Source organism: Poromitra crassiceps (assembly GCF_964638095.1).
Source record: "Poromitra crassiceps genome assembly, chromosome: 16".
Lineage (NCBI taxonomy): Eukaryota > Metazoa > Chordata > Actinopteri > Beryciformes > Melamphaidae > Poromitra > Poromitra crassiceps.
In genome coordinates, this window is record NC_139645.1 from 24465520 (window position 1) to 24537608 (window position 72089).

General features: G+C 43.8%; 2 protein-coding genes across 2 annotated transcripts; both read right to left on the reverse strand.

Annotated features, from left to right (window-relative positions):
* Positions 1-18837: 18837 nt before the first annotated feature.
* Positions 18838-56891, reverse strand: LOC310791539 (NLR family CARD domain-containing protein 3-like; the record flags this gene model as incomplete). The annotated part of the gene is made up of 9 exons (XM_083653212.1): positions 18838-19015; positions 25227-25400; positions 30258-32112; positions 37704-37711; positions 42044-42157; positions 44300-44413; positions 51926-52046; positions 52228-52373; positions 56785-56891. 9 exons carry the CDS (start codon positions 56889-56891, stop codon positions 18838-18840), a joined length of 2817 nt encoding a protein of 938 aa, XP_083509338.1.
* A 5824-nt stretch (positions 56892-62715) lies between these two features.
* LOC310791540 (synapse-associated protein 1-like) lies at positions 62716-66843 on the reverse strand (the record flags this gene model as incomplete). The annotated part of the gene is made up of 6 exons (XM_083653213.1): positions 62716-62846; positions 64118-64277; positions 65051-65100; positions 65346-65497; positions 66501-66640; positions 66835-66843. 6 exons carry the CDS (start codon positions 66841-66843, stop codon positions 62716-62718), a joined length of 642 nt encoding a protein of 213 aa, XP_083509339.1.
* Positions 66844-72089: the final 5246 nt, after the last annotated feature.

Below are 72089 nucleotides of genomic sequence, written 5' to 3' on the forward strand. Positions count from 1 at the left end.
CTGAGGGAGAGAGAGGAGAGGGAGAGACTGAGGGAGAGAGAGGAGAGGGGGGAGAGAGAGAAGAGGGAGAGAGAGGAGAGGGGGGAGAGATATATACAGTATATATCAACACAGTCTCTTAGAAAATTGTATAATACCAACGATATGGACCAACGTTGCTATTTTACGATTTCGGCTCGAAAAAAGTAAAATAGTAACGTTCTGAGTGGTTAGGGTGAGGATTAGAGTAGGGGGAGGGGTTAGAAACAGAAAATCTCCGTAAAACACGCCCAAACCACGCCCACCGCTGTAGACGCATACGTTCCCATTTTACAATTTCTTAGCCGACATCGTAAAATACCAACGTATGTCCACAAACGTTGCTATTTTACAATTTTTTTGGAGATCGGGTTGTATATATCTGTATATATTTCAATACTAAATATTGTTGACACGGTTGTTGTTGGAACTACCTGTATTTTGTTACAGTAACATCATGTTTCTGTTCTGTATGTTACAAACTGTTTTTGTTTTGTTCTCCCTCTGTCTGTACTAACATGTACTATGTGCTTTATACTGTAACTCACTATGGTCATGCCAATAAAGCCTCTTTGAATTGAATTGACTGAGGGAGAGAGAGGGAGAGAGAGATAAGGGAGAGAATGAGGGAGAGAGAGGGGGAGAAACTGGGGGAGAGAGAGAGGAAGAGGAGGAGAGGGAGGGAGAGAGAGGAGAGGGGGGAGAGAGAGGAGAGGGAGAGTGAGGAGAGGGAGAGAGACTGAGGGAGAGAGACACCTACAATGGCAAAAATCGCTTTTCCACTGTGTCGCAGCGTTTTGTGGGCGTGGAAACCAGCTTCCAGCTTGGAGCTGTAGAAACGTTTTCAGGTCGAGGTACACAGGAGGGTGGGGGGACGAAATGTGTAGGAAGAGCTGTCATTGGGTAGCTTAACGAAAGGTCCCGCCCTAGTCCCGCCCCGCGAGCGTTAAGCGGCTCAGAGACAAGCTGCCTCTAGTCTGCGACAGCGAAACGCTGGTTTCAGCGGCAGGGGGCGCGAGGTTGAAATGGACCAATCAGACGCGGAAGTAGAGCAAGACAGCCTATCAAGATGCAGCGTCAAAGAGGCTTTCACAGGAGGCATGCCGCAGAGCGTTTCATGGTGTGCATGAGCCGTGAGGGAGAGAGACTGAGGGAGAGAGAATGAGGGAGAGAGAGGAGTGGGAGAGAGAGGAGAGAGAGGAGAGGGAGGGAGAGAGTTAACCAATGAACCAGAGACACACCTCATGGGACACAACACCCACAGAAACAGATCCTTAAGAGATCCTTAAAGTCGAGCTGAACCCAAGAATGACTTTTCTTTTCTTTTAGTTCAAATACCTGGGTATGCAGTGCACCTATTTAATAATGTATGCAAAACAAATCACAAAAATCTAATTTATTTAGTTTTTCACACTTTTTCACATCAACAGTTCGTTTTTCAAGATTTCATTGATAACAGTAATGTACAGTTTGCTGACGTCACCTAGTACTATCAAATGTCTACCCCATTTCAACCAATCATTTCACGACATGCAGCTGTCAATCAAATCTTCATTTCAGGATCATTTTCTCTTCCAAATGAAGGGGAAAATGGCGCCTAGTGACTGGCTCGTTAAAACAGGCATTCCAGGAATATTATTTACATTTATAACGATAATGGCGCGCGCCTCCGAGCCTGACAGCCTCCCTCAATTGCCTCATAAGAAGCAATGGAGGCCCAGAGAACTGAGAGTGTGTAAACAGTGTTCTTCAGGGGAAATAGAAAGTGAGGTCCATTTTCTCCTCTCCTGCCCCCTGCTGTCAGAGAGGCCTTCCTGCAGCAGGTCAGAGCAGCAGTCAGCAGACTGCCCCCTGCTGTCAGAGAGGTCTTCCTGCAGCAGCTCAGAGCAGCAGTCAGCAGACTGCCCCCTGCTGTCAGAGAGGCCTTCCTGCAGCAGCTCAGAGCAGCAGTCAGCAGACTGCCCCCTGCTGTCAGAGAGGCCTTCCTGCAGCAGCTCAGAGCAGCAGTCAGCAGACTGCCCCCTGCTGTCAGAGAGGCCTTCCTGCAGCAGCTCAGAGCAGCAGTCAGCAGACTGCCCCCTGCTGTCAGAGAGGCCTTCCTGCAGCAGCTGAGAGCAGCAGTCAGCAGACTGCCCCCTGCTGTCAGAGAGGCCTTCCTGCAGCAGCTCAGAGCAGCAGACTCGTCATATCAGGGAAAAACGTGTGATGAACTGATGAAACTGTTTAGGTGAAGAACCACAATTGACAGACTTAGCTGCACAATATGTAGGCTAACACTCTGCCATGACATTAGAGGGAAAAACAATGAATTAATATGATCTGTTGACATGTGACTACTGTATGTATTGTAACTGTAATCAATTGTATTTTATTAATGTTATTTTGTTTTATCAATTCTTTATGCTTTGGCAATATTGTACTTGAGACATTCATGCCAATAAAACGAATTTGAATTTGAGAGACTTAGGGAGAGAGAGGAGAAGAGGGAGGGAGAGAGACTGAGGGAGAGAGGAGGAGAGGGAGAGGAGCAGAGGGAGGGAGAGAGACTGAGGGAGAGAGGAGGAGAGGGAGAGGAGCAGAGGGAGGGAGAGAGATTGAGGGAGAGAGAGGATAGTGAGAGGAGCAGAGGGAGGGAGAGAGACTGATGGAGAGAGGAGGAGAGGGAGAGGAGCAGAGGGAGGGAGAGTAGTCTATTAAAACAGTCTCATCTACATCCGGCGAATGCAGCTAAACAGTCTGTACGTTACACCCCCAGAACATGCACAAGGAAGTTGGGAAAAAACCTTCAGACTGGAAGGAAGTTCGACGGAATCCGACCAATCACGACACGTGTGTCCACGAAAAATGCGGCATATTGGATTCAGATTGGCCTAATGAGCGGAAGACCCGCCTTTCTTCTTCCCATTCCGGTTGGTGCATGATTCTCCCCCACGAATTACAGACGGTATGGCGGAAGCATTTGAAAATTGCGGAAGCCAACTCGTCTGTTCTAAGAGACTAGAGGGAGAGAGACTGAGGGAGAGAGGAGGAGAGGGAGAGGAGCAGAGGGAGGCAGAGAGACTGAGGGAGAGAGGAGGAGAGGGAGAGGAGGAGAGGGAGGGAGAGAGGCTGAGGGAGAGAGAGAGGAGAGGGAGAGGAGCAGAGGGAGGGAGAGAGACTGAGGGAGAGAGGAGGAGAGGTTGAGGAGCAGAGGGAGGGAGACTGAGGGAGAGAGACTGAGGGAGAGGAGCAGAGGGAGGGAGAGAGACTGATGGAGAGAGAGGAGAGGGAGAGAGACTGAGGGAGAGAGACTGAGGGAGAGAGACTGAGGGAGAGAGGAGGAGAGGGAGAGAGACTGATGGCCCCTGCACACCAACATGGGCGGTGAGCGATGTACTCGCTATCGCCCTGTCAAGTCCTGTCCCGCTGCTACAGCGTGGTTTGCTGCCATTCTGTATTTCCGTCTTCAATTGGTCGATTGTCGCGTCAGGACATCACAAACGACAAGATGAGGGGAGGGGCCAAAACCAAAATAGACCAATTGAAGACGGAAATACAGCAAGGCAGCCAACCACGCTGCAGCAGCGGGGCAGGACTTGACAGGGCGAGTGTGAGTACATGTGAGTTGATCATGTTTGGTGAGAAGGAGGTCTGAGGGAGAGAGAGGTTGAGGAGGAGAGGGAGAGAGAGAGAGGGAGAGAGAGACTGAGGGAGAGAGAGAGAGGGACTGAGGGAGGGAGAGGGAGAGGAGGAGAGTGAGGAGAGAGAGAGAGAGGGGGAGAGACTGAGGGAGAGAGAGGGAGAGGAGGAGAGTGAGGAGAGAGAGAGAGGGAGAGAGAGACTGAGGGAGAGAGAGGGAGAGACTGAGGGAGGGAGAGGGAGAGGAGGAGAGTGAGGAGAGAGAGAGAGAGGGGGAGAGACTGAGGGAGAGAGAGAGAGGGAGAGAGACTGAGGGAGGGAGAGGGAGAGGAGGAGAGTGAGGAGAGAGACTGAGGGAGAGGGAGGGAGAGAGACTGAGGGAGGGAGAGGGAGGGAGGGAGAGGGAGAGGAGGAGAGTGAGGAGAGAGACTGAGGGAGAGGAGGAGAGGGAGGGAGAGGGAGAAAGAGGGAGAGACTGAGGGAGGAGGAGAGGGAGAGAGAGGAGAGGAAGGGAGAGAGACTGAGGGAGGAGGAGAGGGAGAGAGAGGAGGGAGAGGAGGAGAGGAAGGGAGAGAGACTGAGGGGGGGAGAGAGAGGAGGAGAGAGAGACTGAGGGAGAGAGAGGAAGAGGAGTAGAGAGAGGAGGGAGAGAGAGGAGAGGGAGAGAGACTGAGGGAGGGAGAGAGAGGGAGAGGAGGAGAGAGAGGGTGAGAGACTGAGGGAGAGAGAGAGAGGGAGAGGAGGAGAGGGAGAGAGAGAGGGGAGAGACTGAGGGAGAGATAGAGAGAGAGGGAGAGGAGGAGAGGAGGAGAGGGAGGGAGAGACTGAGGGAGAGACTGAGGGAGAGTTTGAGTTTGAGTTTAACTTTATTGTCCCAAAGGGAAATTTGTCTTAGGCATTTGTACAGCAGCAATAGGGCAATGACAAACGTAACAGACAGTACAGTACATCTGAAGACGAACGGCATGTAAACAAGAGGACAACATAGTACATGATACAGCCTGGGCTACGAGGGACTGAGGGAGAGAGAGAGGGAGAGAGACTGAGGGAGGGAGAGGGAGAGGAGGAGAGGGAGAGAGGAAGGGAGAGAGACTGAGGGAAAGAGAGGATAGGGATAGAGACTGAGGGAGGGAGAGCGAGGGAGAGAGAGAGGGAGAGGAGAAGAGGGAGGGAGAGGAGAGGGAGAGAGAGGGGGAGAGACTGAGGGAGAGAGAGAGAGAGGGAGAGAGACTGAGGGAGGGAGAGGGAGAGGAGGAGAGTGAGGAGAATGACTGAGGGAGAGAGAGAGGGAGAGACTGAGGGAGGGAGAGAGAGGGAGAGGAGGAGAGAGAGGGTGAGAGACTGAGGGAGAGAGAGAGGGAGAGAGAGAGGGAGAGAGAGGAGAGGGAGAGGGGGAGAGACTGAGGGAGAGAGAGAGGGAGAGAGACTGAGGGAGGGAGAGGAGGAGAGAGAGGGTGAGAGACTGAGGGAGAGAGAGAGAGGGAGAGGAGGAGAGGGGAGAGACAGAGAGGGAGAGAGAGGGAGAGGAGGAGAGAGAGGGTGAGAGACTGAGGGAGAGAGAGAGAGGGAGAGGAGGAGAGGGAGAGAGAGGGGAGAGACTGAGGGAGAGAAAAGCCCTTTTCCCACATGCGCTTTGTACCGCAAAATGACCGGAACGTGGTCTAATGCCTGCATGTGAGAAAGGCGCCGTGCCGGTATAAGCGCGACCCCGTCGTCCCCGACATTTCACCAGTTTCGAGCAAGTCAGAAGAGCGGTATGCTCTTAAGGGGACGCAAGTGGAAACGGGTCCAGTCATTTTCCGCGACAGCGGTCCTTCAATCATGGGCGAAGTGTAGCCTACACACGTTGCTTAATGTTCCAGCGGGCATAATCTAATCATTCGCGCACATTAAAGCAAACTGGCGAAATGATCTTGTCTAAGCCTAATAAGAGCAGTATGTCAGCTTGCTGATTTCCGAAGGCAACCCCGGACACATCAAACGAAGCCAGTCTGTAAAAAGTGCTTCAACGCAACGCAGGTGAACGGATAAACATCGAACCAGCAACTATTTCTCTCAGACACGGATCCCAACTTCTTCAAAGTGCATCATCTAATCATTCGCGCACATCAAAGCAAACTACTTCCACATTTCGCTTGTGCATTTGCTGTCTCTACATACATAGGCTACAAGCGTTGGGCAGCTTGCCTTGCAAGCCTCTGCCATTCTCGCTGTGTCTGTCCTGTGTCAGGCTGCTGTATGGAGGACTGAGTGAAGTTTTGCCGACCCCCCAAATAAGCTCCCCCCTCCCCCCTCCCCCGCCCCCAACATACCGGCTATTTGACGACTAGATTCCCATAGGCGCACGCTAAGGTGTGAAGGGAAATTCAGGGAAATGTCCGATATTGACTTACAGGTAATTTTCCGGTACGCATGTGGGAAAAGGGCTAAAGAGAGAGAGGGCGAGGAGAGCGATAGATAAATGAGGGAGAGGCTGAGGGAGAGAGAGGAGAGGGACAGAGACTGAGGGAGGGAGAGAGAGAGGGAGAGGAGGAGAGGGGGGAGAGAGAGGAGAGGGAGTGAGAGGGAGAGGAGAGGGAGAGACTGAGGGAGAGAGAGAGGGAGACATTGTGCGAGCACCAATAGGGCAGGCAAGGCCACACAGCAGCCGAGCTGCAGGCGAGGCCACACAGCAGCAGAGCTGCAGGCGAGGCCACACAGCAGCAGAGCTGCAGGCGAGGCCACACAGCAGCAGAGCTGTGAATGTGAGCTGCAGGAATCGGTTCCTAGTTTGTTTAAATGTCACTTATCAAAGCATCTGATTTGATGCAGAACAAACAATCAAGTCAACAGCTGCTGATGTGGACAAAGCAAACTTACCTACAAGCCCAAATCACAAGCTGCTAACTTAGACAAGACATCATGAAGTCAACATGCTAAACTAAACACCAGACATCAAACACCTCATGATGCATCTATGTGACTTTTAGGTGAAGAAACAGTAGCCCCGTTTACATGGATTGTTTTCCTCAATCTGATTGAAATCAGTCGGATTATACGAATCTGATTTGATCTGTATACAAGAACGCTAAATAAAGTGATCCACGTTTAATCTGCGTATACATGGCCCCAGCTGAAAGCGATTACAGACATGCTCAAACGGTCTCTCCCACTACCTGCAGAGAAGAAGAGGTGCACTTCTGTCTACCACTTTTCATGTTTACCTCTGGAAAAATGGATCTAGTGCTGCACGATTTGGGGGAAAGGTGCGATTAGCGATTATGGTGGACAATAGGGCTGTTGAAACGAATTTTGATATTCGAATATTATTCGAATTTAAAGCAGCTACGAGCAACTTTTTCGATTGTTATTAAACAGTATAAATTTAATATCAATGCATCACATCTTACCTCTAATAGTCGACGAGACCAAGGCAGAGTAGTCTCGCTTGAACCCCGAGTGAATCGGCCAGTGTAGTCTGTCTGTGGCCAGGGCAGATCAGGAAGTGAAATGAAACGGTTTGCAGCAGCCACTTCAGCCATAACCACAAAATAACTTCCAAAAAACCTGTTAGAATATAACGAGAGATGTTCCCGAGAGTATCCGTGGCGTTCACATTGTTTATGTTATGTTGCTAGGCAGCGCAAACGGCAAAGGCAGGCAGCTGCGTTTCACTTCCGGGTTTCACTTCCGCGTTTCACTTCCGGGTGTAGCCGGGCCGGCCGTAGGAGAGAGAGAGAGAGAGCCCCCTGTTGACGCGAGTTTAGACAGACACAGACTTAATAATCACCTAAGGGAGCAATCTCCGATTGACAAGGCTTTGGTATCAGCTACTATTATAGGTAAGATGTGATGCATCAATATTGTAATTATACTGTTTAATAACAATCGAAAAAGTTGCTCGTAGCTGCTTTAATAATTATGAACGAAATTCGATTATTAAATATTTTTTTTAACAAATATATATATATATATATATTTTTTAGAACACTAGAACAGTGACAAGTTCTGACAACATACTTGAAGAAAAGAGTGTTAACTGAAGTTGACTGTTGAAGCTGCTATACTGATGTAAACCTACCTGTGGCTCTTAAAATGTATGTTCATTCATTGTTAACTGAAGTTGACTGTTGAAGCTGCTATACTGAATGTAAACATGTAGCTCTTAAGTGCAATACGTGACTGATTTTTTTTTGTTCATGGCTCATTGTTGTTTTGGCAAAGTTTACTTATTTGTTTATTGATAAGGAGCTCAAACAAAGGCTGTGTCTTTTTTTATTATCAATTATTTTATTTTAGCATTTCAGACAGCACCAATACATCACTGATGAATATTAACTAAGCTCTGGTTATCTGACCTATTTTCTAATGCAATGAATGTATGTACATTGTACAAGGAACATGTTTTCTTAAATAAACATCATTGCTGGACTATTTGTGATAAGCCTAATATTATTTTGAATATTCATCCACCATTCACTTTTCCATCTACATTTGGTAAAACGCTTAGAAAAAGTTTTACTTGGTCAAACCCAAAGATTCAGCTATATTTAGAATCAGAACATAACATAAGAGAAGACAACAATTCACTCAGACCAATTTTTTCATAGTTCTTTTATGAAGAAGATGATGTCATCATGTATAAACTATGAAGAAGATGATGTCATGTATAAACTATGAGGAGATTATGTCATCATGTATAAACTATGAAGAAGATGATGTCATCATGTATAAACTATGAAGAAGATGATGTCATCATGTATAAACTATGAAGAAGAGGATGACATCATGTATAAACTATGAAGAAGATGATGTCATCATGTATAAACTATGAAGAAGAGGATGACATCATGTATAAACTATGAGGAGATGATGTCATCATGTATAAACTATGAAGAAGATGATGTCATCATGTATAAACTATGAAGAAGATGTCATCATGTATAAACTATGAAGAAGATGATGTCATCATGTATAAACTATGAAGAAGAGGATGACATCATGTATAAACTATGAAGAAGATGATGTCATCATGTATAAACTATGAAGAAGAGGATGACATCATGTATAAACTATGAAGGAGAGGATGACATCAGTGACTACGTTTACATGCACACAATATTCCACTATTATTGGGAAAATGACAATATTCTGAATTTGATAAGGGTCATGTAAACAGCATATTCCAGTTGCATTTTCCGAATTTGCCCTTTCTCCGAATTTAGCATTTTCCGATTAAGACATCTGGGTTATTCCAGTATTATTCGGGATTTCGGAGGATTCTTTGATCATGTATACAGCGCATTTCGGAATATGCGTCTCAATCAGGGTTTTTACAGCAGTTTGGGACGCATGTTGCCTGTTTGTGGTCACATGATGTGTGCTAGAAAGCTCTAGAAGAGGCAATATAATCATAATAATCCATCATCTCTGGCATGCAAAAAGAAAAGCCGACATTTCTGATCGGGAGGAGATGAGAAACATCGATTTAAAGAGAGAGAGAAAGTAGCCTATAGTGCCCAGTGCCCACGGAAGTCCACAATGCTTGCTAGCCTGCGAGGTAATAACGTAGGCTGCTAGCCTACTTTTTATGAAAGACTTGGATGCGCAACACCAAACTTTTCAGCAGCAAGCTCCTGAAATGGACCAAGTGATGCTCGTAAGAATAGTGCTGCTCTGTTTATTCTCAACAGAAAAACTCTGCGGCTCCGCCTACCTGCATCTCTCTCTCTCCCCCCCTCCCTCACGTGTTGGGGAGGGCGAGCTACGGCTGCATGTAAACGGGAATATTAGTGGATTATTAATTTAGTCGGAATATTGTCATTTTCCGAATATGGCGGAATATTGTGTGCATGTAAACGTAGTCAGTGTTGTAGCCAGCAGGCAAGTGTGGCTGCCTGCCACAGGCACAAAGAGAAGCAGCTTCTGCTTCCAGAAGACACTACCCACAACAACCAGCAGAGGGTGACAAAAGGAATACAAAACAGATCTGGCTCCAGCATGTATGTATGGTATGTATGTAGGCTACGGTATGTATGTATGTATGTGTGTGTGTGTGTGTGTGTGTGTGTATGTGTGTGTGTATGTGTGTGTGTGTGTGTGTGTATGTGTGTGTGTGTATGTGCGTATGTGTGTTCGCGCGTGTGTATGTGTGTGTATATGTGTATGTGCTCGCGTGTGTATGAGTGTGTGTGTGTGTGTGTCTGTGTGTTCGCGCGTGTGTATGTGGGTGTGTGTATATGTGTATGTGTGTGTGTGCTCGCGTGTGTGTGTGTGTATGTGTGTGTGTGTGCTCTGCTTCTTCAGGGTAGGTAGCACTGTCTGTTAGTCACCATGTGACCCCATGTCACTTTTGTGACCGATACACCCCCCCCCCCCCACACACACACACACACACACACACACACACACACACACACCTCAACCCACGCACACAGACTCGGCATAACACCACCTACTGGCAAACACAGAAAGTGGTTTATCTCTAGAACTATTTGTCGGATCAACTTCAAACTTTGTGAGGCCGCTTAAAGGATAATTTCGTTTTTTCCTCAACCTGGACCCTATTTTCCACACTGTATGTGTCTAAGGGACTTATCGTGACATCATTTTTTCAGATTGGTTGAGTACTCACCAAGCTAGCCTTGTTTACAGCTCGAGCATTATCATCAAACAACTACCAGTGTAACCCAGTCGGGCAATTGCTCACCGTCATTCCACGGTTCATTCTCAGTAAAAAGAAAAAACTGACAGCTTGAATTTCAGGTCGCAATTTTTTCTCTCTGTAGTGATCTGACCTGGGACGTTTGAATGCAAGTAAATAAACAAACAGATAAATAAATAAATAATAAATAAATAAAATAATAATAAATAATTATTTTTCAAAACGTGTAGCGACATCTGGCCACTGAAAGGGAATGGTGTCTATATGGGACTTGGCTTTTAATTGAAGTTTTATGGTATTAACAGACTGACAGTTCATTTCTTCAATTTCATCATAACACATTTTGTCAGCCATCTTGTTTCAGAATAGGATTTGAATGAATAGATGTCACACATGAGCTTTCTATTTCAATAGAAACTGAATCAAACTAAATACACACTTACACTTCCTCAGGCCTGGTTTCAACCACCGCACTGCATCATGGTCCACACTGTGGGGGAGGGGGGTAAATACAGTTAGACAGCATCATCTCTTTGATAATGAACAAATAACCTTCATAACCTTCCATAGGAGGGGTTTTTCCAGACGCTGTCACTAATATCCTCCATTCAACATCAAACAATATTCCTCAGCTTCTAGCAGCTCTGTCACACTGACTTCATGAATCAGAGTCAATGTTCATGTTGGTGCAGACCTGAGTCACATGACCAGACTGAGTCTGTACACTAACACGAGTCACTCTACTCCTGTCAATAATGTCTGTAACCATAGTAACGTTTACTGCAGACCAATATGGCGGCTTCCTGTGCTTTTAGTTTACTGGACACTAGTAGCACCAGTAATCAGAGGCCTCAGTTCTCTATCAGATTTTAATAAACCTCCACTGACAGACAGCGGTGTGGTTTCTCTTCTCCCACCTCATGAACTTTAGACTTTAAAGAAAAACATTTGGCCTCAAGACACAGAACTGGAGGAGCAGCTGTAGTGTTGAGGAGACAGACTGATAGAGAATAACTAGAGGAGCAGCTGTAGTGTTGAGGAGACAGACTGATAGAAAATAACTGGTGGAGCAGCTGTAGTGTTGAGGAGACAGACTGATAGAGAATAACTGGTGGAGCAGCTGCAGTGTTGAGGAGACAGACTGATAGAAAATAACTGGAGGAGCAGCTGCAGTGTTGAGGAGACAGACTGATAGATAATAACTGGTGGAGCAGCTGCAGTGTTGAGGAGACAGACTGATAGATAATAACTGGTGGAGCAGCTGCAGTGTTGAGGAGACAGACTGATAGAGAATAACTAGAGGAGCAGCTGTAGTGTTGAGGAGACAGACTGATAGAAAATAACTGGTGGAGCAGCTGTAGTGTTGAGGAGACAGACTGATAGAGAATAACTGGTGGAGCAGCTGCAGTGTTGAGGAGACAGATTGATAGAAAATAACTGGAGGAGCAGCTGCAGTGTTGAGGAGACAGACTGATAGAAAATAACTGGTGGAGCAGCTGCAGTGTTGAGGAGACAGACTGATAGAGGATAACTGGAGGAGCAGCTGCAGTGTTGAGGAGACAGACTGATAGATAATAACTGGAGGAGCAGCTGCAGTGTTGAGGAGACAGACTGATAGAAAATAACTGGTGGAGCAGCTGCAGTGTTGAGGAGAGACTTTAAATTAACCATCATAAAGTTAGGTAACGAGTAATGAGTGTGGAGCCTGACGTCATGTAACAAGAGGCCGTGTGTGTGTGTGTGTGTGTGTGTGTGTGTGTGCGTGTGTGCATGCATACGCACGTGTGTGTGCGCGTGTGTGTCTGTGTGACAAGCGGCTGTCCACTCCGCTTCTGGTTCACACTATTCAAAGCGACTGAATCCACTCTCAGATTCAGGATCAACAGCTGAACGTTTCAGTTTCATTCAAAATCTTCTCTCTCCATAACTGAACTGTGTGAACTGAACAGCATGAAGCTACAATGAGGAGTCACAGCTGGATTTAACCTCTCCTTTATAACTGAACTGTGTGAACTGAACAGCATGAAGCTACAATGAGGATCCACAGCTGGATTTAGCAGCAAATACATAGCTATATCAGCTCGTATCAGCACAACCGCATAGTAGCTCCCATTGGCTCCACAGAGCTATCTATGTACTGCTTGCGACAACAACAACGTTAATTCAAGCATTTGAGCATAATTGTAGCGGCAGAAATTACATTTCCGATTATAAGGCTATCGTTATCGTCTGATAACGATCTTGTGCCGATAATCGTGCAGTAGAGATGCACGGGCCACAGTTATAACTATTGGTTGAGTACTCACCGAGATAGTCTAGTTTACAGCTCGTCAAACAACTACCAGTGTAACCCAGTCGGGCAATTGCGCACCGTCATTCCACGTTCGCTATAGGGATGGGAATTTCATGCATTTTCCTTAACCGTTAGTTGCGCAACTTAACACATTCACTGCCAGCCTTTTTTTTTTACTGTAGGTAGGTTCTGCCAGAGGGTTTTTTTGAGGATTCTGGCTCATCTTTCAAGACCCGAGGATTCTTTTCTGCTAAGATTTTGTGAACACACAATATCTCAAAAGAACTAATAGAATGTGTGCTTTCTCTGTCTAAAAGAGTTAGTTTGTAGAGTTAGTAGTTATGTAAGCATTAGCAGTTGAATACAGCATGGTTTCAGCGTCTGGAAATTTATTCTGAGATAAACGGCTTTTTGTGAAATTCGATAGAACAGTCACTTTAACCATTCATTTTTGGCATCAGTAAGACGTCAGACATCTAAACAATAGTTTTGAACAGTAATTTCCTCCATAACAGCAGGAAACCCCCCTCTGCTTCCAACTCCTCCCTCCGTGGGCGTGTTTGGTGGCTTTCAGCAGCGTTGTCACAAGCGAGTGTTCTGCTGCTGCTGCTGCGAGTTTGAGCAGCCTCCCTCCCTGGCAGCGAGTGTGGATAGGGCTCACTCGTTTCTTGGGTTTGAGAGCTTTGATGAAGCTTTGTGCGATTCTAGGCTTTATGCTGCGTGTTTCAAAGTGTGTTTTCCACCCAGTCTATTTTTGGAATCCCCCACCGCCAGCTCCCAGCGCGATAATGCGCGAAAGTGAAAGCGTTTTCGCCAATCCATTTTACAGTAGAGAATGGTTTCCTCGCGCGTTCCCCTACAGTTTTGGCTCTGCCTTTTCTAGTGTGGAGAGCACGGTCGCCACTTAGTGGGTCCGTGGAATGGGTTGTACACGTTCGCTGAATTTTTATAGGAGACGTGGGGAGCGTTGATCCACGTCCCAACGTCAATTTTTTTTTTTTTTTTTAAGCCGAGATATCTCGTCATTGGCAGTGAACCGTTGGATTCTGTAAGCCGAGATATCTCGTCAATGGCAGTGAACGTGTTAACAATCAGTTAATCGGTTAATTGTTAACGTTGTTTCTCTCCCCCAACCCCCCACCCCCCCGTAAAAATATCACGTCTCGTCTTTCTCTCAGTTCAAGTTCTATTTAACCTCACAGTCACACAATAGCTGCATATCATTTATGTGACATTCATGACATGAATCACAAACGCAAATAATAATAAAACTATAATTAGCCTAAAAACAATAAGGCTCACCTCCTTTGAACAGCCGCCTGTCCTTAATAGTCATTTCAACAAAGGGGGACGTGATCGCCTGGTTCAATAAACTTCATGAAATCCCTCGCCGTCCACCACGCTTCTTTTCCACCATAAAGCAAGGCTTCTGTGTTATTGTCTCTAGTCTGCATGCACGATGCCTGCTCCAATCGCCTAGTATTAATATTTAGCTATAACTTTTATGAGTGACAGCGTCCACAATCAGCATCCAGCGATAATGGAACGTAACGTGACGTTGAGCGATGCTCGTCGGGGAATCATAAATTGCCCCTGGAGTTGAATTTTGAGAACGGCGTCGCAGTATTTACAGATTTACTTTTAGAGTGTAATCATTCTATGCTGTTGCTAGCGCGAGCTTGCGGCTAATTTTAGCATCTGTTTTGTTTCATGTTGTTTGCTCAATTCACTTCCTACTTCCTCATGCATGTGTGACGACCTTCTCACGTGACCACTCCTTCTGTTGCGCTAGCTGGGCGAGGTACGCCCTCTGCTGGACTGGTATAATTAACACACTGTGAGCTATGAAGACTGAATTGATGACACAAAGTAACAATGTTGTCAGTCAAAACAGTTAATTAATTTTAATCGGTTACGTTTCCTAACGGCAGTTAACGGACTATCGGTTAATCATTAACACCCCTAGTTCACTAAAAATGCTTGTTTTGCTGCTGGGAGACTCAAACTGTCATAGTGTCTGGCAACATGGAAACGACTCTATACATGAATATTATTCTCCGGACAGAGAAAATGGGCATGAACAGGTGAGGAGAGAGAGGAGCAGGCAGAGTATATACCCTCCTCTTCAATGCTGGAGACCGGGGTTCGATTCCCAGCATGTTCAAAGTAAGTCTACATTTAAACCGTAAGTCACATTTAATATTATTTAAGCATGCCTAACCCAAACCCTTTGTCTAACCTTAACCAAGTTGCTTTAGGTGCCTAAACATAACCGCAACACAAGTTGTTGCTACGCTGTTGTGGTTTTGAAGAATGAGGAAAGAGGGGTATCCAGTGCGTTAAAAAGGGGTCCTGACCAAACATCAGTTTTTCACAAGTTGGCACAGCCTTCTAGCAGACATTTGCTCTCCGTACCTGAGAGAGTCCAGTCTCCATTGTGGATCCTCCAGTCCAACAGAGAGCAGCTTCACTGAGGCACCTGGATTATTGTAGCTCAAGTCCAGCTGTCTCAGATGAGAGGGGTTGGAGCTCAGAGCTGAGGCCAGAGAAGCACAGCCTTCCTCTGTGAGCTGACAGCCTGACAACCTGCACACACACACACACAGACACACACACACACACACACACACACACACACACACACACACACACACACACACACACACACACACACACACACACACACACACACACTAAAGCAGTGGCTCTCAACTGGTCTAGCCTCATGACCAACATTTTCCCTTAGTCATTTACAGAATTTAGCCTAAATTGTAGGGTAATTTAGCCGTCTTCACAACAAGCTAGCATGGCATGTTGGTACCAATGGATGCATTAGGTCTTCTAGTTTCATATGGTACTAGTATCTTCACTCTCGTTTTAAAATGGGCCAGCTAGCATCTGAAAGATAGTAATGTTGGCCGCCAATGCCAGCATTCTCAATAAGTAGACAAACGTTTTTCTCGTGCACACATCTGCGACCTACTCAAAACGGCCCCGTGACCCACCTTTGGGTCCCGACCCACCAGTTGAGAAGCACTGCTCTAAAGCACGATTGCTTATGGTGCAACAAAGTTCAGCTCTTTGCATGGCAGCCAGCTGGCAGCTGAATGGCCTTCAGCCGAGAGCACCAACTGAAGCTCACTGCCACTGTAAATATTAATTTGAGTGTGAACCACGAAAAGAAATGCAATGTAACTGCCAACCAGTTGCTGCTGTATTGTCTTCCAGGAGGATCTGTTGTTGAATGTGTTCACCAACGTGTTCAATGTGAGTTTTCAGGAGGTTTTCTCCTCATTCAAACTCTACAAACTGCTCCAGCTGCATCTGGTCCTGCTCACTACTTTATATTCTTGTCTTCAAGGCAGTCAGGTGTTGGATAACCTCAATGTTACAACTAAGGGGAGTATTGTGGCAGTAAAGATGTGTTTGACATTAAATTGGACTCTTTCAACTTTTATTCAGTAGCAACATTAACCACTGAAACCTACAGAAATAGTGATTTTGCATAGTTATGAAACTCAACATCGCCTGATATGAACATTTTTGTAATAACATATTCAGCTTCTTCACTCAACACTAATAGTTTGTAATTGTTTATTTTGAGCCTAAACCTAACCCTCTAAAAAAGAGATCATAGCTCTCAGTGGAAGCTCTTAAAACCAGCTACATGTTGGATATTCCCATTAACACATTCAGTGCCAGCGACGCCATATGGCGTCATTAGAAATTTACCGTAGAGTGCCAGCGACGCCAAATGGCGTCAATAACTCGATTTTTTTTTTTTGACGGGGGGGTGTCGATCTATGCCTCTTACATCGCCTCTTACAATATTCAGAGGTATTGAATGTGTCTAACCTATTTTACAGAACCCTTAGGTGGCGACAGCGCTCTCCAGATGAGAGAACGTGGAGTGAAACACACAGAAGAAGTCATTGGGGGGAAGGAAATCGCATCGCATCCGTCCGTATGCAGCGGCTTCATTGAAGCAACGTTTAGCTGTGCCCCTGCAGCAGCCAATCTGCTATCACAATTGAGTACCTCGGTGTCCGCTGCAACAGCCTCCGTGTCCGCTGCAACACATGATCAGCCGTGGATTTGTTATTATTCTCAACTCGAAGCATGGGAGCTGGTACACGCGGCTGTAAAAAAGCAGGATCTAGCGGACTTTTTCAGTGCTGAGCACAGGCAGAGAGAACAGCAGAGCAGAGAGACACTCCTCCCACAACGGGGGGGGGGGGGGAGGAGGAGGGGGGGAGGTGGGCACGCAGAGCCAAGTACACAACACAGACCCAGACAGCAGGACAGGGTTGGCAAACGCAAGCCAGAATATCCGATGCCCACCAGCAGCAAAAGATCAGCAAGAAGCTGCAACCAGCAGCGCATGCAGGCGCCAGCGCTGCTGGTTTCAGCTAAAAATATTATTCTTCCAAACAAAATTCCCTTGCCTTCACTGTTTTATTGAAGGAAATTATTTTTGAGGTGTGACTACATCAGAAAATTAGCTTCAGAGTCAGTGATGTGCTTGAAATGTTTAATTTCACAAAAGGCTCATTATCTCAGCTCGTAGAAAAAAAGCTCTGTTTTTCGTTCAATCAAGCTATCTTCTCCGGCTCATAACTAAAGAACGGAAAATGGGATCAATAAACTTTTTTTTGCAGGTGATAGAAGAGAGTCTCATCGTTATTTGTGCGTGTTCAGTGTTTACATAGTAATTATTAAAGAAATTATATGACTGTTTTAAAATGCATTGCGGCCTATGTGGCACAGCAAGCAACCTTTTGCCCAAGGGCCGTGGCACTGAAAGTGTTAATAAACTGCTCTGAAATCCCTTATTATATGTGACATGCTCGGACAAAATCAGTCACATGTAGCACAGGCCCGCTGTTTGTGTAGAAACTTGATTTTATAAGAAAATGCTGATTTTGGCTGTTTTGGGGTTTCAGAAGATTTTAGTAAAATAAACCATTGGTTTTCATTCTCTGTAGCGATTATTGTGAAATTCAAATGCAGCTCATAAAGTTAGGGTGACAAGCATAACTAGCTTACTTTGTCAAACTTTGAGGCCGTTTTTCTCAAAACAGTTTGGAAACAGTCAAGACAAATTTCATCAGAGCAGGTCACATTATTACAAAAAACTATCTCCAATATTTGTGTTTTCATTCAGTTCTGCACTCAGTTTAACAGAATCTGACAAGTCCTTTGCTTCAGGTTTCACCAACAGATGCAGTGTGGAGAGAAAGAATGAAATGTTTTCTCTGCAGGAGAGAAATTATAGCTGCATTTTGGTTTCAAAAATTACATCAGCAGGAAAATGAGAGTTCAGGTATTTTCATATGAATGTAGAGTAGACTTTAAATGGTCTGTTAAACAGTAATGGTGATCCTGACCTGAGACTCTCCAGTCTACAGTGTGGACTCCTCAGTCCAGCAGAGAGAAGCTTCACTCCTGAATCTTGGAAGTCGTTGTTAGTCAGGTCCAGCTCTTTCAGACTAGATGACTGGGAGCTGAGAACTGAGGCCAGAGCTTCACAGCTTCTCTCTGACAGCTGACAGACACTCAGCCTGAAGCACAAGAAGACATGCTATTGTTATATTGTGTCATTATTGCATTTTCCTACTGACAGACTGTGTTGATGAGGCTTACTGACACTTATATGTAATGTCATCATTGTATGATTTCTACTGACAGACTGTACTGTTGAGGCCCTGGTCTAAAGCAGGTCCACACTAACACTGACAGGAAAACTGGTTTGATTTCCACACATGGTGCTATAAGGTGATTGGATCAATAAATCCTCCAAAATGGCACATGATTTGTTATGCTGCACAACGAGCCATGAAATAAGAAAAAAGTGGATATAAATTAGGAAACACTTTAAAAACAAATGGATAGTAAATCTGCAGCCTCAGTAGCTCAGGAAGGCTTTCCACAGTCTCAGCTCACAGGGAACTATCTCCACAGTGTAATTCAGGACCAAAACTAGTCTGCTTTAAATGTGTTCAGTGACATTTTAATATGAATTATAACTAGTAACCAGAGGACAGATGTTAAAACTGGGTAGATGATGTTGTCACCTTCCCACTGTTTAACATCTAGCTGCTCTATTTTCAACTAGCTTCACTGGCGTGAAGCTGTATCAATACAAGTCAAATCATCAAGTAAAACCTTCAGGACAACCTTTGCAGATTCAGGAATCCTGTTTTGAGAGAATGGACCTCAGTTTGGGAAATGTGTTGAATCAACTGAGAAAAACTGTGAACTGCCTTTACCTGAGAGTCTCCAGTCTGCATTCTGGACTGTCCAGTCCAACAGAGAGAAGGTTCCATCCTGAATCTTGCAGGTCATTGTAACTCAAGTCCAGCTCTCTCAGATGGGAGGAGATGGACTTCAGAGCTGAGGTCAGAACTTCACAGTCAGTCTCCAACAAGCTGCAACCACTTAATCTGAATAAAGAATAAAGCAATAAAATACAATACTCCTTTAAATCTTTAACCAATCCAGTGTCTTATAACCCAATGGACTTCAGCATGTTGTCAGTGTGGATCAGCATCATGTCAGCCTTATATAGTCTTTCCATCTGAAACCAGACAGACTGTCACTCCTCTGTTTCAGGATTGGCCCATTTTCCTTGAAAACTTCCTGTAACAGACCAGATGAATACATCTAAATGCCAAGTAGTTTAAAATAAATAAATAAATATGTAGTTATGGTCCAGAATCCACTTTTTTGGGGACACAATTTTCAGATGGCAGTTTATCTGGAAAAGTTGTAATACAAGCAGAATTTGAATTGGATGGGGAACTTAACCCTAACTGGACCCTAACTTAACCTGAACCCTCCAATGGACCTATCGCTAAGTCCCGCCGCGAACGCAGACGAGCCAATCACAGGGCGTGCAGCTCTACAATACACTCGGACATTCTCAGCTTGGAGTTCTATAGAGAAGCACTAGAAAACGCGAGTTTCCTCTGGTTTTATACATTTATAAGTTGAAAAAATGGTCAAACGATGTGCATGAGGCTAAATTGACCATTACGAGGTATCCTGGGAGGCCAGGCAATGGATAATATTAAACTAGTAAACGTAGATCCACTCACATCCACAATGATGCTGCTGTTTTGGACGTTAAATCTGCATCGTGGTGACAGCGAGATGAGTCCTCTCCCTCATTTGCCTTGCGTGATCCAAAAGTATCATTATATCATCATGGTATTCAAAAAGTCGGCAAAAGAAAATGCTGAATTATGCGAGTTTCCAGTCATTACGTTATGCACGTAATGCCGGAGTTGGTTGAAGAGGAGGCGCATTGATTGATGTGATTAAAACATCGCCAGACACCAGTCAAACCCTAAAACGAGGGAATTAATCTCGTTCCCCAAATAAATGTGAGGTAGTCATTAGAGAAAACATGATGGAAAAAGTGGTCTGCTGTAGGCTATGCCTCTCCTGATCTGCTACACCCATGCGTGCGTGCTGTTGTCTCGCTATGAAAAACATCAACACTATATTAATTTAACGTTTGTTGATTATACAGAGGTAGGCCTACTATATTAATTTAACGTTTGTTGATTATACAGAGGTAGGCCTACATAAAACAGATTGCCAGGCGCCACTCTTCAATTCGGCATATATATAATCCACGGAGAGGTTACTCAAGTGAATAAAATGTAAATTCTGGATGTCAGTCGCCTGTTATCCCCACTGGTTATCTCGCTGTCTTCCTTCGTTAAAAGTGCATGTATGGTTTGATTCGCTAAAGCCGTTTCCATGCACTTATCTCATTTCTTTTTAGCGATAGCTTTAAATGTTGTACATCGCCCTCCATGGCATAGTGAAGTACTTTATGATGGCTTCTAGACAATATCCAACACGTTCTCACTCCGAGCGTGTAGCATATTGACGCTTTGTCCCATCCTTTGTGCGTCGCTTGTTACTAACATGGTACCCTTGAGCGACCCATTAAACGACTTGGGCTTTCCGACTAAACTCAATGTAAACCCATGAAAGTCATCTTTGATGCTTATGGCAACTGCTCCCCCATTAGCCTAACTGCTCCCCCATTAGTCAACTGCTCCCCCATTAGGGTCTGGGGGGAGGTTAGGTTTAGGCGTGGGGGGTGGGAGAGGTTTAGGGTCTGGGGGAGGTTAGGTTTAGGCATGGGGGGTGGGAGAGGTTAGGTTTAGGGTTAGGGTCTGGGGGAGGTTAGGTTTAGGTGTGGGGGGTGGGAGAGGTTAGGTTTAGGGTTAGGGTCTGGGAGAGGTTAGCTACTCACCCCAGACCCTAATGGGGGAGCAGTTGACTAATGGGGGAGCAGTTAGGCTAATGGGGGAGCAGTTGCCATAAGCGTCAAAGATGACTTCCATGGGTTTACATTGAGTTTAGTCGGAAAGCCCAAGTCGTTTCATGGGTCGCTCAAGGGTACCATGTTAGTAACAAGCGACGCACAAGGGACGGGACAAAGCGTCAATATGCTACGCGCTCGGAGTGAGAATGGGTTGCAATATCAGGCCTCAAAAAGTTGTGAAGAGCGTCTTGGGATATAACTTTGACAGTGACGGCTGCCATTTATTCTAGTCAGTCTGCCTTGTGTTTGTCCGAGTGAGGACGGGGGGTGGGGCTTAGCGATAGGTCAATTGTCTATACGGAAGCAACAGATTAGAGCAAATCAAATATTTCAGGGTTTTATCAAATCTAGGAAGTGAGTTAAAATGGAAATCCGAATGGGCTGGGGATATATATATATTAGTCATGGCCTTAGAAATAGTAGGGGGGTTATGATTTTGTTTAAGAAGGAACTGCAACAACACAAGGGTCGCAGGTTCACGACCCCATGCTACCTCCGGCTTGGTCGGGCGTCCATACAGGCACGATTGGCTGTGTTTGCAGGTGGGAAGCCGGATTATGGGTGTGTCCTGGTCACTGCTCTAGCGCCTCCTCTGGTCGGTTGGGGCGCCTGTTCGGGGCGGAAGGAAACTGGTGGCAATAGCGTGATCCTCCCACATGCTACGTCCTGCCGGTGTAGTTCCCCGCTGTCAGGTGAAAATAATCGCCTGGCAACTGCGCATGTGTCAGAGGAAGCATGGTGCTAGTCTACAGCTCTCCCCAGATTGGCAGAGGTTGGAGCACCGACTGGGGCAGCAGGGGGAAATTGGCCAATTAAAACTGGGGAGAAAATGGGGGGGGGGTCAGAAAAAACGAAGGAACTGCAACACACAGTCCACGCTGTCCAAACTGATGAGAATGGAAGAGGGATATCTAGGCTAGATGTTACAAAAGATAACTTACACATCAATATAATCAATATATGGTCCAAATGAAGATAATCCAATCTTTTAGAGCAGTGGTTCCCAACCTTTTTACACCAAGTACCACCTGAGAAAGTAGTTGGCTCTCCAAGTACCACCATATGACCGACGTTAAAATACAGTCTATTCAGCTATGCACAGTTCACGCAGGAGGCAAATTTATTCCAACCTGCAGCCTATGTGCAACCTGCAGCAGCTGCACTTGTGATGGGTTGACTGCTGTCTTCACCTCCTTGTGCTTCATCGTTGCTGCTCTCCTCTACTACAGCTCTTTTACGATTCCCTCCCGTTTTGATCCACTTTAGCATCCCTCCTTGTCTTTGTTCACCACTTGTGTAACCATGCGGGGCGGGCAGGTAATTGTGCATGCGCAACAGGTATAGTGTCCGTCAGAAACAAATATTTGTTTCTAAATCTCAAGACAACAAAATAAACCTCAATTTCAATGATCACAAGTTTATTTTCATTCGTAGTATTATTTTGATAGATAAACATGTTTTACAATTGATTTTAAAGTTGGGTTTATTTCATAATTTAAATATTGGGATTCCAGGGATCAAGTACCACCAGCAGGGGGAGGCGCAAGTACCACCTACCTTGAGAAACACTGCCAATAATATTAATAATTATTATTATTATTTCACTTTCACATGTTTGAAAACTACTACTAGTGACCACCATGGATTTTGCACAAAAAAAAAAAAAAAAAAAAAAAAAAAAAAAAAATACAGAGCCTTCCAAGTACCACCAGCAGGGGGCGCAAGTACCACCTACGGTACACGTACCGTAGGTTGGGAACCACTGTTTTAGAGGAAATCCACAGTATTATCTCTTCTCAAGAGAATAACCAAAATATCATAGTTGGAAATTTCAATACAGTTTTAAATATAAACAAAGAGCGTGCAGGTACTCATTCCTACAATAACCATCCCCAGGCTCTCTGTGAAATTCAAGGAATGAAGGCATCTCTAGATCTAGTGGACATTTGGAGGCTATACAGAATCCTGACTTAAACAGATACACATGGTGTAGAGTGGTGGCTCTCAAACTTTTTCACATCAAGGACCCCTAAACTGACACAAATTAGACCACGGACCCCCATTTGATAAGATTTTGTCTCAGGGTCCCCCATCTGATAAGATATTTGCTTTTGGATGTTTTATTACAGAAAGTGTATGAAACCCATGACCAAAATAGTCATGTATTCTCTCATTGTGATACTTATGGATGGAATTAGAGTGAAAATAGTTTTTTCGGACCCCACTTTGAGAACCACTGGCCTAGAGGAAGGTAGCCTAGAGGAAGGTAGTCATATTGATTGTTTTCTCATTTCTTTTTCTCTTGTTTCCAAGGTAGCAACATGTATGATTGGTGACCGAGATCTGATCATGCTATGATAACAATTCAAATTATTACAGCTGAACATCCTAGGCGGCATGTCCACCCTGCAGCTCACCTGCTGTGCTGGCTCACTTGCTCTTATAGAGAGACAAAGTGAAACGTCACTTCCTGTACCAGCGCTGAAAAAAATATGAATGGCAGTGAACAGTGAATAACGTTCCTTTTTTGATCACCACTGCGCATTGCGGCCTTGCCTGCTCTATGACATCATTGATGACAGCATCACGGATGACATCATCACTGATGACATCATCACTGAATTTATATAGCCTCAGCCAGGAAGGATGACATCACTGATGACATCATCAATGATGCCATCACTGAGATGCAAGATGCAATGTGCAATCTTGCATTGCATTGGATTCTGGGATTGATTTGGATTGCATTCTGGGATTGATTCCCAAGCCCAATTAGTGTCTGCTGCGGGTATGGCCGGTGGAGATCCACTTCAGAAACTGGGTAAGTGATTGTGGTTGTGTTCTATCAGGAAAGCATTTAGCTGGACAGCTTCTTTTTTTAGTTTGATTGAATTGTCAGCTTTAGCTAACTGAGACCATTTGTCAACTAACTTATAGTGGCTACACTGCCTAAAATTGATCTAGACCTACTAGCTTGCCAGCTAACTGAGATTCATCAGCTTAAGATAACATAACTAAATGCTTTCAGGATTTTCACCATGAATACCTGCAGTTCAGCGCTCACTGCTCAGTCAGGCCATAAGTGGCTATAACTGAATCTAGCATTCAAAGTAGCTACTGTAGCAGGGACACTGTACCTTGTCCCTGCTACAGTAGCTATTATTAATGTTAGATTCATTGTTCAAGTTAGTTCTCACTCTGTGTGTGTGTGTGTGTGTGTGTGTGTGTGTGTGTGTGTGTGTGTGTGTGTGTGTGTAGCTCTGGTAGCTCCAGTCACATCAACACCACTGAAACAATACCATGCCATAGCATGCTAAATTTGCAGTGGTGGATGTTTGTGATACATGAAGCATTGGAGTCTGATGCTGTGTGATATAATCCACTTTCTCTTTCTTCACATTTGACTGAAGACAGACTTCATAAACTCATTATGACTAATATCAGCTTCACAGGGCTTTGATGGCAGCCTGATCTACTGTACTGTTATGTGTTTTTGGATGGAGGTTTGGTGTGTTGTTGTTTTGTGTCAAACTTGCCAGCCTGTTGGAAGAGTTTGACGCAACAAAAAGAAAGAACACAAATAGATACAATACTTTAAAGGATGGCTTTACTGGTAATCAACCCACTTTGTATCATTAATAATCTTGGTAATATAAGGACATGGGCAGTGTTTACCTCTCTCTGTGTTTTCCTCACGGAGATCTCCCATTTCCTCCTCTGGCAAAGCGCTCCGTTGTGACGCGTTTTACATCACAACGCGTCACAACGGAGCTGCGGAAGTTCTGCTGGAGACGTGGAATCTGTTTGAGAGCGGCTGTTATTGTTTATTTTATTTTTAAGTATGCTCACATCCACAGAGAATGCATTGAGAGCCTTAAGGAGCATTAATGACTTGCAGCTGACGGGGGCAGAGTTTCTGCAGACAGGAGCAGGAGCATTTTTCTCCGTGAAGTAAACAGAGAGAGAAGATAAAGGCTGCCCATGTGCTTATATTACTGAGATTATATATGATACAAAGTGGGTTGATTACCAGTAAAGCCGTCCTTCAAAGGCAAGAAAGCAAGTATTATATAACAGAATCAAAGAAGTTGCATAATAGTAATCAGGTGAATTAGGGCCTATATGACTCTCCCTCTCTCTCCTCTCCAGAGTAAAATGATTAAGGCCAACAACATGAGTAGAATTTGAGATCTAAGCCCCTAAAACCAGATCATGTCTGATTTCAGATTGATCGATTCTATACAGACGTCCACACATTACAAAATTCAAATAATATTCATATCAGCACATTATTAAATATGATGTCTGACCTCAGAGTCTCCAGTCTGCAGTGTGGACTCTCCAGTCCAGTACAGAGCAGCTTCACTTTTTTTGAATCATGCAGGTTGCTGTCACTCAGGTCCAGTTCTGTCAGATGGGAGTTGGACTTCAGAGCTGAGGCCACGACTTCACAGTGAACCTCATTCAACTCGCAGAACCTCAATCTGAATAAAGAATAAAGAAGAAGTTGAACTTCACAGCTGAGACCAGGGGCCCTGGTCTCGCAAACACACTGATTAGTGCTTGTGCAGTGTTTAACGGTGGGCACTAGTGCAATTTGGAGGCGTGCCCAAACCCTCTGCTATTCTCCCTGCCGTGCAAAATGCCTGTGTGCTCTGTGCAAAATCATGAAATGGGCGTGCTTATCACCTGTGCAGGCAAGAATGATGCAGGCCACACTGATTGGTTTGATTGATGTAAAGCCCAGACCCTGGGCATCACATCAAGCAAACCAATCAGATTCCCGTCTCTCTCTCCCTTTAATACCGCTTGTGGGTGTGGAGAACCCGGCACATATTTGTATTATCGATCATAATCATTTTCACCTCATAATTTTCACATAAATCACCCAAATGATGTTAACTCATTGAGTGCCAGCCACTTTTGGAGAACGGACGCTCCCAGTGCCAGAGTTTCAGAGTGTTTTCAGTGATTTCTCAAGGCCCACAGAATATTGTGTGATATTACTATGTAAACACCGAACACACACAAAGAACAAGGAGACTCTATTGTATCATCAGCAAAAAAAAGTTTATTGTTACCATTTTCCGTTCTTTAGTTATGAGCCGGAGAAGATAGGTTGTTTTCAGCGTTTTCAGGCGTTTCAAATTATAAGCTGAGATATTCAGCCTTTTGTGAAATGAAGCATTTCAAGCACATTCACTGACTCTAGCTAATATTTTCTGATGTAGTGACGTGGTGTAGTTGTGTGGTGCCCTGCGTGCCCCACCCCCCTCCCCCCCGCCTCAGCTGCAAACTCCTCCCCACACTAACACACAGCCTCACGCACCCAGCGTCTATTTTCGGAGTGCTCCGTTTTTGTGCGCCGGCTCCCAGCGCACACGGAAAAGCCAAACCGGACTGCTGAGAATGGTTTGGCTTTTCAGTGTCGGGTGCTGCTTTTCTGGCGGCTAATCGTGTGGAGAAACTATGCAGACAGACAGACAGAGGCAGAGGGGCTCAGTTGTGGGAGCGGATTGACTGCTGTTCGCAGCCAACGTCAGCTCCAGCCAGAGCAATCTATATGGCTCTGGCTGCAGCATGAGCGGTTTCTCTTTCATCACGGCTTTTTCCTGCTGTTTTCCTGACCTTTCTCTAATCTGGAGAGCACTGTCGCCACCTAATGAGTCCGTAAAATAGGTTATACACCTTCAATAGCTACAATATTTGTACAGGAGATGCAGGAGGCTTTGATCCACGTCCCACCGCCAAAAAACGCATTTGACGTCGATCGACGTCGTTGGCACTCTACGTCACTATTTACTTTGACGTCGATCGACGTCCTTGGCACTCAATGAGTTAACATACACATGTAAAAATATTTGTTTCTTTAATAGGCAGGGATGTGTGAGAATTTTATTCTAGCCTATTTCAACATATCAAAATTGTCCCAAGTGCCGGGTTCATCTTAATAGGCTATTGCATGCGTGCAATTGCAGGGAAGGGGGTTACTGTATCACTGGCCCACACAACTCTACTCTACTGTGTGTGTGTGTGTGTGTGTGTGTGTGTGTGTGTGTGTGTGTGTGCACACACAAGGTTTTGGAGAGAGAGAGAGAGAGGGGGGTTAGCCTACTGTAGAAAGAGGATATCAGCATGATTGTGGTACTTTACATGTGATACACGTTTTTCAGTGAATAATAGTTGATTGCCTCACTGAGTAATCTGCTGTTACCCAATTTTAGCAGCAGAATTTGATGTTCTGGCATTTGTATTTTAATGGAACATCCGTGCGCAAAGAATTGTGCGCATGCTGACAATAACAGAAGGCAAGGATCGTGGGGACACACCTGGTTTGGCTTGGGGCACGCCCACACCTGTGTTTGGCCCAGACGCCCGCGCAAAACTGGAAGGCATCGTGCCCAACACACAAATTGGCACTGGCGGGAGGCGGACGATAGCATAAGACGTAAGGCGCGCAAACCCGGACTCAAGCGCAAAAAGCGGATAGCGCTTGTACCAAGATAGGGCCCCAAGGATTTCCCGTGCACTGCTGGAGCAGTGCGGAGAATAATTGTGCACTCAGGTGCAGCGGGGTTTTAGACCTGCTTTTCAGAGCTCTAAGCGCAAAGAATTGAGCAAACGTGAGGATTTAGCATGGCCACGCCTGGTTTACCTTAAGGCACACCCACAGGTGTGCCGGGCCTGAAAACCCAGAACCCAGAACTTCAGAGCTGAGGTCTCAGAGTTCACAGACAGAAAGACTGTTTACACATTTAATGTGAAATGAGAGATTATCAAAGCAGAGCTGAGACCAGCATCCTAATCAAAACCTATTAAGCACTCCTCCTCCTCCTAATAATAATAACAATAATTTATACTATAGAATTTGACATTTTCCAAAAGTGATTAATGTATAATATAAGCATAAACCAAACAGAAAAAAATACATGAAGGCAATTGTGTCATATTAAAGCATTTCTGTAAAAAACAGTTTAAGAAAATAATGAAAAATGATGGAGATTTCAGTGTGAGCTCTACAGGCTGTTCAGTTGTGGTAAAACAGCTCAGTAGAACAGCCTGACACCATTAGAGTCAGTCTGGCTTCACCACAGATTTGGTTGGGGTTTAGTAACTTTTAAAGTTTTGAGCCTACAGCGTCATATTTACCACTTTGTCAGCTCGGTCATGTGACTCTCTGTAATTATGATATTTCTAACATGAGCTGAAGGCAGGAGAAGACTGGGGGAAACTTTCATACACAAGTAGTTAGGTAGCTAGCAATCATGTCACGGTGCCAGGGTCTGCATGGGAGATTAGTTCCTGCGCACACACACACACACACACACACACACACACACACACACACACACACACACACACACACACACACATATATATATATATATATATATATTTTTTTTTTATACAGTTTATATATATATATAAAAAAAGATTATACAGTTTATATATAGGCTATAGTTTATACAGGTATGTATATATATGGTTTATATAATACATTAGTATTATTACTAGTATTGTCTTTTAAATGGGCACTGCACTTTTAACATCTTAACACAGCTTTTGTCAGTTTTTTTGTCAGTTTTTATTATATGCGTCTGTGTGTTTTTAATGTGTTTTGTAACATGCACCTGAGCCTGGTGGAAGGAAAAATGTCTGTTGCGTTGTAACAGACAATAACGTTTTTGAATCTTGAATCTTAATCATTGGTATGAAATATTGTAACTGATGGTGGCAGGTATGAAGGATACTCTAGTCTACACCAGGGGTTTTCAAAGTGTGGGAGACTGCACCTCCCCTCAGAGAACATATAAGCCGTTTTCCCACATGCGTACCGGAAAATTACCTGTAAGTCAATATCGGACATTTCCCTGAATTTCCCTTCACACCTGAGCGCTCGCATGTGGGAATCTAGCAGCGAAATTGCCTGTATGTTGGGGGGCGGGGGGAGGGGGGAGCTTATTTGGGGGGTCGGCAAAACTCTGATGGTGAAATAAGTTCGCTTGTCACACAATAAATCACACTCGTTTGACTTAAGAGTAGCGTCAAGCCAGCGTAATAAACACAGCCGATTAACCCCCTCCCCTCTCTGCTCGAGAGAGGCCAGTCCTTCTTCAGTCCTCCGCACTTCGCAGCAGCCTGACACAGGACAGACACAGCGAGAATGGCAGAGGCTTGCAAGCTGCCCAACGCTTGTATGTATGTAGAGAAAGCAAATGCACGAAGCGAAATGTGGAAGTAGTTTGCTTTGATGTGCGCAAATGATTAGATGATGCATGCTGGAAGTGAACATTAAGCAACGTGTGTACACCTCGCCCATGATTGAAGGACCAGTGTCGCGGAAAATGACTGGACCCGTTTCTCACTTGTATCCGTTATCGCGCATACCGCTCTTCTGACTGGCTCGAAACTGGTGAAATGTCCGCGACGACGGGGTCGCGCTTATACCGGCACAACAACTTTCCCACATGAAGGCATTAGACCACGTTCCGGTCATTTAGCGGTACAAAGCGCATGTGGGAAAACGGCTATAGAGTATAGACCAACACCCCCTCCTCCCCACACACACACACACACACACACACACCATTTGTTATTGCCATTATTAGCTACTATTATTGTTCTATGCTCCACTCGGGGATAAGGAGTTCCAAAGATGTTGTAAAAATCTTTATCCTAAATTCTTTAATATTTTAAAACCTATTTATCCTGCTATTTTCAAATAACCTCTTTTAAACATTTTATACATCTTTATCCACTCTGAAGGACTTTTAGTCGTTTTTTTAGCATCTTTAACATCTTTATTATAACTAGCAGGATACCCGCCCCGTGCAGTGTATCAAGTAAATGTTGAGTTCTCTGCATGTTCATCCTCTATGGACTGTGTCTGCAGCCAGGCTGGCCAGCGTGGACAGACGGTTCCCCAGCCCCATAAATCTTGTAGAATTTGTCTGAAATAGCTCCCCAACAGATACAAAAATATGACCATATAATGTGTTTGATGTACATAAAAAGAACTGCTGCAATCGGATTGGTGAAACACGCATTTATAAAAATAATGCATTTTCCTTCTTTCTGGTTTCTCCTCTGACACCCTGAGCTCACCTCACAGAGGCAGTCAGACTGCGGGCGCTGTGCCCCTGGATGAAGCCACGGTCTGCGTGACATAAATTCCGTCATCAGGCTCTCTGCAGACAACCGCATACGCTACTTTTGTGACTCCACGGACATGTCCGGTGGGGCTGTGGATTTTCTTATATTTTTTCCGCGCCACGTCGCGCCTCACACTTTGAAAACTGCTTGTCTACACTGTTCTACACTGTTACTAACGGAGTACTAACCGAGCCTTCCTGCAGTTCCTCACAGCTGGGATCAGTCTCTGTCGCCCCATTGTTGATGTGTTGTAGGCCTCCAGGTCGAACACATCCAGAACCTCCTCTGACATCTGCAGCATGTAGGCCAGAGCTGAGCAGTGAATCTCAGGGAGTTTAACTGATCTGTTCTCTGACTTCAGGAACTTTTGGATCTCCTGGTGTACTGACTGGTCATTCATCTCAATCAAACAGTGGAAGATGTTGATGCTTCTTTCAGGAGATGTATTGTAGTCTTCTCCTTTTTTAACATCAGTGTTCATCTCCTTCAGGTTACTGATGGCTCTCTGGATGCTTTCAGGCCTGCTCTCTGTCTGACCCAGCAGGCCTTGTAAGAGTTTCTGGCTGGACTCCAGTGAGAGGCCATGAAGGAAGCGGACCAAGAGGTCCAGGTGGCCATTTTTACTGTTCAGGGATTTGACCATGGCTCTCCTCAGAAAGACATCCAGGGATTGTTCACTATCTTCTTCTTCTTCTTCTTCTTCTTCTTCTTCTCCTTCTTCTTTTTCTTCCTCTTCTTTCAGGAATGTCTCCAGTACCCCCTCATCCCCGTTTGTGTGACAGTGGAACATGTAGACAGCAGCGAGAAACTCCTGAATGCTCAGATGGACAAAACAGAAGACCTTCTCCTGCTGGTACAGCACACACTCCTCTTTAAAGATCTGTGTGAAGACTCCTGAGTACACTGAGGCTGCTGTGATATCAATGGCGCACTCTTTCAGGTCGGCTTCATAGAAGATCAGGTTGCCCTTCTCCAGCTGCTCAAAAGCTAGTTTTCCCAGAGAGAGAATCATCTCCCTGGTCTCTGTAGTCCAGTGTGGATCTGTCTCAGCTCTCCCATGATACTTGATGTTCTGCTGTTTGCACTGAACCAGCAGGAAGTGGATGTACATCTCAGTCAGGGTCTTGGGCAGGTCTTTTCCCTCACTGGTTTTCAACAGATCCTCCAGAACGGTAGCAGAGATCCAGCAGAAGACTGGGATGTGGCACATGATGTGAAGGGTCCGTGACGTCTTGATGTGTTTGATTATTCTTTTGGCCTGCTGCTCATCTGTGAATCTCTTCTTGAAGTACTCTTCCTTCTGTGGGTCAGTGAAGCCTCTCACCTCTGTCACCATGTCAACAAACTTTCCAGGGATCTGATTGGCTGCTGCAGGTCGTGTGGTTACCCAGATGCGAGCAAGGGGAAGCAGTCTCCTCTTGATGAGGTTTGTCAGCAGCACATCCACTGAGGTCGACTCTGTAACATCCGTTACAACCTTGTTGTTCTGGAAGTCTAGAGGAAGTCGACACTCATCCAGACCATCAAAGATGAACACAACCTGGAACTCGTCAAACCGGCAGATTCCTGCTTCTTTGGTTTCAGGAAAGAAGCGATGAAGAAGTTCCACCAAGCTGAACTCTTTATCTTTCAGCAGATTCAGCTCTCGGAAAGTGAACAAAAATAGGAATTGTATGTCCTGGTTGGCTTTGTCCTCAGCCCAGTCCAGAGTGAACTTCTGTGTTAAGACTGTTTTCCCAATGCCAGCCACTCCCTTTGTCATCAATGTTCTGGTTGGTTTGTCTCTACCAGGTAAGGGATTAAAGATGTCTTCACATCTGATGGTTGTTTCTGGTCTCACTGGTTTCCTGGACGCTGCTTCAATCTGTCTGATCTCATGTTCATCATTGACCTCTCCACTCCCTCCCTCTGTGAGGTAATGCTCTGTGTACATCTGATTCAGAAGTGTTGGGTTTCCTGCTTTAGCAATGCCCTCAAACAAACACTGAAACTTCTCCTTCAGACTGGATTTGTGTTTTTGTTGTGGATGTTGATGTTGAGTTTCTGAAAGAACAAAGAACATCAGTGAGCAGATGTTTTGGTAAACATGAGAAATGTGAACATTTCCTGGTAAATGTGTATCTCCACTCCATGACATCTCTTCAGCTCATCACTGGTGAGTGGACAAACAGGTCCTGATTGTGTGCAGCTCAGTGTGAAAGACAACTGCTGTGGTGCTGTTTTGTTTCCCAGTGTGCCTCATTATGTTCAGCATATTACACTCACATTAACAAATTAATAATTTTACCAGATTATCCAGAGGGATTCTGCTCATTGACCTTTAAATCGTGTAATGAATATATCTAGTTTGGCAAATGTTTAGATTTTCAGCAGTTTGGACATGCTCATGGCTTCTATAATTTTAAAGTCAAGCTGAACCCGTTCGTCACGTGCGTCCGAGTCCTTTTCAGACTGAAAACAAATTGAGAGGCGGACCATATACAGTGTCGATGATTTGATTTGACAATTCTGTCGACTGGCTTTGGCATTGGTCAATCATGGCGTGTTCCACCCCCAAATCGAGTGGGATTCAGCCTGTTGTCGTGCTACGCGAGTGGGATCCGCAGAGTACCAGGCAGCCAGCTGCTTCGTGCGGAGCGAGCAGACAATCCGTTGCATGGGTGCTGCCCGCCCGCCTGGGATCTCCGAGGGGCGACCCCTGACTACCACACTCTCAAGCGTGCGCCATTCACGCTATTTCTGTAAATACGATATTCCTGGAATGCGCGTTTTAACGAGCCAGTTACATTTCTTTGCATTCTTAGAGATTATAGTTTTTGTTTTTTGTTGTTTCATACAATTGGCCAAGTTAGTAGTTATGGTTATATTTATGGGATAGGAATTCTGCCAGATGACAGGCACTAGGCGCCATTTTCTACTTCATTTGGAAGAGAAAATTATCCTGAAATGAAGATTTGATTGACAGCTGCATGTTGTGATATGATTGGTTGAAATGGGGTAGAAATTTGATAGTACTAGGTGAAGTCAGCAAACTGTAGATTGCTGTTATCAATGATATCTTGAAAAATTAACTTTTGATGTGAAAAAGTGTGAAAAACGAAAGAAATTAGATTTTTGTGATTTTTTTGGCATACATTATTAAATAGGTGCACTGCATACCCAGGTATTTGAACTAAAAGAAAAGAAAAGTCATTTTTGGGTTCATCTCGACTTTAAACTTTCAGCAGAGTTTGGACATGCTCATGGCTTCTATCATTTTAAACTATAGCCACTATAAACTGTAAAGTTCCAACACGAAGCAGGGCTAAACTCAGTTTCTTTATCTTGTGTTCTTGTTGGAATGGATTTGGCATGTTTCAAACCAATGATGACTCAAATACATTCAGAATAAATTAAACAGGTCTTAACAAGTCAAATGAGATCAAAATGAGCAAAACTCAAATATAATGTTCTTCTCTCTCTCTAATAATTTGTTTCTTGTTTGGTTATATGCTCTTTCTTTGTTGCGGTTGAGAACTGTGGCTTGACAGCATCTTCCAGCTACAGCTTGTGCACCTGATTCAAATGAATTAGATGAGGTGCCCCAAATGATTTGTTCCTATATTGTTTTGTCAATTCTTTCACTTATAGGTGGCATCACTGTCTTGAAAACTAAGCAAAACTCTAACAGACATAAATCACCCATTGTCCACCACCTCCCCTCTCTCTCCATGACATTAAAGCTGTTAAAGACTCTTACTCCTCTGCAGCTCCTCAGCCAGCTCCTCCTGCTTCATTCTCCTCAGGAAGAGCAGTGTGATGTTTAGAAAAGCCTCTGTGCTCCTCCTCGGATCTTCCTCCACACCATCCACCTCCTCCTCCACCCTCTGGCTCTCTGAGCATTCTGCCTCATCTGGACTCAGAACCCTCCGGAACCTTCTCAGCTCCATCTTCACAAAGGTGATGATGTTCTCCTCAAGCAGCTGGAACAGAATAATATACACATTAAACCTTCATACTAAAATCTGCAGACACAATTACATCCATCTTCAGAGACTGAAAGCCTGCACTGATCTAAAGAGTGCAGCATGGAGATTCAACATGATCTCATAAATAATTATGGAATAGAAATGTTGACCCACAGCACAAAGCCTTCTAGTTTCACAACAATGGCTCTAAAATAGTTGAATGTGAACATCAGTTTCTGCCTCAGTCCACAGCTACTTCCTGGTTACTGAGCCGGCTGTGACCACAGAGTTGCCCCAGTAGAGAGTTGTGGGAGCCTCATCCCCGCCTCATCCTCGCCTCGGCCCCGCCCTCTAGTGGTCAAACAAACTTTATTTTTGAACAATTTTAAATGTGTTTTGGTGAAAGTAGAACGTCTGTGCTGTGGACCCACGTTACTATGTCACAATTCTTTGTGAGACTGAGTTGGGACATTATAATGACCAGAATGGTTTATATGCTGCGCCCTGCAGATAATTACAATCATGACAGTAGTCAGATAACTTTCTTAATTTTTAGAAATCCATCTTTCTTTCTTATTCTTAGTACTTATTAGGATTTTGCTTATATTATTGTAGTACTGGAGATGTACTCACCAGTTTCCTGGACGCTGCTTCAATCTGTCTGATCTCATGTTCATCATTGACCTCTCCACTCCCTCCCTCTGTGAGGTAATGCTCTGTGTAGGTCTGATTCAGAAGTGTTGGGTTTCCTGCTTTAGCAATGCCCTCAAACAAACACTGAAACTTCTCCTTCAGACTGGATTTGTGTTTTTGTTGTGGATGTTGAGTTTCTGAAAGAACAAAGAACATCAGTGAGCAGATGTTTTGGTAAACATGAGAAATGTGAACATTTCCTGGTAAATGTGTATCTCCACTCCCTGACATCTCTTCAGCTCATCAGTGTTGAGTGGACAAACAGGTCCTGATTGTGTGCAGCTCAGTGTGAAAGACAACTGGTGTGGTGCTGTTTTGTTTCCCAGTGTGCACCACTGTGTTCAGCATATTACACTCACATTAACAAATGAATAATTTTACCAGATTATCCAGAGGGATTCTGCTCATTGACCTTTAAATCTTGTAATGAATAGATCTTGTTTGGCAAATGTTTAGATTTTCAGCAGAGTTTGGACATGCTCATGGCTTCTATCATTTTAAACTATAGCCACTATAAACTGTAAAGTTCCAACATGAAGCAGGGCTAAACTCAGTTTCTTTATCTTGTGTTCTTGTTGGAATGGATTTGGCATGTTCCAAACCGATGATGACTCAAATACATTCAGAAAAAATGTAACAGGTTTTAACAAGTCAAATGAGATCAAAATGAACAAAACTCAAATATAATGTTCTTCTCTCTCTAATAATTTGTTTCTTGTTTGGTTATATGTTCTTTCTTTGTTGCGGTTGAGAACTGTGGCTTGACAGCATCTTCCAGCTACAGCTTGTGCACCTGATTCAAATGAATTAGATGAGGTGCCCCAAATGATTAGTTCCTATATTGTTTTGCCAATTCTTTCAGTTATAGGTGGCATCCCTGTCTTGAAAACTAAGCAAAACTCTAACAGACATAAATCACCCATTCTCCACCTCCTCCCGTCTCTCTCCATGACATTAAAGCTGTTAAAGACTCTTACTCCTCTGCAGCTCCTCCTGCTTCATTCTCCTCAGGAAGAGCAGAAAAGCCTCTGTGCTCCTCCTCAGCTCTTCCTCCACACCATCCAGCACCTCCTCCTCCCTCTGTCTCTCTGAGCATTCTGCCTCATCTGGACTCAACCTTCTCAGCTCCATCTTCACAAAGGTGATGATGTTCTCCTCAAGCAGCTGGAACAGAATAATATACATATTAAACCTTCATACTAAAATCTGCAGACAAAATTACATCCATCTTCAGAGACTGAAAGCCTGCACTGATCTAAAGAGTGCAGCATGGAGATTCAACATGAGCTCACAAATAATTATGGAATAGAAATGTTGACCCACAGCACAAAGCCTTCTAGTTTCACAACAATGGCTCTAAAATTGTTGAATGTGAACATCAGTTTCTGCCTCAGTCCACAGCTACTTCCTGGTTACTGAGCCGGCTGTGACCACCGAGTTGCCCCAGTAGAGAGTTGTGGGAGCATCATCCTCGCCTCGGCCCCGACCTCTAGCGGCCAAATGTGCAGAACGTCTGGGCTGTGGACCCACGTTACTATGTCACAATTCTTTGTGAGACTGTGTTGGGACATTATAATGACCAGAATGGTTTATATGCTACGCCCTGCAGAAAATTACAATCATGACACTAGTCAGATAACTTTCTTAATTTTTAGAAATCCATCTTTCTTTCTTTCTTTCTTTCTTTCTTTCTTTCTTTCTTTCTTTCTTTCTTATTCTTAGTACTTATTAGGATTTTGCTTATATTATTGTAGTACTGGAGGTGTACCGTTAGGGGGGGCTGTATGGAAAGTACTGTACTGACATATTTGGGTCAAAGGTTTCTCTTGTCCATGAAATGACATCATCCTAAGATACAAAGGAAGAGCAGCTGATGTTGATGATACTGATTGAGGACGCTGACAGATGAACTGCATGGATCAAAAGCAGTCTGGTAGCTGAAGTGAAGCTATGTTTCTTGAGGACAGTTGGTCGTGTGTGGACACACAGACCTGTGAAGCTATGTTTCTTGAGGACAGCTGGTCGTGTGTGGACGCACAGACCTGTGAAGCTATGTTTCTTGAGGACAGTTGGTCGTGTGTGGACACACAGACCTGTGAAGCTATGTTTCTTGAGGACAGTTGGTCATGTGTGGATACACAGACCTGTGAAGCTATGTTTCTTGAGGACAGCTGGTCGTGTGTGGACACACAGACCTGTGAAGCTATGTTTCTTGAGGGCAGCTGGTCATGTGTGGACGCACAGACCTGTGAAGCTATGTTTCTTGAGGACAGCTGGTCGTGTGTGGACACACAGACCTGTGAAGCTATGTTTCTTGAGGACAGCTGGTCGTGTGTGGACACACAGACCTGTGAAGCTACTGTTTCTTGAGGACAGCTGGTCGTGTGTGGACACACAGACCTGTGAAGCTATGTTTCTTGAGGACAGTTGGTCGTGTGTGGACACACAGACCTGTGAAGCTACTGTTTCTTGAGGACAGCTGGTCGTGTGTGGACACACAGACCTGTGAAGCTGTTTCTTGAGGACAGCTGGTCGTGTGTGGACACACAGACCTGTGAAGCTATGTTTCTTGAGGACAGTTGGTCATGTGTGAACGCACAGACCTGTGGAACTGATGATTAAGACTGTTTGGTAACTAACGCAGCAGTAGCGTCCGCTATGTTAGTTACCAAACTAACGTAGCAGAAGCTACGGGAGTAGCAATCAACACCACGTGACATGATAGACTTGCACCTCCTCGAACTACAGTATATTACAGTATATATAGGATATTTGATCAACACGCAACACTATCAGATTTGGGGATTGTGGATTTCCTAAGCATCCAGCCTTTGAATGAAGACCAGAACAAGCAACATCCCAAGTGGTCCAAATGAAACCGACGCCATGGAGCTGGGTATCACCAAGCCAACCATGCCCCAGTTCAGAGCGACGCCGTGACAGATAGCACAGAAGATCAAGAAGACCAGTGAATTAATTAACTGTAATCTTTACCCTGCTGCCTAAACAGAGATCACTTGCAAACACATAAGTGAGTAAGTTTCACTCTCACGTCAGTACACTAGAGATAGAGATTTCATCTTACATTAGGGCTAAAGGCTAATGGTAAGGGAGGACATAAGACTTAGTGATTGGGTTAGGCCAGCAGTTCTCAAAGTTTAGACTGCGCCTCCACTGGGGGGCGCAAGACAACTTGAGAGGAGGTGCGGTCGTGAGTGGGAAAAATCTAAGAGAAGAAAATGTGCAACCAGAGACGGTAGGATATCAAATCTCTGGCGCTACTTGGCCATGCTGCACAATGGCTACGCAGCCTCCGCCGCATGAATCAGCCGGGGGCGGAGCTCCTGCAGTCTGGCTGCCTGAGGCGAGTGAGGAGCTGTCAGAGGAGAAGCTTCAGGGAGGAGGAAATCATGATTTCTTTAAATGTGTGTTTCACAAATCCAATCACGGCAGTTATTTGTATGTACATCAAGCACATGTGCTCATGTTTTTGTATCTGTTGGGGAGCTATTTCTGATTAATCTTATGACATTTATGGGGCTGGGAAACTGTCCGCGCTGGCCAGCCTGCAGCACACATTACAGGTTTAATGTGCAGAGAAGCAACATTTACAGGTACACAGATGCACTGCACGTAGTCTCTTAATACGTTCACTGCCGTTGATGAGATATCTCGTCTTAAAAAATCCAACGGTTGACTGCCGTTGACGAGATATCTTGTCTTAAAAAAAAAAAAAAAAAATTGACGGTGGGACGTGGATCCAACCCTTTTACGTCTCCTATACAAATATTGGAGGTATTGAATGTGTATAATCTATTTTACCGACACACTGAGTGGCGACAGTGCTCTCCAGAGTAGAAAGATCCGAGCCAAAACTGCAGGGGAAAGCGCGAGGAAGCCGTTCTCATACTGTAAAATGGATTGGCACAGCGGTGGCGCACAACGGTGGGGGGTTCCAAGAATAGACTGGGTGCACACTTTGAAACACGCAGCATAAATAAGCCCAGAATCGCAAGAGCTTCATCAGAGCTCTCAACCGAAACGCCAAGAAACGAGCGAGCCCCATCCAGACTCGCCCCGACGAGGGGCAGCCAGGCAGCAGCCAGGCAGCAGCAACTCGTTTGTGACAGACCCGCTGCAGAGCCAAGGAGGGCGGAGGAGAACGCCCACGGAGGGAGGAGTTTGAAGCAGAGGGGGGTTTCCTGCTGTTATGGAGGAAATTACTGTTCAAAACTATTGTTTAGATGTCTGACGTCTTACTGATGCCAAAAATGAATGGTTAAAGTGACTGTTCTATCGAATTTCACAAAAAGCCGTTTATCTCAGCTTAAATTTTCAGACGCTGAAACCATGCTGTATTCAACTGCTAATGCTTACATAACTACTAACTCTACAAACTAACTCTTTTAGACAGAGAAAGCACACATTCTATTAGTTATTTTGAGATATTGTGTGTTCACAAAATCCTAACAGAAAAGAATCCTCGGCTCTTGAAAGATGAGCCAGAATCCTCAAAAAAAAAACTTGGCAGAAGCTAACTAGAGTATTGAAAAACGGTTGGCAGTGAATGTGTTAAGACGGTTTGCTCTCGCAATTTTCAAATGCTTCCGACTAAACGTCTGTACTTGGAACTGGGAAAACTTGGTCAAAACGGAAAAGGAAACTCAGGGAAAGTAATGAGTGATGATAGGGTGATATCCTGGATGTCCCGCCTAAAGGCAGGTGATTGGAGAAATCTGAGCGGATGTCCCGCCTCATCTGCTCGTATTTCTTTAATCACCTGCATCGGTTCAAACTTCCTCTGGTCTGAAGCGTTTTTTCCCCCACAACTTCCTTTGACCATGTTCAGTGGGCGTGAATTACAGACTGTCTAAGGTGCATTCGCAGAATGTAGAAGAGACAGTCTGGCTTGAGGGACTACACTGCACGGGACGGGTATCCTGCCAGTTAGAATAAAGATGTGTTAAAAAAAACTATTAAAAGTCCTTCAGAGTGGATGATGTTTAAAATGTTTAAAGAAGATATTTGAAAAAAAGGATAAAGATCTTAAAGAATATAGGATAAAGATGTTTACAACATTTTTGGAACTTGTTTGTATGCCCGAGTGCAACATACAACAATAATAGTAATAATGGTAATAATAATTGGTGTAAGGGGGGGTGCACAGCTCTCTATATGTTCTCTCAGGGGAGGCTCACTCTCCCACACTTTCAAAACCCCTGGGTTAGGCATAACTTAGTAACTCCTAACCATAATAACTAGCCGTGATGTTAGGCATAACTTATAGGGCTGTGGTGATTCACTTATCTCCCGATTCGATACTATCACGATACTTGGGTGCCGATTCAATATATATTGCGATTCTTAAGTATTGCGATTCTACGATTATTGCGCTTCGATATTACGATTTATTGCGATTTTTGTTTCTTTTTTTCTTTTCTTTTTTCAGTTCGTTTGCTTTTTTACACTAGATTAGAACATGGGAAAAGTTGAATCATACACTAGAGACTGTATATTATATCATGAGTAGGGCTGGGCGATATAGTTAAAAACAGGGGCGGACTGGGATCATAATTCAGGCCGGGCATTAGATACCAAGCAGGCCAGGCCGATATGGGCCGACGCGCGGGAAATTTGTCCGTTTGAAGCCCAATTTGGGCCAAGTCCAAGCACCCACTTTAACCCTGAAGTGTAATTATTACTTCAGACTAACTAATAAAGTAATAAAACCACTAGTAAACCAGTAGGCGGCGCCTGGCTTGCTGTTCAGTGAGTGGCCTGACTGCGGGCACCAAAAAACAATTCTGGAATAAAAGATCGATTCAAAAAATCGTGACATTAAAAATCGCGATACTTAACACATTCACTGCCAACCGTTTTTTTTTTTACTGTAGGTAGCTTCTGCCAAGGTTTTTTTTTGAGGATTCTGGCTCATCTTTCAAGAGCCGAGGATTATTTTCTGCTAGTATTTTGTGAACACAAAATATCTCAAAATAACTAATAGAATGTGTGCTTTCTCTGTCTAAAAGAGTTAGTTTGTAGAGTTAGTAGTTATGTAGGCATTAGCATTTGAATACAGCATGGTTTCAGGGTCTGAAAATTTAAGCTGAGATAAATGGCTTTTTGTGAAATTCGATAGAACAGTCACTTAAAATTTATTTTTGGCATCAGTAAGACGTCAGACATCTAAACAATAGTTTTGAACAGTAATTTCCTCCATAACAGCAGGAAACCCCCCTCTCCTTCAAACTCCTCCCTCCGTGTGTGTTCTTCTCCTCCCTCCGTGGCTCTGCAGCGGGCGTGTCACAAGCGAGTTTCTGCTGCTGCTGCTGCTGCTGCCTGTCTGCTGGCGGCCGCTCTGAGTCTGGATGGGCTCGCTCGTTTCTTGGGGTTTCGGTTGAGAGCTTTGATGAAGCTTTTGCGATTCTGGTCTTATTTATGCTGCGTGTTTCAAAGTGTGTTGCACCCATAATCTATTATGCAAATTTGCAATCCCCCACCGCCAGCTCTCAGCGCGAAAGCGAAAGCGTTTTCGCCATCCATTTTCATGAGAATGGCTTCCTCACGCAGCTGTTTTATCTTGGCTTTCTCTCGTCTGGAGAGCACTGTCGCCACTTAGTGGGTCGGTAAAATAGATTATACACATTCAATACCTCCCATATTTGTATAGGAGATGTAAAAGGCTTTGATCGACGTCCCACCGTCAAAAAAAAAAAAAAAAATTTTGGGACGAGATATCTTGTCCACGGCAGTCAACCGTTGGTTTCTGCTTGACGAGATATCTCGTCAACGGCAGTGAACGTGTTAAGTGAATCGATTTCCCCCCCCACCCCTAATAACTTAGTAACTCCTAACCATAATAACTAGCTGTGATGATACAGTAGCCTTTGTCCTTTTTGTAACAGGTTTATTTCACTTGATGGTGAAGTACAAGGTGTTTTTGTGTGTAGCTGAAGTAAATTGTGTTATTTCTTTTCACACCGTAAATATGGAGTCCAGGTCTGTTTGATGCTCCTGGGCAGATGGACCACTGGAAACCTCTGACCTCTCCTCGACTCTGTTGAGAAGACATGATGTATGACGTCAGATAAGGTCACACACAGACACACACACAGACACACACACACACACACACACACACACACACACACACACACACACACACACACACACACACACACACACACACACACACACACACACACACACACAATGAACTCAACTGTGTAAATGCTGCTCTGATTGGATGTGATGAAGGATCGGACCAATTCTACATCTGATAACTGTGAATCTGACAACAGCATCTGTTGTGATCATCAGTTTCAAATCAATACCTCAGATCAGTAGAGTGCTGTCCATCTTTGAAGTTAAAAGGGTGAGACATAGACCGGTCACTCTTCATGGACACACAGCTGGGCTCAGGGGAGTCTGCTCTCTCCTGCTGCATCCTGAGAGAAACACATTATGAACATTGTGAAGGTATCTGTGTCTTTATGAAGAAGACAATCAGGATGGGCTCTTCACAGGTTAGTCGGTTCAGGAGAGGCAGGCACACAGACTGCTGGTGGTTCAGCTGGTAGCTAGGCTGCTGCTGGGGCTTGGCCTGGTAGCTAGGCTGCTGCTGGGGCTTGGCCTGGTAGCTAGGCTGAAAATCGTACTACCAGTATAGATACACAAGCTTGCGTTAGGAGCGCGCTGATAGGCTTAGCTTGTAAACAACTACGGTGGCTCGTAGTGGACAAACATCATGACATTGCGTTTTCATCCTTATTCCTGTCTAACGTTAGCCCCCAGATGTCCGTCAATTCTTGTGCCTGTTGACGAGCGATTTAAACACAGCGACAGATCGATTCCAAAGGGTTGAATCAAGCGACAGGGAGAAAAATAAATATATCGGTGTGAACACAGCTTTAGCCTATTATCTGCCTCCCGCAAGTGTCATTTTGCGCTCTGGCGAAGATACCATCGCATGGTTCCGAGCGTAAACGCAGTTTTGGGCGCTGCCCGGGCCAAAATAGGAGTTCCAGCGCAATGTGTTGGAAAAAAGGGCCTTTGTTGCTCTCAATTTTACCGCCACCAAATAGTAGGTCTTAGTGCAAAAAACCCCACTACGCCAGGCGTACGCCTGAGCGCAAACAGTATTCTCCGCGCAGTGCAAGAAATCCTCGCTTGGATACATTAAGCACGGCATGGATTTCACTCTCTAACACCTCACGCCTGCACACACTCTTCCCTCCTCAGAATGCCACGTTGATTTTCAACTATCTACATTGCAGAAAAAACACCTTGATTTAAAAATGAGAATTCGTTTGTCATGGTTTTATTAGGCTACATAATTCCCGACCATACAGGTCTGTGGTGTGAGGTAACAGTAGATTGCTTTTGAGAAAGTTGTGCCGGTGTTGTGCCAAAAAGTGATTTGCTGCCAGAAACTGATTTCGCTCCGTGGGACCACACACAGCGCTGCCTCTACCCACACTGTGAGCCCACATTCTCCAGGGAGACCACCTCCGGCGGGCAGACCCCCCTGTGCCAAAAAGTGATCTGTGTTTTGAATTTGATTACCAGGGGAACAAGGGTCTGGCAGGGCGGTAGTCTGTGTGTAGCCCAGGGAGGCGTGGGGTGCACAGGTTCAGCTAGTGCGCCATGAACTGGAGGGGGGTCTCCCCCGGAGGTGGTCTCCCCGGAAAAGGTGGGAGCTGGGCCGGGTAGGCAGGCTGGGTGGTGGGGGTGGGTCAGTGCCCTGGGTGTCCGGGGCTGGCCATGGGGCTCACAGGGTGGGTAGAGGCAGCGCTGTGCGTGGTCCCGCGGGGCGAAATCTGGCAGCAAATCACTTTTTGACACAAATGCCGGTAGGCTATACAGTAACCTCTTTCCCCGCTGTTGTACCATGCAACAATAGCTTAACCCGAGTGCACAATTCTGATATAGGCTATTTAAATAGGATATAATTAAAATCTCACACATCCCTACCCTATTAAAGAAACTAATATTTTTAAATGTGTTTAAATGTGCCTATATCCTCGATCCTCAAACTCCGGACTCTGGTTCGGATCCGGACCCAGACGCCATCCTATGCGGACCCAGCCATATAACCTACAAATCATTGAGAATTATACAATTTTCACGGAGCATTTCTATTTTAAACTGCACCGCTTTATAGCCATTACGGTACTTGTTTATCAGCACAGGAAACTCGCTGACCAATGCATGCGTTGTAAATCATCACATGTGATTCTACTCAGCCAATCAAATGGGCTGCCTAGCTTCCCTGCGAGTGACGTGACACACAGGGGCAGAGCAATGAGAGCATTCGCTCTGCACAGGGGGAGAGATGAGGAAATAAATGCCGGGGTAATAAATGCGAGCGAGACAGCACGCTGATTTTTTTGAACAGCACCCTGACAGACATGATGTATGAGGTCATATAAGGTGTCACAGACACACACACACACACACACACACACAATGAACTCAACTGTGTAAATGCTGCTCTGATTGGATGTGATGAAGGATCGGACCAATTCTACATCTGATAACTGTGAATCTGACAACAGCATCTGTTGTGATCATCAGTTTTAAATAAATACCTCTGATCAGTAGAGTGCTGTCCATCTTTGAAGTTAAAAGGGTGAGACATAGACCGGTCACTCTTCATGGACACACAGCTGGGCTCAGGGGAGTCTGCTCTCTCCTGCTGAATCCTGAGAGAAACACATTATGAACATTGTGAAGGTATCTGTGTCTTTATGAAGAAGACAATCAGGATGGGCTCTTCACAGGTTAGTCGGTTCAGGAGCAGCAGGCACACAGACTGCTGGTGGTTCAGCTGGTAGCTAGGCTGCTGCTGGGGCTTGGCCTGGTAGCTAGGCTGCTGCTGGGGCTTGGCCTGGTAGCTAGGCTGAAAATATATGATGCTGAGGAAGCTCTCATCATCTCAGGTAAAGAGCTCCTCAGCCAAGGCTCAGCGAACACTTGCCTGCAAGCTGCCTGTCTGGACTCATGACTAGAAGCCCTTCCCTAACCACACACATTTTTATAAAACATTAGGTTTAGGCAAGTACAACAATGTGGTTAGGGTTAGGGTTTGGTTATGGTCGTGGTTAGATTATAAAACCCTAATCCTAACCACATCTTTTTTACTTGCCACACCTTTTCAGGAAGAAGCAATTGTGGCGACCAATCAAATGAGTTCAGGGCGGGGTTTTCCCGGCCCATACTAGGAGGAAATGTTGGTCCAGGAACAACCAGTTTGTGCTGCAACAAGTACGTATGATTTGCACCTGTGTGAGACCTGATTAATGAAACAAAGCAGTGTTTGCCTACTATTTCTGTCACTTAATATAGCTCCTTCTAATGGAGAATATGTCAGATGAAAAGTGTCAAATGGAACTGGTGTTGTCAGACCTCACTATATATATATATATATATATATATATATATATATATATATATATATATATATATATATATATATAGTTGTGTTGTCAGGTCTTGTCTGGTCTTTTATATATATATATATATATATATATATATATATATATATATATATATATATATATATATATATATATATATATATAGTTGTGTTGTCAGGTCTTGTCTGGTCTTTTATATATATATATATATAGTTGTGTTGTCAGGTCTTGTCTGGTCTTTTATATATATATATATATATATATATATATATAGTTGTGTTGTCAGGTCTTGTCTGGTCCACTTCTTCTTGATAAAATCTGTGTTTCTGGAATGTGATTTTGTAAAATCAGATTGGAATTCGTATGAGATTATGTTTTTCAAAACCTTTAATCTGTTCCAAAATAATTCATTCAAAGTACTTTGGATACAAATAGGAACACATCTATAGTTTGGCTTATTATTATGTTCTACTTTGAGCACCTGCATAATTTGGCATGTTCTCATGTTCTCAGTCTATTATGAAGTTTAGAGTGTAACAGTCATCTTACTTTGTGTCTGAGGGTCCATGTTCTCATGTTCTCAGGCTATTATGAAGTTTAGAGTGTAACAGTCATCTTACTTTGTGTCTGAGGGTCCATGTTCTCATGTTCTCAGGCTATTATGAAGTTTAGAGTGTAACAGTCATCTTACTTTGTGTCTGAGGGTCCATGTTCTCATGTTCTCAGGCTATTATGAAGTTTAGAGTGTAACAGTCATCTTACTTTGTGTCTGAGGGTCCATGTTCTCATGTTCTCAGACTATTATGAAGTTTAGAGTGTAACAGTCATCTTACTTTGTGTCTGAGGGTCCATGTTCTCATGTTCTCAGGCTATTATGAAGTTTAGAGTGTAACAGTCATCTTACTTTGTGTCTGAGGGTCCATGTTCTCATGTTCTCAGGCTATTATGAAGTTTAGAGTGTAACAGTCGTCTTACTTTGTGTCTGAGGGTCCATGTTCTCATGTTCTCAGGCTATTATGAAGTTTAAAGTGTAACAGTCATCTTACTTTGTGTCTGAGGGTCCATGTTCTCATGTTCTCAGGCTATTATGAAGTTTACAGTGTAACAGTCATCTTACTTTGTGTCTGAGGGTCCATGTTCTCATGTTCTCAGGATATGAAGTTTAGAGTGTAACAGTCATCTTACTTTGTGTCTGAGGGTCCATGTTCTCATGTTCTCAGGCTATTATGAAGTTTAAAGTGTAACAGTCATCTTACTTTGTGTCTGAGGGTCCATGTTCTCATGTTCTCAGACTATTATGAAGTTTAGAGTGTAACAGTCATCTTACTTTGTGTCTGAGGGTCCATGTTCTCATGTTCTCAGGCTATTATGAAGTTTAGAGTGTAACAGTCATCTTACTTTGTGTCTGAGGGTCCATGTTCTCATGTTCTCAGACTATTATGAAGTTTAGAGTGTAACAGTCATCTTACTTTGTGTCTGAGGGTCCATGTTCTCATGTTCTCAGGCTATTATGAAGTTTACAGTGTAACAGTCATCTTACTTTGTGTCTGAGGGTCCATGTTCTCATGTTCTCAGGATATGAAGTTTAGAGTGTAACAGTCATCTTACTTTGTGTCTGAGGGTCCATGTTCTCATGTTCTCAGGCTATTGTGAAGTTTAGAGTGTAACAGTCATCTTACTTTGTGTCTGAGGGTCCATGTTCTCATGTTCTCAGACTATTATGAAGTTTAGAGTGTAACAGTCATCTTACTTTGTGTCTGAGGGTCCATGTTCTCATGTTCTCAGGCTATTATGAAGTTTAGAGTGTAACAGTCATCTTACTTTGTGTCTGAGGGTCCATGTTCTCATGTTCTCAGGCTATGAAGTTTAGAGTGTAACAGTCACCTTACTTTGTGTCTGAGGGTCCATGTTCTCATGTTCTCAGGCTATTATGAAGTTTAGAGTGTAACAGTCATCTTACTTTGTGTCTGAGGGTCCATGTTCTCATGTTCTCAGGCTATTATGAAGTTTAGAGTGTAACAGTCATCTTACTTTGTGTCTGAGGGTCCATGTTCTCATGTTCTCAGACTATTATGAAGTTTAGAGTGTAACAGTCATCTTACTTTGTGTCTGAGGGTCCATGTTCTCATGTTCTCAGGCTATTATGAAGTTTAGAGTGTAACAGTCATCTTACTTTGTGTCTGAGGGTCCATGTTCTCATGTTCTCAGGCTATTATGAAGTTTAGAGTGTAACAGTCATCTTACTTTGTGTCTGAGGGTCCATGTTCTCATGTTCTCAGGCTATTATGAAGTTTAGAGTGTAACAGTCATCTTACTTTGTGTCTGAGGGTCCATGTTCTCATGTTCTCAGTCTATTATGAAGTTTAGAGTGTAACAGTCATCTTACTTTGTGTCTGAGGGTCCATGTTCTCATGTTCTCAGGCTATTATGAAGTTTAGAGTGTAACAGTCATCTTACTTTGTGTCTGAGGGTCCATGTTCTCATGTTCTCAGGGTTATTATGAAGTTTAGAGTGTAACAGTCAACTTACTTTGTGTCTGAGGGTCCATGTTCTCATGTTCTCAGTCTATTATGAAGTTTAGAGTGTAACAGTCATCTTACTTTGTGTCTGAGGGTCCATGTTCTCAGTCTATTATGAAGTTTAGAGTGTAACAGTCATCTTACTTTGTGTCTGAGGGTCCATGTTCTCATGTTCTCAGACTATTATGAAGTTTAGAGTGTAACTGTCATCTTACTTTGTGTCTGAGGGTCCATGTTCTCATGTTCTCAGACTATTATGAAGTTTAGAGTGTAACAGTCGTCTTACTTTGTGTCTGAGGGTCCATGTTCTCATGTTCTCAGGCTATTATGAAGTTTAACCCATGACAGGTCGGAGGAGAGCTGCATCCCGAGGAGTTTAAAGGTGTGCACTCGCTCCACAGCGTGGCCATTAACAACAACAGGAGGTGGGATTGGTTGATTTTGAGGCTTCCTGAGGCTAATGACCATGTCCTTAGTTTTCAGGGCATTGGCTTTCAGGCAGAAGGTCTGGATCTCATGCAGCCACTCCATCCACAGCTGCCTGCATCTGACCAGGAAGAGACCCCATGAGATTTTCAGTGAGGGTTAAGTCGTCAGTAGGGATACAACGATCGATCGGCACGTGACCGGAAATGGCCGATTTCCACGTGATCGGCCTCGACCGGTGATCTGCGCCGGTCACTCTAAATAGCCGATTCTGTGAGCCGATTTTCACGTGACGTGCGTGCACCCCGAAAGCAGCGAGACCGAGACGGATGAGTTGCAGCCAAAACAAAAGCTGCCACTACACACATGCCACAGCATGTCTTCGTCGGTGTGGAAATTGTTCACCGTCAGTGAAGACGATACAAAGCTTGCAGTATGTCACACCTGCAAATCGAAAATAAGCTGCGGAGGGGCAGGGTAGGTTGGAGTCCACTCCAGTCTGAGCGGCTCGCTTCACCTCACCGGCCTCACCTCTTCCCCGACCAGCTGCAGTCCACATCACCGCTGCCTGCTGCTGCTATCTGTCAGTCATGTTGTACCGTGGATACAGGAGAGGACTATTGTTTTCGTATTGCGAATAGAACGACAAACATAATAATAAAACGAATCGGACCAGTGTGCAAGGTTTTCTGTGTGAGATGATTTTTTTTTTCGAATGGCGGATTAAAAAAAAACTGACTGTGTGTGTAAACTCTGATATTCAAACTGAGTCAACTCAAACTCATTTCCTCATCTACTCAATAACAGCCAAATCCACAACTGTAGAGTGGGCATGGCTTCGAAGGTCTCTGGGCTCCAGACCTATATAGGCTATAAACTCCTTGTCCATGGATAACATTTTGACGTTTATTTATTTTATTTTATTAGTTTATTTGGCAGGGACATATACAAAAAAAACATTAAACACCATAGGGGAAGATATGCTTTGTAACAGATTTAGCCATAGGCTACTTTCCATCTGGAGCCCCTGTTCTGTTGCACCTTTTTTCTTTTGGAAAAGTAAATGCATGATAGCTGTGGGATATACTGGTTGTTTTATATTCATTGTATTTACACAAAAAAGAAAAGCTCTGTCCAGTAACCTGGAACACTTTTATTTTGAGATGTTTTTGAGTGAGATCGTCCTACCTCATGCAAATGATAAGAAATGTGACATGAATCTTAATTTTCTATTAAAGCAAAGTAAAAAAAAAAAAAAAAAAACGTCAAAAAATAACCCGTCAATTATTGTTCTTAGAAAGAAAATCGGAATCGGCCAAAATCGGTATCGGCAAGTCAGACTATTCAAAAATCGGAAATCGGAACCGGCCAAGAAAATGGCAATTGGTGCATCTCTAGTCATCAGCGTATTTTACAGGGTCAACGCTGCATGGTATCATACTGTCTAGAGAGAGTTCATACACAGGACGAATAGCAGAGGGGAAAAGACCCCAGCTTGTGGCACGCCCGCTTTCACAAATTTAGGTTTTGAGTGGAAGTTACCCCACTTGACAGCCTGCTGCCTGCCATCTAGGTAGCTGGAGACTGAGAGCCAGATGTGCTGTGAGATGCCAAGACCTTTGAGTGATTGTAAGAGCTGGCAATGGTCGATGGTGTCAAATGCCCGAGTGAATTCTATAAATGAGGCATGTACGTCTAATCAACAGCGTCGTGCCATCCTTGGAGGATGTGCAGCAGAGCTGAGACAGTAGATCTGTTTTTCATGAAGCCATGCTGTGAGATGTGTATTTTGCCCTCGGTTTCCTGTAGTAGTATGTCCTTCAGGATCCCCTCATACACCTTTCCAATACAGCTTAGAAGGGAGATTTGGCAGTAGTCCTGAGGGAATGAGGGGTTATTTTGCTTAGGTACAGCACAGACCAGGGAATAGCAAATACAAGCTCACCTCAATACTGTAAGGACAGGGGTTCCCAAACTTAAGAATGCCGTGGCCCACTTTGAAATCTGAAATTCTTCCGGGGCCCACCCAACCCTTTAATCACAACTCTGATCAACACACAAGACTAAGATGATGTATTTCCCCATATGTTTTATTTTATTCTATATTTTTTATTTCATTAACAGAGCAGGTGAACTTGACCATAAGGGAAATTGATAACTCATCATCCACATACAAAAACATTTAGGCAAAATACCCAAAAGCAGATTGTCACAACTTTCTCCCCCCTTTACTCATCAGAAGTATTTGCATGCATAACACATTTGTTGAGACAAAATGTGATGAGCAACAACAGAAGAAATCAATCCACAAGCCATTAATGATAGGCTGTGAAAAAAGCTACCTTATCTGTAAAGGGGAGACTCGTCGGTACCCATTAAACCAATTTTCATTCAGATCAATTGAGCTGAGAGGTCAGGGGACCCCTTTGAAATAGTTTTCCCTCGCCAACATTTTACCTATGTTTGGAGTAGGGATGGGCATTTCTAGCAAAAACACTATTCGAAATTCGCTGGCCAAAGTCGACTTTTAATCAAAATTCGAAGGGGGGGGGGGATTTTTTTTATTTTATTTTTTATTTTTTTTGTGGGTTACATGACATTGACATTTTCGAAAATAAAAAACAGTTTTGACAATCATGAGTGGTTCATTAAATATTTAGTAGGCTCAGGTCTGAGTGCCAAAGGGGTGCCAAAGTCACCCCCTCTCCCTCTTCATGGGATTTCATCCGCCATTCATTTTTCCATAAACCTTGCTTAAAATGCTTATAAAAATTGTTTTACTTGCTCAAACCAAGCGATTCGACTATACTTAGAATCAGAGGAGACAATGCAACATTTCACTCACCCAATTTCTTTTTTTTTTTTTCTCCGAATTTCGACTTTCAATAATAAAAGTCGACCTTGATAATAACAACGATTATTCGAAAATTCGAAATTCGATGCCCATCCCTAGTTTGGAGCATTATTTAGCCCACTTACAGACAAGCTAGCATATTATGCTTGGTACTAATGGATGTCTTAAGGCTGAATTATACTCGACCAAGCTCCGTGGGGGTGTGGCCCCGCGAGTCTCCGTGAGTCACCGTGCAGACCTCGCGCTGGGGCAGATGCCATTATACTCAGAAAGTGATCAGCATGTATTGTACAATGGTGAGAACAGCCCGTGAAAAGTCGCAATGAAACTCTGTGCAGTACTGAGTGCGCTTTCACTCTCAAATGACCCCACATCAGCACATGAAGGAATCACCAAACTTGTTTTTACTGAAAGCCGTTTTAGTTCTCAGCCCTACTCTGTGCTGCTTTTAATCTCTCTCAATAATGCTCTCAACACAACACATTTACTTGGTGAAGTGACTAAAAATGAACAGTTGCAAATCAAAGTTTATAGCCTACCACATGGGTCAAGAAATGTGACGAAAACACAGCTCAGTGTTCAGGGCTCAGTGGCTTGAAAGCGGACATGTTTGGAGAGAAGCCGTGCGCTGCTCGCGCTGTTAGAAAAAAAATCATGCACAAGGCGAGCGCCAGATGGAGGTAGTGCCCAACCACGCCCAACAAATTTACATCATTTGATGCGCCCGCCCCTCGCTCCACCCTCGCGCCCTTCACGGCAGGGTGAGCATAATACAAGCTTTAGGTCTTCTAGGTTCTTCTGATGACAGGATCTCCACTGTAGCTTTAAAACTGATCCTGCTACAGCCATTTGATTGCCCGCGGAAATCAGGAGTGTTGGCAGACCACTCACTACCCACCTGCAGTACCTCCACGGTCCACTAGTGGGCCACAGTTTGGGAATCAGTGCTGTAGGATATCAAATAACATTTCCTCATTGCAGTATAACCAGTCCTCTTACCTTGTGTCTGAAGGTCCAGGTTCATTACTGAAGTCTGGAGGTTTATCCATAGAAAAGTCACTCTTCATAGACAGACAGCTGGGTACTGGAGACTCTGCTCCCTGGCGGGTGGGGGAAGATGCTGTGGAAAAATGTAAAAGTAGATTTGAAATGTAAAAACATTGGGCACCACTGACCTCGGGGGTTTGTGGAGGTACTGCAGGGGGTCCGCCAATTGTCATCCAAATAAATGTGGAAATTTTAGAAATTCATTTTAGACAAAAATAATAATTTGAGACTCACAGTCTAACCAGTTCTCTTACCTTCCTGGTTCTTTCTTTTCTTCTTTTTTTTCTTTTTCTTTCCAGGTTCATTACTCAAGTCTGGAGGTGTGTCTTTAGACCAGTCAGTCTTCATAGACAGACAGCTGGGTACTGGAGACTCTGCTCTCTGCATGTGGTGCTGACCTCTGCAAACACAAATGTTTGATACATATCATCATTAGCTCTAGTAAAGACACACAACTTCTTGCAACGTTGCACATTGTCAGTTTTTCTGACATCTGGAGTTTTTGATAACATGGTCTGTTGATAAGTGTCCAGGATGCCAGGTTTTGCATCAGTGGTATCCACGGCAACAAATGAGGAAAGATGGCCCCTCCCATTCAGGTCTTTGACACAGTCCTGCACGTTATAAACTCATGTAGTCCCACTGAGCGCGCTCAGTCAACGTTGGAGCTGAATAGACTTTAGAACTGATGCCATCATCACCGTACATTATCATCATCATCATAATCATCACCATCATCAGGTTTACAATGTGAGTGTGCCAGGTCTCCCAGGAAGCTGTTTCAAGCTTTTGAAGGAGCCTGATCTCATACAAGGCCTACAGGTATCAATGGACAAACATACATACATAAAACACATGTATCACATGACACTTAACTCATTGAGTGCCAATGACGACAGTTGTCGTCAATTCGAATACTAACGTAGAGTGCCAAAGACGACGATTGTCGTCAATTGCCTTTTTTGACGGTGGGACGTGGATCAAAGCCTTATGTATGTCCTGTACAAATATTGTAGCTATTGAAGCTGTATAACCTATTTTACGGACTCATCAGGTGGCGACAGTGCTCTCCAGATTAGAGAAATGTCCGAAATATAGCCTGAAAAAGCCCCCTGATCAAAGAGAAAGCGCTCATGCTGCAGCCCAGAGCCATGTAGATTGCTCTGGCTGCAACTGACGGTGCCTGGCAACAGCAGTCAATCCGCGCACACAACTGAGCTCCTCTGCCTCTGTCTGTCTGTCTGCATAGTTTCTTCACACGATTAGCCGCCAGAAAGGCAGCACCCGACGCCGAACGGCCAAACCTTTTCCTGCAGTCCCGTTTGGCATTTCCTTGTCGCGCTGGGAGCCGCCCGGGAGCCGCCCGGCGCAAAAACGGAGGCTCCGAAAATAGACTGGGTGCGTGTGGGGAGGAGTTTGCAGCTGCGGGGGGGAGAGGGGGGTGGGGCACGCAGGCTCCACAGAACTACACCACATCACTACATCAGAAAATATTAGCTAGAGTCAGTGAATGTGCTTGAAATGCTGCATTTCACAAAAGGCTGAATATCTTAGCTTCTAGATAGAAATGCCTGTATTTGCTGTTTTTGACCTATCTTCTCCGGCTGATAACTAAAGAACGGAAAATGGTATCAATAAACTTTTTTTTGCTGATGATACAATAGAGTCTCCTTGTTCTTTTTCCGTGTTCGGTGTTTACATAGTAATATCACACAATATTCTGTGGGCCTCGAGAAATCACTGAAAACGCTCTGAAACTCTGGCACTGGGAGCGTCCGTTCTCCAAAAGTGGCTGGCACTCAATGAGTTAATACAACACATACAACATACATACATACCACATAATACATATTACAATGACAGAGTTCCATTATCAGAGGGCTGTAGATACTACCGTAAATTCCGGACTATAAGCCGCGGCTTTTTTCCCGTTTTTTGGCCCCTGCGGCTTATATAACGGTGCGTCTTATCTATGGATTTTTTCAGAAAAAAAAAAAAAAATACAAATAAAATCTCTCTTTTTTAGCACTCTTTCTAACTATAAATCCACTTCTGTTTTAATTTCCTCTCTTGCCCTCTTTTCACCACACCGCGGACACTGTGTGCACTGTAAAAATAAACAACGGTGGTGTTGTGTTATGTTGTTTTGTTGAAATGTTACGGTAATACGGTAAATGGGAGCTTCTTCAAACAGCCATCTCTTTCCCGACAATCCCCTCTGTGCGTGACCACTTACATATGGTAATTACGGTAAGCAAACGGCCACTCGGCCATCAACTCCCTCCCCCGACTACCAGGAGAAAATCACAAACTTCGGCGAATTCACACAAAGGAAGATCAAGGAATATTCCATCGAACCGGAGCAGATCATAAATATGGATGAAGTGCCTTTGACGTTCGACCTGCCACTCACTCGGACTGTTAACAAGAAGCGCCCTGGAGGATTCTTTCACCAAAAAAAAGCTTTGCTCGTTCTCGACAGCATGAGAACGAGCAGTAGAAGCAACACTCTCACTTACCATGGGGAAGGTACGCAGAAATTCACACGACGCAGCTTTCAAGTTGAAAGCAGTCAATCTCGCATTAAAAGAGGGAAACAGAGCAGCCGCGCGTAACCTGGGCATCGATGAGTCAATGGTGAGGCGTTGGACGGTGCAGCAGGAGGAACTGTCTCAGCACGGAATATTATAGGAGTGTGAAAACATCCACAATCACCAACGGGTTCCAAAACGCTGGACTGCTGCGGGATGAAGAGGATGACGCCGCCACAGCTGGCGCTGAGGGCCGTCAGAGGCTTCAGAGGCTGTTCGATGCCGACAGTGACGAAGAGGAGTTCGTTGGTTTTGAGTGACAATGAAGGAGAGAGGAGAGTGGTTGACGAAGCCACCCTGAACCTGTTCGTTTCCGACACTGAAGATGAGGACTTTGGTGGTTTCAGTACGCAGGAAGAAGAGGAAGACGAGGATTAGTGACTTGACTTCTCTGGTTACAGGTTTGCTGCACATATAGCCTATTGTTGTGTGATTTTGTCTGGGGATTAGTGACCTGACTTTTGTTTTGTTTTGTTGAAATGTTAATAAATGGGAGCTTCCCCAATCAGCCATCTCTTTCCCAACATTCCTCTCTGTGCACGAACCCTTTCATATGGTAATTAAACATCAAAACACCCGCGGCTTATAGACCGGTGCGGCTTATAGAAGAAAAAAATAGTCAATTTTGGTCCCGCGGCTTATAGACCGGTGCGTCTTATAGTCCGGAATTTACGGTAATTACAAGCAGGGCCGGTTCCAGAACAAGATGACTAGGGATTCATCCTAGATAGGAAGGGGTGCACATGCACGGGCCGACCCGGATGGCCCGTGCATGTGCATCCCTTCAAAATTTTGACATGTTATTTTACAAAAAATAATGCATTTTACCATCATTTCAAGTAGAATGATACCAGCCAAGCAAGAATATTTCAAGTGTTTCAAGTGCTTTACTGAAATATTTGGACCATATAATGATAATACAATTATCTCAACCTTAAAAGGTTACATATAGGTGCCAAAAAGCCATAAATTCACATCAAAGAACAAAGAAAAACAACAATTATAATTCAAGTTTAAACAGTAAGTGTGCAGCTGCAGCATTTATTAAAAAATAAAAATAAAAATAATATTTACCACTATTTTAAACTGAGCATGCAGACAATTAAAAGGAGGGTGCAATGCGTGCTTTTGCACCCCTGTAAAACCAGGCCTGATTACAAGTAGGATTCAAGAGTTTTTCTTTCAGAGCTTTCTTAAAGGAGAATTTCATTTTTTTTTTAACCTGGACCCATCTCCTGGCATTAATTATGATTTAGCCACTCACCCAGTGATCTCCGCGGCGTTTCTGGCCGTCCTAGCGTTGTAACCTATGTGGGGTTTGGCGTAACCTATGTTCGTTATTTCGAATCCCACATAGGTTACGCCAAACCCCACATAGGTTACGCTAAAACCACCACCACAAAGCGTCCTCCTGTACTTGGCCAGTCGGCAGGAAAGTATCGCGGGACTTCACGAGACTTGGTGACCGAGATCACGTTTGAGGTAATTTGATCCCTGTGCGACTCCAGGAAACAGCCTTTGGCGAAATATCACTCTGGTGGTTCTTGAGGGATCAGATTATGATGATATTTGGCGAAAACGGGAATAAAAATAGCTATTTAGATGCAGGAAAGACAGGCTCACACTTGGCCCCAAGTCAGCTCCATTTTACAACTGACTTGGACGCTATTGATCTCAAAACAAAGCTAGGACGGCCAGAAACGCCGCGGAGATCGCTGGGTGAGTGGCCAAATCATAATTAATGCCAGGAGATGGGTCCAGGTTAAAAAAAAACGAAATTCTCCTTTAAAGGTGGAGATGGATTTCAACATTTTCCTACTGTCATCGAGCTCATTCCAGATCTGTGAGCCCCTGCATGTAATACTTAAGCTGCTACATTTAAGCTTTCTCTTCTTTCTTTTTTTAACCAAAGATAAGATGTTTATTTCTAGTATTATGAGTGTGCAGGGGACAGCAGACTGGAATGAGCTCAGCCAGTCTGAAATTCATATTATACACAACTTGATACATCAAGCAAGCATTTTGGTGAAGATGAAAATCAGCAAGCCTCAGGAGACCATAGCGATGGAACAGAGGGCGTGTGGGTGTGTTAAACCCCGACCAGGACATGGCTCGTATTATTTTCTTTTGCAGACTTTCAAGTTTCTTGTAGTGACTAGGAAAGGTGTTGCACCATATGACATTACAGTAGTAATGTTTAGAGTGTAACAGTCATCTTACTTTGTGTCTGAGGGTCCATGTTGAGGACTGAAGAGTAGAAACTCCTCCACAGACAGAGAGCTCTCAGGAGGCTCTGCTCCAACCTCTTCCTCCACACGACCACTCATCTTCTGAGAGGAGAACACACACACACACACACACACACACACACACACACACACACACACACACACACACACACACACACACACACACACACACACACACACACACACACACACCTCATGAGTAGGGCTGAACAATTTTGTGAAAACATCTTAATTGTGATTTTACCACGTGCACAGAGCATGGTCAAGAGACGGCTCTTTAGGGTGAGTCAGTCATTCAGTCAGTCAGTCAGTCAGTCATTCAGTCAGTCAGTCAGTCAGTCAGTAAGTCTTAATGGTGAGATTCCCTCTCGTTTCCCAATGGGGTGCTGTGTTTCAATCGACACTGCGTGAATTACAACGAGCGCACCTAGACACAAACACACACACACGCACGCACACACGCACGCACACACACACACACGCACACACACACACCTACACACACACCTACACACGCACACACACACTCACACACACACACACACACACACACACACACACACACACACACAGTGCAGTGGGGTACAGTGTGCATGACAGTGTGTGTCCTGCAAGATTAGAAACCGAGATCTTTGCAAATATTGAGTTTTGAAATGTGTGTTTCAACATTCTGACCCAGTGATCCTTTGGATCCACATTAAAGGAAGACATTCACATATTTCTGTATGTTTTGGTTACGTTATTTCACAACTATTTTAACATGACAGCATGGCTGCTGCACTTCAAGCATGAGAACAGAGTCGCAGACGCGGTGCCAGCAAGTGCAAGCAGGTCTGTGTCAAAACATTCAACACTGAAACGTGAATATGGAGCTATAAAATACATTATTTTTAGAAATACGACACAGCAAAAACCACATGGGATAGTTTAATCTCCCCGATTATGAAGCTGCAACCCAATCATGTTGTCATTTTGTCTGAAAACCACAATATGTCAGCCCAGTCTCCAAAAAAAGTTCAATAGTAACATTGGTCCACAGCCTAAAAATGTTTCTATGTCACAACTATGGATGCACCGATCGATCGGCACGTGACCGGAAATGGCCGATTTTCACGTGATCGGCCTCGATCGGTGATCTGCGCCGGTCACTCTAAATAGCCGATTCTGTGAGCCGATTTTCACATGACGTGCGCGCACCCCAAAGCACCGAGACAGGCACCCAGCCACCACACCACACACGCGAGCATACCTTCCTCGTTGTGGATTTTTTTCACCGTCAGTGAAGTAGACAAAGCTCGCAGTTTGTCACACATGCAAGTCGAAAATAAGCCGTGGAGACAGAGATGCGGCTGAGTCCCGCTCGGCTGGAGTCCAGTCTGAGCGGCTCGCTTCACCTCACTGGCCCCCCTCTCTCTGCTCTCTCTACCCGGGAAGCAGTGCTGCTGCACCCGGCCACAGCGCACAGCCGACTTGGCGAGGTGAACGCGAGCATTGTGTCCAGTATAACCATTCCCGACCTGCCTTTTCCATTCCACATCAGCGCTGCTGCCTTAGCCTGTCAGTCATGTTGTAACGTAGATACAGGAGAGACTATTTGTTTCGTATTGCAAATAGAACGACGGACATAATAATAAAAATGCATCGGACTCAGTGTGCAAGTGTGCAAGGATTTCTGTGCGTGACGATATTTTTTCGGATGGCAGATAAAAATACGCATACCAAACTTCGGACTGTGTGTAAACTCCGCCTGATATTCAGACGGAAGATCGTTACTGTAACTCATAAACTCATTTCCCCTCTACTCAAGAGGACTGGTCTGGAGCCAGTCTATAAACTCCTTGTCCATGGATCATTTTGATGTTCTGTTGCACCTGTTTTCTTTTGGAAAAGTAAATGCATGATAGCTGTGGGATATAGGCTATTGGATTTAATTTAATTTTTGTATTCATTGTATTTGCACAAAAAAGCTCTGTCCAGTAGCCTAACCTGGAACACTTTTATTTTGAGATGTGTTTGAGTGAGATGGTCCTACTTCATGCAAATGATAAGAATTGTTTATTTGTTTATTTGGATCCCCATTAGATGTAATAATTGTTCTATGAATCTTAATTTTCAAACAAAGTTACAAAAACGTTTGTGTAAGCTGTCAATTGTTGTTTTTAGAAAAAAAAATCGGAATCGGCAAAAATCGGTATCGGTAAGTCAGACTATTCAAAAATCGGAAATCGGAATCGGCCAAGAAAATGGCAATCGGTGCATCCCTAGTCACAACAACACCTTATGTCTTTAACTAACAGGTCAACTATTCTGTCGTGTCTCACACACACACACACACACACACACACACACACACACACACACACACACACACACACACACACACACACACACACACACACACACACACACACACACACAGTACTACCCTGGTAAGTTAGTGTCACCTTATTTTCTTCAAACAACATGTCTAATTAAAAACAGTGTGTATTAACTCTTTGCTCACCAGAGTATTTTTTAAGTTGCCACTGAGTCGCCAGAATTTGTGATCATATTCACTCATCTTTCAGGACCCACAGAATATTTTGTTCTATGAATATGCTTCTGTTTTCACACACACACACACACACACACACACACACACACACACACACACACACACACACACACACACACACACACACACACACAAGCTTCATTCATTATTTTTTTTTTTATCAACACTTGATTTCAGTGAAACACTGCTGGCTTATGAGAAATCAGCCCGGTGAACCCGCCCTCAGAGACGAGAGGCGGATGACTCAAACGCAACACAGCAGTCTGCTCTGTAGGCAAGTCGACGCATGTCATCTTAGTTAGTAGCGCCCTCTGTAGGCCTAATATGAAGCAGATTAGTTTACCACCCATTGAGCTATATTAAATATATATATATCGATGTTCCCACCTCGCTCTGAAGTCCTGATCTGTCTGCAGAAAGTCAACAAGCCGTTTCTCTCTTTATGAGGAGTCATGTGACTGAAAGATGCTCATCTCGCAGAGTCTCAGACACACAGATGGAATAAAACTGGGTTAATTTAACGGTTTAATAAACTGCGTCATGTCGGCCTTCTGTGAAGTACAGGCCCCGCCCACATCAACTTCCCTGTTTGTTTTACTGACGCCATTATCTCACTGTTACATCTTTTCTATGAGCGTTACTTTGAGAGAGAGGAAAAGAGGCAGGTGAATGCAGTAAAACACCTGCGATCAGTAACAAACTGACTCAGACACTTTTACAATCAACAGATGTGAACTCAGACAGTGGAAAAAGGTGACAGATATCAGCCAGGGCAGAGACACTAAACCACTCAGAAACCATTCACTTACTTAGCAGCACCAGTTCGAGAAGGTGACTGACACCTCACCTAAAGGCACGATAATAATAATAACGTTACTAATGTAGTATTAACACTCACCCTGCGTCTTCTCTCTGCTCTCTCAAAATGGTGTCGGTGTGACTCTGAGTTGAACTGCGACACACTTTACTTCCACTGTCAACAGTTACTTTGCTCCGCCTCAGCCTGTATAGAGAAGTGTCGTGGCAGCAGGGCTGGATGATGATGATCAAAACGTCGCTCCGAGTGTTTCCGGCTCTGGGCGGAAGACCGTGCTGTGCTCCAGGAACAATATTCCGCTCAATTCTTGCGTTCCGTTTAGAAAACATGGGCGACGCGAGTAACGAGAGTTAGCTCAAAACAAACACTTCGTTTGGTATGTCCATGCTTCTTATTTTTTCTCTAACTCGTAGCGACTGACTGCCTGCTGTTGCATTTCTGTGGGGGAAGGAAAACACTGCAGCACACAGGCCACCGGAAGACGGGGGCGGGTCTTCTTCTGTCTTCCTGCCTCAGTAACTGCCAGGCTCTCTCTCTCCCCCTATGCTCTCCCCTCTGAGAGAGCCTGGTGACGCGGCAGGGCTGGGAAAGTAACTGATTACATGTATTGTAGATTGGATTTATTGTGGATTTATTGATCCAATTCGCTGTGCACTGTAAATATTGACTCTTTTATTGTTTACTTTATGTTTGATATCTTAAGGTGCAAAATAAATAACACCTAAAAACACTTGGCTCTTAGAAATGACCAGTGAGTGCAGCCAAGAAATAAATGACTGGGTTTCTAAGAAAATGATGCTCTGTAATCCAAAGATGTAAACACGATTATTATATTATTATATATTATATTATATTATTATTGAGAAACAGATAAGACAAGATTAGCAAAGCTGTTCTTTGTTGTTGTTGTTTTTTGCGGGGGGGGGGGGGGGGTTCCTGAGGAGCTCCAGTAGTCAAATGCAGGAGGAAATTTGTTCAAAAGTAATCAAAAAGTAAAATAATCAGTTACATTACTTTTATATTGTGATACTTGGATTACTGATTACAATTTTTGATAGGTAACTATTAATTGTATCCAATTACATTTTAAAAATAAACTTCCCAACCCTGGTTACCAATCACAAGTTCCAGAGGCAGCTGCGGGCGGGATTTAGGTGTGACGACAGCTAGAAGCGAGCGATGATAGACAGATGGTTCATCCAATCACCTGCCAGGGATTCTTTAAACACACCCTTTTCCAAACCGTTTCCAAAGACGAGCTCCCACATGGTTCTGTGAACAAACCATCTGGCGTATATATATATATATATATATATATATATATATATATATATATATATATATATATATACATATATATATATATATATATATATATACATATATATATACACACGTCCTATAACTTAATTTCCATTCATACTCCCTGAAGTCATTATTTCCACCATGTATGTATCAAGTTGAGCCACAGTCTACTGGTTGCTTTTGTAACAGATTTTAATCTTTATTGAAGGAAAAGATCAAATAGAGAACACATGTACAATACTTCAGCTACAGAGAAACAAGCCGTGTAGCTGAACAAAGACATGCGCACATTTCCAACTTTGTCCAAATGAAATAGAAACACGTGAAAGGAGAATGAAAGGGAAATAGTGTCTGAAGTGCTGCTGTGCAAAGTGCCACAAATCAATCCTCTTTATCGACATAGATTTGACTCTACTGTAACTATACTACAGACTTTACTGTACAAACCACCTGCAAGCAGCAGCTGAAAGATACTTAACTCAGACGTGGATCTAGGATTTCAAACAGCCCCCCCCCCCCCACACACACACTTTGTACTGGAGCGCCCTCTAGCGGCTTTCCGCCTCAGTACATGGCTCTCATGAACAGGGCAAAGCAAGAAGATATAATCATATCTCAAACTTGTATCAGTTACCAGGGTCCTTACACATTTTCAATCAAAGAAAATCACATACTTTTTCCTCTGAAGATGTTGTCTGGTGTTCAATATGATTAACGCAGATCTAGATCTAGATCTGGTCTGATGAAGAAATATCAGAATATGTGAGATGATCGGCAGGGTTCCTACATGCTTTCTTTCACATATGGCCGATGTTCTTGACTAGATGTGATGTTGGTGCAGCTATTTGATATAATGCATGCTGACAGTGGCTGGCTCATAAGAGCATCCCTCTATCTGAACATTATTCTTCACATCAACACAAGCTGTGTATTCAAAGTGGGTCTAGACCAAGATCAAAACTAGAATTGTGTGTGTATCGGACCTGAACTACAACATTTTCCATACTTTTCCCAGACTTTTGTTTTCAAATCACCAAACTATTCACTTTCCAGACCTGCATAGGAACCCTGAGTTACAGAAGCATGGATACAAGTGGACAGATGGTAATCATATACATATAGAGGGGACTCATATTTAGTCCCTTTGTGCAGCATGGGTTGCTAGTCGTCCATGAGGGGGGGGGGGGCAGCAAATCAGTGACTGTGCAGAGGAGAGGCAGCGCCCCCTAGCTGCTGTCAGCCTGGAGCATCTTCTCGATCTCTTGGTCCCACTGCTCGTCTCTGTCTGTGGCCTCGCTCACCACCTCGTACTCCTGGAGCTCCTGCTGCAGCTCCTTCTCCCAGTCTGCCGGCTCCTCTGGAGGAGGGAGGAGGGAAGAGGGAGGAGGGGGGAGGAGGGGGGGAGAGAGGAGAGAGGAGGGAGGAGGGGGGGAGGGAGGAGGGGGGAGGAGGGAGGAGGGGGAGGGAGGAGGAGGGAGGATGGGGGAGGGGGGAGGGAGGAGGGAGGAGGAGACACACCACAGAGGTGGTAAGATGGCTTTAGTTAGTCAAATTAGCATGCCAAATGACATCATGACTGACACAACACTGATATATTGACTATGATTAAAAATCTGATATCAAATCAGGCTTGTATATCTTTGATATGATGGCTATCATAATAGCCATTGAAAAAACTATGAGGCTATGCAGTAACAAGCTGCTCCAGTGTTTAGCCCACACCTAGACACAGCCAACTAGCTGCTTATTCTTTATACACTATATTTATATTTCTGATACAAAGGCACACGGGAATAAAAGACAGGGAAGACTCAATTCCATCACAACATCAACAAGAGATCTAAATCTAAAAGAGATTTGCTCACAGGTTCAGCAGCGTCAAGTCAGCCAGAATAAAACAGAAACGTCCGGTTATAACCGTCAAAATAATGCCATTTAAATCAAAGTACTGTCGCAATGTTTTGTGTGATCCGAAATCCCCCAAGTACCAAAGAGGAAATAAAGAAAAAATTAGCAGAGAAACCTGTTGTAAATAAACATACAATGTTGTGCCTTCCAAAAGCCAATTTTAACCCATAGTGAGTTGACTGGTCTGTACACCCAGCAGCATTATGTAGCCTATTGGTTTTAATAAATTAGCGCTTTCATTTTGAAGGTAATATTGCCTCGCTTCCGGTATCGAAGCTCTTTTTTTCAACTTGCTTTCACTGACCAAAAGGGGGCGTGGCAATCACAAAAAGGAGCCTAACTTCTAAACGGATTCACGTAACACCACGACACTTAGAAAGGCTGGCAGAGGTATGATGTGCTCTACCGAGTGCCGTAGTAGTAGTAGTAGTAGTAGTAGTAGTAGTAGTAGAGTTGTTGTTATTATTATTAATATACATTTAATTACATTTTTGGCCTCAATGCTCTTTCCCCAGGCTTTTCCACCCTACCAAATATAAAATTCGGTGGGAAACAAGAGTGCTTCTGATTTTTTGATTTTTTTAAATGAAAAATCTGCAACATCGGCACAAAATATCGTCTTTATCAGCAGCTTGAATGCAGAATGCTCATTTCCAGCTTAAGAAATGTAACAGACACACAGTTCCCTAAAGGATGAAACAAAAGTGTAAGAAAGCCGACCTTCAGGAGAGGGGCTGTCCTTCTTATCCAGCACCAGCTGCTCCATCTCTTTCTTCAGGTCGTCCTGGTTGATGTTGGCGGAGTCAAACGCGTCGCTCACAAACTCCGACACCCCGGGACTCGAACACATGTCCTCCTCTTCCTCCTGGGCCGGCTGGGACTGAAAACAGAGAGCTTCTTCCTCAGCCACTTGTATACATACTAGGGGTGTCACGATACACTCAGTTCACGATACGATACGTATCACGATACTGGGTTCACGATAACGATACGATACGATACGATTTTAACAATATTTTTTTAAACTTGAATAATGACAATATATGACTGGAAAAGTAGTATTTTATTTGAAATGCACAAATACAAAACATGCTGTTGTGGGAAATTGTTATTACAATAACAACTAGAAAAAACATGAGATTGGAGATAAGACTTATCTTGAAATAAAATGAGTTACACCGTCACTTAGATTTACTTTGAACTAAAAGGTTTCTCAGCAGTATAAATTCTCATTATGCATCTTCAGTTTTTCTTCAAACTCAAACAACAAGACTTTTCTTAATCTATTTTTTATGCATCTTCAGTTTTTCCTGTCAAGTAAACAGTTTTGCCAGAAACTCAATTGAATGGTTTCTCTCCTGTATAACTTCTCATGTGTCTCTTCAGAGACTTGTTCAACTGAACTACTTTCCACACATTGAACTTCAACAAACAAAGACGTTTCTTTGTCTATTTTTGGGGGGGGGGGGGAAAAAAAAAAAAAAGTTTTTTTTTTTTTTTTTTTTTTTTTTTTTCTCTCGATATGAGATTTCATCTCAACGATACATATCGTGACGTTTTACTATCGCGAAATTTCGTGGGACGATATATTGTGACACCCCTAATACATACTGAGCATACACAACCACCACATCCACAGTATAGCACTCTTACCTTCTGCATGTCACTGATGGAAACAGGTGGGGTTTTTGCTCTGACATTTTCTGCAAAGAAATTATATATTTTTTTTAATTTAGTGGCTAGGATATGAATATATATATATATATACACATACATACATACATACATACATACATACATATATATATATATACACATACATACATACATACATACATACGTATACATATATATATAAATATATATATATATATATATATATATATATATACATTAAGGTGACATCCTCAGGGGACACTGGCCCCTCTGTCCCCCTCCTCCCTCTAACCTGTTAAGGTGACGTCCTCAGGGGAGACACTGGCCCCTCTGTCCCCCTCCTCCCTCTGCTGCTGCTGGGCTGCCAGCGCCGTCAGCTGGGCCGATTGCTTGATCAGAGACACCCGGTAGAAGTAGTTCCTCCAGAACGCCTCCTCCTTCACACTACAAACAAACACAAACACAGGTGAGTCATCATAATGGACCGGACCAGGGTTACATTGACATAGAAACCAAAATAATTGAGTTCTAAATAAGAGTCAGATATCGTCCAATCACTGTCATCCACATCTGATACCATGGTTATGATTTTTATTGATCACATATTAATTGTAGAATTGATCAATACTACATTACGTCTATGGGGTTTTGAAAGGTGCCATAAAAATAAAGCTTTAGCGTACTTACGTCCTAAATTGAGTGAGGTATTTTGATAAAATTCTGGACTAATATGCATAAATGTTTTATTATTACTGTTGTTTTTATTATCATTCTTGATTCTTGTAATATGAATGATATTATTATACTTTGAGTTTTAGTATTTTTTCCCATGGTCTAAAATATGCTTAACATACTTAAAATACTTGCATATTGCACTTGGAATTTTAGTGCTTTAGTCATGGCATCATATTACATGGAAGCTATTGAAAGAAATCATGAATTTTCCATAAAAATATTAATATAAAATACAAGAATCACTCAAATCAAATATAATGAGGTGTGTCTTATTTGTCCAGTCTAGTAATAATCTGGTATTGATTTGGAGGCAGTCGGTCACATTGCATGGGAGCTATTGGAAAATAAATCAAGAATTTTCCATAAAAATGTTTATAAAAAAAAAAATATTACCCATAACAATTAATTTCATTACACACAACAAAATCAATTACTTTTCCAAAACGTTCAATGATTTTACAAATGTCATGACTTTTCCAGGCATGGAAAACAAAATATTGAAATTCCATGACTTTTCCAGTTTTCCAGGTATTGCATGACTGTGGGAACTCTGCGACATTAATTAGACCACACACGCGCACACGTACACACACACACACACACACGCGCGCGCGCACGCACACACACACACACACACACACACACACACACACACACACACACACACACACACACACACACAGACACACACACACACACACGGCCTACTGACTGTTTGGGGACCAGGTCGAAGCACATGCGGTTGAGCAGCTGGTCTTCTTGTAGCATGACGGTGGCCAGAGGGTACATCTCCTCCATGACGAAGCAGAAGTGCACGCCGGCCGGGGGGTCGCGCAGGAAGTTCCTCTTGTCCTACAGGAAGACACATCACCAGCGCCTTGCTTTTTTACTAGGGATGCACTATATATCGGCAATATAAATAAATAAATAAATAAATACATAAATACATAAATATAAATATATATATAAATATTAATAATAATAATATCGGTATCGGCATCAGTCAAGAGAGTTGGAAAATATCGGATATCGTCACAGCTACTTACCAAATACATGAATCATTTGAAATAAAATGTTGACTTTAAATGATCTGATTATAAGCTAATGTGATTGACAAGATTCTGCCTATAAAAGCTCCAGCAGGACCGTGTGCAGCAGCTAAAGACTAATGTGTTTTAGACACAAGGTGGCGCTTCATGGACCAGATGTTTTTTAACTGCAGACTGATAGAATCAGGTGTGAAACAGACCACAGAGAGCGATTATCGGCCAATCAGAGATGAGCTTTCAACAAAGCCGTGTTATAACTGACATGAGAGAACACATGCTGACATCGTGTAGGATCTGTACGTGACTCACGGCAGAGAGAGCCAGGATCTGCTGCTGGATAGGGGTGGGAATCGCTGAGTAGCTCACGATACGATATCGTCACGATACTTGGCCCTCGATAACGATATTATCACGATACAGCGATACTGCGATAATCGATATATTGGAAGACGATACATCACGATACCTGTGTAACTGAAGAGAGAAAAATACCCCTAAAAGGCAAGAAGCAGGTACTATGTATTTATTAGCAGAATTGACATGAACTCTCTCAGAGTTCACTCACTCACTCATACCATTTTCGATACCACGGAGGAAAAGTTACACATTAAGTCTTTTTATTATTATTATTAAAACAAGAAAACCTATATAACCTACCTACCTATATAATTTCTAAAAGTAGATATTAATGATCAAACATTTCCATTCATGTAGCCTACAGTATTTATGTTTTTGTTTCAACTACAAACATAAATAAACGTCAACTTGAAACTATGTTTGAACTACCACACACAGCATAATATTTTAGCCTGTTTATTAAAAAAAAAAAAAAAAATTTTTTTTTTTTAAATAAACATATCGATACTCGGTGCCAGTGTATCGATAACGTATCGCAAGTGGAAATATCGCGATACCGTGAGTATCGATATTTTGTCCCACCCCTACTGCTGGATGGTCTCTTCCTCGTTGTAGCCGAGGGTGGCACCGCTGCATCTGGGCACAAACGCCAGCACAGGCAGCTTCACTCATCACACATTAGGGCAGGGGGTTCCCAACCTTTTTTGGCTTGTGACCTCACTTTGATGTCACAAAAATCCAGGGGCCCCAGACATTCAAATTTCGGTACAACATCGGTAATATTATCAGTGACATCGTCAATGTCGATGTCACTGATGATATGTAAAGGTGAAAAAATAAAATAAAATAAAACACTCAAAATGAAGGCTAAATTTTGGCAGAGGATTTTTTTTCAAAGGGGTCCCTTGACCTCTCACCTCAAGATATGAAAATGGGTTTAATGGTTACCCATGAGTCTCCCCTATACAGAAAAGGTAGCATTTTTTACAGCCTAAATAGCTTTAATAGATTGTTGAGTATTTTAGACACTAATTAGACCCACGGCACTGGAACACCTAAACGGATTGGAAGTTGGAAACCTTAATCAATGTCTTGCTTGCACCTGTTTTACTTCCTGCCTTTTAGGCACAAAATGGGTGAATTGGGTGGGATGTGAAATAGGCGAATTGCTGTGCATCCCACCTGATCTCTTGGCCTTATTTTCCTGGACAAACTTCTGCTGTTCCTTTTGGAAGTCTCCGAGGAAAGTCTGGAAGCAGACAAACGCACAGGTCAGCACACAGACAGACACATACTCAAAGAAGGAAGGGACCTATATTGTATCAACGAGGTAAAAATTGAATCAATAAATAGACCAGAGGTTTTCAAAGTGGGAGGCGGGCCTCCCCAGGGAGTCTCCAGACAGTTTCAGGGGAGGCTCAGTGAATGGCAGCGAAGAAAATATCTCAAAAGGAGATCACATAGAACCTAAACCTAAACCTAGAATAGTCTAAATTTGTGTGATTTGGTTAAAGAAATAGTTAAGATAATCAGTTTGGGAATTTTACAGTTATCCCCACTTTCCCAGAGTCAGAAACAAATAATTCCTTCAGGCAGACCTTATGACAGCCATTTTTATGTATTGGTGTCATCTGAAGTATGTCAAACAAGCTACAGCAATATCAGGCTATCTTGGCTCAATTAATTATCGAGTGTGTGTAGGAGGGATGGCTTTGTCTGAGGGGAGGCCCACAGTCTCAGACTTTGGAAACCACTACAATAGACTACATTTATCAAGGTACATCATCAGCGTGTCCCATTTGCCTCATGAAGAATATTATGTGAATATGAGGACAATACAAATTGTTGATGATGTCGCCGTGCAAGAAGCAGAGAGCAGCGTGCCTTGTCTATGATGCCGTCGATGTTTCCGTCCTCCACGCTCTTCTTGATGGTCTGAGCGGTCCCTGCCACAGACTCTGATATCTTCTTGGTGGCATTGGTGGCAAAACTGAAGATGTAGTCTTCAAAGAGAGGAGGGAGAGGACGGGATTAGGGCTTCATGAGACTTGACTTGATGCATGAAGAGAAAACTTGAGACTTGACTTTTTGTTCTGGTGACTTGCTACTCGACTCTGACTTGTGCAGTACTTTGATGAAAAGGTTTCTTGTGTGTAGGAGACCTGTCATCAAAACATTGCTACAGCGACACAGGAGGAGCACGCAGAACAGAATGCAGTTTATTTCAATGGACCTATGGTTGTGTAACGTAGCTCAGTAGCACTACTAACACTGTCATGGTTGTTGGTTTGATTCCCACTGGGGCCACCAATGCTCACAAGAGTCACAACATACTGTAATGCACTTATACCACATTTGCTTCCACCAAATGGCATTATCTTCATGCACATAAGGTTACACCTGGCATTTTTATGGAGGACAGCAAGGCTGACTAACTGATGACGAGTTCCACATCTAAAAGAGAGATGATTAAGAAGCACGTAGGGTAGTCTTACCGCCCAGTCCTCTCCCCGGCTCCTCGGAGTTCTCCTGGCGGGCTGCTGGCTCGTCTTCCTGGGCTGCTTGCTGTTTGTTTACCTCGTTCTGTGCCTGGACCACCTTCTCTTCTCGCTCCTCGGCTAAGTTGTCCGTGTCATCACGCTTCTTTGGGTACGCCGGGTTCTCCAAGCCCAGCCACGACCCAAAACCTTTCAACATTTCAACCTAGCTGCTGTCAGCCTGGAGCATCTTCTCGATCTCTTGGTCCCACTGCTTGTCTCTGTCTGTGGCCTCGGTCACCACCTCGTACTCCTGGAGCTCCTGCTGCAGCTCCTTCTCCCAGTCTGCCGGCTCCTCTGGAGAAGGGAGGGAGGAGGGAGGAGGGAGGAGGGAGGAGGGAGGGAGGAGGAGGGAGGAGGAGGGAGGAGGGAGGAGGGAGGAGGGGGGAGGGGGGAGGGAGGAGGGAGGAGGGGGGAGGGGACAAACCACAGAGGTGGTAAGATGGCTTTAGTTAGCCAAATTAGCATGCCAAATGACATCATGACTGACACAACACTGATATATTGACTATGATTAAAAATCTGATATCAAATCAGGCTTGTATATCTTTGATATGATGGATATCATTCGGTTTGTTTGATGACATATTTATTGCTCTACACTGGTTGTCTATGGGAAGCACTTAACCTGAATTTATTCTGATGACTGTAATTATGATCTCCGCCAATGGGCGGCCATACATTATTATGCAAATGCTTTATTAAACATGCTGAGGAGTGACACATCACCACATTATGCTCCATATTTATCAAGCATCTCAGAGTAGGAGTAGCGATCTAGGATCAGTTATGTCCCTTAACTCATAACCAATGAGATGAGCATATTGATCTAGGATCAGTTATGTCCCTTAGCTCATAACCAATTAGATGAGCATATTGATCTAGGACCAGTTATGTCCCTCAGCTCATAACCAATGAGATGAGCATATTGATCTAGGATCAGTTATGTCCCTTAGCTCATAACCAATGAGATGAGCATATTGATCTAGGATCAGTTATGTCCCTTAGCTCATAACCAATGAGATGAGGATATTGATCGAGGATCAGTTATGTCCCTTAGCTCATAACCATGAGATAAGCATATTGATCGAGGATCAGTTATGTCCCTTAACTCATAACCAATGAGATGAGCATATTGATCTAGGATCAGTTATGTCCCTTAGCTCATACCCAATGAGATGAGCATATTGATCTAGGATCAGTTATGTCCCTTAGCTCATAACCAATGAGATGAGCATATTGATCTAGGATCAGTTATGTCCCTTAGCTCATAACCAATGAGATGAGCATATTGATCTAGGATCAGTTATGTCCCTTAGCTCATAACCAATGAGATGAGGATATTGATCAGGTAGACGTCATCCTGTTGAGGAAGAAAAACCAGGTCACCTACCTATAGAGAGCCAAAGTGAACGTCACTTCCTGCTTCAGCGCTGTACCAGAGAAGTGAGTCACTTTGCCTCTCTATACACGTTGCCAGCCACTGCTCATCATCCTCATTCCTCATCACGGGCCTGGGCCCTGCACCCAGCGCACGTGTTCTGACCCGTCTGTCCTCAGCCAGCTCTGCCGCGCGCTTTCCGCTTCACAGCTGTGCCCACAGTGTTCTAAGCAGACCAGATGGCATCCAGCAGATGATAGGACACTCATCCCTAAGAGACTTGAGACTTGACTTAGACTTGTGACCAAAAGACTTGAGACTTGACTTGGAGTTGCAAAAAATAACTGAGCATCTCTGTTTTGTTGTCATCACGTGTGTGTGGTGTGTATGTGTGTGTGTGTGTGTGTGTGTGTGTGTGTGTGTGCATGTGTGTGTGTGTGTGTGCATGTGTGTGTGTGTAGAGTCATGGCATACATACCTGATCTTTCTTTACTCTTTGCAGACAGTCTCCCAGTTGGATTTTCTCCTCTTCTAGCACCGTAATGTTATTCAACTCACTACCTCAGCTTCTATGAGCTGAGCGGTAGAGCTTAGATCAGCCCCCAAAAAAACAAGCCGACTCGACCCGAGCCCGTTCTGTCTCTGGGCCCGTCCCGTCCCATTGGCTGCAAGTATGGGCACGAGCCCAACCCCAACCTGAAATTGTCTTAGTAAGTTGGCTGCTTGTCTCAACTATAACCCTGATGTCTGTTCAGTCTTATGAATACATAAAGGTTTGAAGGTTACAATGTTATAACATTCTGATCTTATCACACCAAATATGACCCCAATTATATCAAGATCTGACCACGAGCCCGGCCGGGGCCCGAGGTATAGAAGGGATATTCAGACCCGGCACATGGACCCGGTCGGGCCGGACTCGGGTTCTGGCAGAGCCTCTCACCTCTAATGAGTGGACTAGCTTCCCTGCACCATAC